The sequence below is a fragment of the Marmota monax genome, unplaced genomic scaffold, assembly GCF_021218885.2.
Source record: "Marmota monax isolate L192 unplaced genomic scaffold, Marmota_monax_Labrador192_F-V1.1 WCK01_AAM20220418_F8-fsc00078, whole genome shotgun sequence".
Classification (NCBI taxonomy): domain Eukaryota; kingdom Metazoa; phylum Chordata; class Mammalia; order Rodentia; family Sciuridae; genus Marmota; species Marmota monax.
Window position 1 is genome coordinate 5,835,429 of NW_026694865.1, and position 60,669 is coordinate 5,896,097.

Sequence of the window (60,669 nt, forward strand, 5' to 3'; positions counted from 1 at the left end):
AGTCTCTTCTCCATGTCATCTCCATGAAGGGGCAGAAATTTTTGCTGGGTTTGCTTCCTCATCCAATCCCAGCCTCTACAACTTTGCCTGATACAAGGACAGGGATTTTTGTCTACCCAATATGTTTGAGTGAAAAGAACGAATGGTTAAGAGGTTCGTCATAAAAGCAAGTCGCTGCCCCTTTTGGATTTCATTTCTGCTCTCCCTGACTTCCCGCGCCTCCATTGCTCCTCCGGCCCCTAGACGGCACTGTGGTGAGAATCCCACCATCTTGGGAGCAGTGTCCTTCTTCGTCAGGCCGCGCCTCCCCAAGTCGGAGGTCGGGTCTCGAGGAACCGGAAGTGCTGGGGCTGCTGCCGCCGCCTTTTAGTACCGTGTCCGCCGCCCCTAAGTATCGCGTCCTCCGCTTTTAAGTGCCGCGTCCGCCGTCGGGGTTGCAACCGGCGCCGCCGCCGAGGAAGCTGCTGTAGCCCAGCCCGGAGTGGAGGCGGCGCGGCATGAAGCGGCGCAGGCCCGCTCCGTAGCGCGCGCGCGTCAGGACGGTCCGGGCGGGGCCGGGGGGGAAGGTGCAGTATCCGCCCCCTTCTCCTTCTCCTTCGCCCGCGAGGCCTGGGCCTCTGCCCACGGGCCCTGTCCGCCTCGCCGAGGAGCTGCCCGCGCGGGGTTGAGCCGGTGGCGGGGCCCCATTTGCCGGAAGAGGAAGCCGAGACTCAGATTCCGAGTCAGCCAACGTTCACCAGGCGCCCCTGAGCGCTGAGTGCTGCCCTCCGGACTTCCACGTCCGTTATCTTAATTGAGCCTCTCTGGGGTTGGGAGGCCGGGTACTGTCTGTGCTCACAGATAAGGAAACGGAAGCTCACAGAGGCGAAGGGATTTGCCTAAAGTCCGACTGTGGCAGATGGGCTTGGGACTCAGATTTTCTGGTTTCCCAGCTGGTGTTCTTTTTTCCCTACTGCTTCACTCTAGGTCGGTTTTTGTTCCAACCACCCGCTTCAGGATACTGTCCTGTCCAACTTCCTCACACTTTTTCTTAACACTTTTTATCCTTCCAGCCCCTCTTCTCAGCATCTGTACTTCTCCTCATTTTCCTATTCGTTGCTTTGAAGATTTTGGCCCCTTCTGTAATTATGATTTTTTCGAGTAGCCGTGGACCCTGAAGAGTGAAATATCTAGGCTTCGGTGAGCCGCGGCATGTTGAAATGGGCGACTGTTTGTGGAATGCAATTTGAATGGGTCCAAACTCTAGAGCCCTTTAGTTGTTCTCTAACACCCTTATTTGAATGGGGGTGGGGGTTTAGTGCTATGGGGAGGTGTCTTGACATCCTGTTGTTGCTGTGCTAGCATAACTTTTTCTCCACTTGCCACTTTTCTCACCACCTCTCTCATCTTCACCTACTTGAGCTATGGGAGCCCAGAATTAAAACTGTTAACAAAGTATCATTTGTAATCATAGATTTTTTTTTTCAACAAGCATAATGATTCTTTTTCCAGAAAAGTTGCCCATTTCAATTATTCTCAATCTTGTGGTAAGGAAAAGAAAAATGGACTGCACTTTAAATGAGTAGGACATTCTTTATCTTATGGAAAATCTTAAATTAGTAAATTCAAGTTAGTTCCCTTTCTGCAAAAAAAAAAAAAAGTGGCCTATAGTTCTTCCTATTCATCCTACTGAATTGATTTTTGTCTCTAACCATGACATTGTTAGATAAAAGAGGCACAGGAATAGGCAAATAGAAATTTTATATCTGTCATTTTTGAGGCTTTGTAATAGAAACCTCATCTGATTATTATTATTATTATTATTATTATTATTATTATTATTTTTGGACTAGGCTGGGGATCCACCTCAGGGCAAAAACTCTACCACTGATCTATTCTGCCAGCCAGTAACTTCACATCTGCATGCCCTCTAACTTTTTTAGCTCTTCCATAATTCCCTTTAATGTATGTCTGAACATCAAGGTTTATACTACTGTTAGGATATTCTTTTGAGTAAATTGGGCTATACCATATCGGAAAATAATTTAGGATTTTGATAATTGCAGACAAAGTAATTTGGGCATATATTACATCAAAAAGTTCTCAGTTTTAAGTGCTATTTTGGAACTTTTTATACTTAATCTTTTTTTGACTACATATGGTCTGTTTTAATAATGACCAAGAGTCTTATATTATCCTGGTGAGCAGGATTGGATGGTGAGAAAAGGAAAGAGTCCTCTGAGAAGAGAGCAGGATAAGTGCGGGGATCTGTGCTTGAAGTTGGGGCGCTTGAAAATGATCTCTGAATGTGGAAGAGATCTGAGCAGATGAAAATACAATCAGATAGGCACCAGGGAAGGTCCATAAGTAAAGAGGTAGGTGGGGAAATGAAAAGTATGCACTTTGTAGAGACTATGCTGACTTTATTTTAGAAACTTCAGGCCACACATTTTGAGAATGTAATTCTATACAAGGTATTAGGGAGTTCTGGAAGTTAAATCAATTATAAACATTTGTGTAAATGGCTACCATAATGCCAGGTCTGTCCTAGAAAGGGTGGAATAAACATTGGCTGTAAATATACAGAGTGGCAGAATGTCATTTGAATTCTACAGTGTGCACATGTGTGTATGTATGTATGTATATAGAGAGAAACAGTCTAGGGAGCTAGTACAATTCAGAAATATACCTGATGATTTTAACTTATATATAAGCTGATGCATCTTTTACATAATGACCCAAGAAACTGAGCAATAAGGCTTGAGAAGTTTTACTATTAAGATTCTCTGTTCTATTCCTAGCCCTATACTTGCAAGCAGTGTTTTGAAGACCAAATTCTAAATTTAACACATGTGAAATGAGCAAAATTTGTGTAGATTCTCTCACTTGTTCCTCATTCCATTAGATATAAAACTAGATTCATTGACACATTTGGTAGAAATAGGCCTCCACTAGCTTTTAGATGGTCAAACAACCATCATTGTTATAATCTACCTCACAAATATCGGTGTGTTACATACCATTTGAGCTAACTGACTTAATTCTCAGCTGGGCTGTTTTTGTATTTTAATTGTTGGATATGAATGCCTAGTTGTAATAATATTATAAATATACCTGATGTAACAAATGAGTTTTCTGTCTACTTTTGCTATTGTTACTTTGAAAATGGTAATACAGTTCAGGGTAAAAAGAAAATAACAATATCTTGGGCACACAGTTCAATTCATTTTCAAGCCAGTATTCCATACCTAATGGACTTATTCACAGCCCATACCTGCTAATAACTTTTTCTCAAAAGTTACTTATCAGAAATTGAGCTTTAAAAAAAAAATGCATCATCTTACAAACACAGCCATTTAGAAGTATTTAATAGTTATGTGAAATTTGGTTTCATAAGTACAATTTTGTTATGTCCAAGCCCACATGTTTTTGACATTTGAAAAATAAGTGTTAGTGTATGAAATATTAATGCTTTGGGGGTCAAACTAGTAAATTTGTGTCCAAATTTTTATCAAAATATTGATATAAACATTAAATGCTTTCTACAACTACTTTAAAGCCACTTAAGAATAGTATCTTTCTCATTTAAACAAAGCATAAGTTAGATAATGTATAATCATAGTCATGTAAGTTTCTTTGAGATATTAGTCATCTCAAGTATATATGATAGTGATGTCTAGGGCTGCACAAAAGATTCATACCAGCCAGTTAAGTATTTTGTTGTTTAGAATTCCATTTAAAAGGAAACAATATTTACACTTTCTTCCTGTAAGTGCCCTAGGAAGATTATTACAAGGACATTGTTTGTGACAGTGTTATTACTGTTCCAGTTGGGATTATTCTGCTAGTTGGAGAAATTCACATTTGTCAAATGTGTTACCTTTTTAAATGCAAAAAAACCCAACTCCCTTGGCATATTTAGCTTCACTATTGACATGTTCTTGGGTGGAGCATAGCAGCCAACTGGCATATGGCCTGTTTGCTTCAAGTGTGGGAAAGAAAAAGGAATTTGGCAAGAGATATCTAAGGAGAGCCTTTTATAAAAGTTCCCATAGGGATTTATAGTCACTGTGAAATTGACATGACCTCAATTTTTAAAATAATCTCATTTTGAACCAAGCACAGAGAAGTGGGAGCTATTGCTTACTAGGTTTCATTGCAGCTATGCTAAAAGGCATTTTTTCTTAGTGGTTTTATTTGGTTTTGCCCCTGTCAGACTGTCATTCTGATAATGTAAGACAGCCCTGTAAATAGCTTCATGTGCCTTATTTTCTAGAAAAATGCAACATGGCAGCAGCAATGGAAACAGAACAGCTGGGTGTTGAGATATTTGAGACTGCAGAGTGTGAGGAGAATATTGAATCACAGGATCAGCCTAAACTGGAGCCGTTTTATGTTGAGCGATATTCCTGGAGTCAGCTTAAAAAGCTGCTTGCTGATACCAGAAAATATCATGGCTACATGATGGCTAAGGCACCACATGATTTTATGTTTGTGAAGAGGAATGATCCAGATGGGCCTCATTCAGATAGGATCTATTATCTTGGTAAGTATAGAGTTGTAGTTTCTGAGTATATTATAAAAGTGTAAAATGTACTTTTATTTGAAACACCAAAGTCTGTATTAATGATTACAATCATAGAATTTTTTATAATGAAGAAAAGCTAGAATTGGTAGATCTGTGTTTATTTCCAAATAGATAATTCAGAAAAAAGAAATTTAGTAATCAGGAGTTGTCACAGTGGAATCCCGTGAGTCTATTGCCAACTTTTAACAAACTAATTTTTTTTAAATTTAAAAATGGTATTGTGTTAACTCTCCTAATATCATTTTATATGCTTTGATGATATTTTGTTAGAGGGGAATTAAGACCTGAATATCAAAATGAAACTTAAGCATTTTTCTGTGAAACTTCATTTTTATTGAAGAAAATTTCTAAGGCATATGGCACTTGCATATCCTACATATTAATATTTATTTTAGGTCCCACAGACTGTAAAGTATTGCAGTGTATAGAAGGCTTCATATGCTGTACTGTGATTGTAGTGAGAATGCTATTTGAAAACATAATAATAAATGATTTTTTTTTTCCTTAGCCATGTCTGGTGAAAACAGAGAAAATACACTATTTTATTCTGAAATTCCTAAAACTATCAACAGAGCAGCAGTCTTAATGTTGTCTTGGAAGCCTCTTTTGGATCTTTTTCAGGTAGAAACTAAATATTGTTATTCCTATGATTTGATGTATATTTCAGATCCACATTTATTTAGAGGCAGAAATTCAATTGGGTTTATATTTGAAGTAGATATGAGTCAAAAATAATTAAAACATTTCAGCATTTTTACATGTGTGACCTTAAGTTCCATTCAATTTTTAACATCTAAGAAAAATTACAATTCAGTTTTTAACTACCTTTCCCTTCCATAAACTTTCTAGTAATTCTCACATCTAGAGGAAGGAAATTGACATTAAAGAACAAATATAAGCGGGCATGGTGGTATACACTTTCAATCCCAGATAGTTAGTAGGCTGAGGCAGGAGAATTGCAGGTTAGGAGTCAGCCTGGGCAATTTAGTGAGACTTTGTCCAAAAAAGGTAAATGGGGAAGATGTAGCTCTGATTTAGTGGTAGAGCACTTGCCTAGTAGGTATGAGGCCCTGGGTTCAATCTCCAGTACAAAACAAAGCAAAACAAAAAAATCTAACATATATTTCTAGAAAGATTTTTTAAAAATATTTTTTGTTGTAGATGGACACACATCTTTATTTTATTTATTTTTATGTGCCACTGAGGATTGAACCCAGTGCCTCACACATGCTAGGCAAGTACTCCACCACTGAGCTACAGCCCCACCCTCTAGGAAGATTTTTATTTAAATCTTTAAATTTGTAGTTCTAGTGCTTAGTAACAGCAGTAACTTAAAGATACTAAGTTCAATTTTTGCTTCTTTCAGTTTTTGCTTCTAAGTAATTTATGTAAAATCAAAGCTTTAGGGTTTTTGTTTTTGTTTATTTTTTTTCCTCAGTAGTTTACCTTTAGACAAAAGTGAATAATTGAAAATATGCCAGTGACAAAATAATGATTTAGGTGCCAATGTTTCCCTTTTTTGTTTTCATTTACTATTTTCATGTTGAATATTTCCTTACTGAATAGCATGTTTGGGCTAAAATGAACTAAGATGTGATATTTTTCAAAATAATTTTTAAAAAACAACTTCTATGATAGCTCATTATTTTGATTGGCAGCTATTTATCTCAAGTATTCTTTTGTATAGGCTTGTGACTTTTCTTTAAAACAAAAAATTCCTTGGGACTAAGATTATAGCTCAGTGGTAGAGCACTTGGTATTTGTTCTATGTGTATTTGAAAAGAATGTTTTGTTGTTTTGGGTAGAGTGCTGTATTAATGCCCAGTAGACCAACTTGATTGTGTTGTTCATGTCTTCTGTGTTCTCACTGATTTTCTTATCTGTTCTATCAGTTATTGAGAGAGGAATATTAAAATCTCACACTATAGGGCTGGGGTTGTGGCTCAGTGGTAGAGCACTTTCCTAACAGGTGTGATGCATTGAGTTCAATCCTCAGCATTGCATATAAATAAATAAATAAATAAATAAATAAAATAAAGATCCATCAACACCTAATAAAATATATTTTAAAAAAATCTCCAACCATAATTATAGATTTGACTATTTTTTTTTTTTTTTTTTTGGTGGTGCTGGGTATTGAACCCAGGGCCTTGTGCATGCAAGGCAAGCACTCTACCAACTGAGCTATATCCCCAGCCCCTTGACTATTTTTTTTAAATATTTATTTTTTAGTTTTAGGTAGATAAAATATCTTTATTACTTTTTTTTTAAAAGAGAGAGGGAGAGAGAGAATTTTAATATTTATTTTTTAGTTTTTGGCGGACACAACATCTTTGTTTTGTATGTGGTGCTGAGGATCAAACCCGGGCCGCATGCATGCCAGGCGAGCGCGCTACTGCTTGAGCCACATCCCCAGCCTTCTTTATTACATTTTTATGTGGGGCTAAGGATTGAACCCAGTGCCTCACACATTCTACCACTGAGCCACAACCCCAGCCCCAACTATTTATTTCTTTAGTTCTATCATATTAGTTTTTGCTTTATGTATATTGAAGCTATGTTACTAGGAGCATAAGTAGATAGGATTATTATGCCCTGATTTATTGAACTCCTTTTTGTTATGAAATGACCTTTGTGTCTGGTAATATTTTTTGCTCTGAAATTTTCTTTAATATTAAGATAGCCACCACAGTTTTCTTTTGATTTGTTCAAATATGAAATGCTTTTTCATTTTTTATTTTTAACAGCTTTATAGAAATGTAATTCATATACCATGCAATTCACCCATTTAAAGTGTACAATTCAGTGTTGTTTAATATATTGACAGAGTTGTGCAGCTATTTTCACAGCCTAATTTTAGAACACTTTCCTCATCCAAAAGAAATCAGTTTTAGTTAGCTTTTTATCACTGTGGCCAAAATACCCAACAAGAAGAACTTAAAGGAGGAAAAGTTTATTTGGGGCTTATAATTTCAGAGCTCTTGGTCCATAGACAGCTGACTGCATTAGTTGGGCACAAGGTAAGGCAGTACATCATGGAGGAAAGGCCCAGTGGAGGAAAACTTCTCAGCCTATGGCAGGGTCAGGAACTAGAGAGGGAGAAGAAACTGCAGGGAAGGTGCATTCTTTTAGGGCATGCCTCAAGTGACCCACCTCCTCCAGCCACACCCCCACTCCTTATAGTTACCAACTCCAGCACATTCAAACCAAGATGGACTGATTATAGGTCACAGCTGTCATAATTCAGTTCACCTCCAAAACGTTCCTACATTATTACAGGAGCTTTTGGGGGGAGGCATCTCATATTTAAACAATAATATTCTGCCCTCATCCCCAAAAGCTCATGTCCATTTCACAGAGCAAAATGCATTTAGTTCATCTTGATTCTCATAGTCTTAGCAGTGTCCAAAAGTCCAAGTCCAAAGTCTCCTCTGAGACTCAAGACAAAGTCTCCTCTGAGACTCAAGACAAACTCTTGCTGTAAGCCCCTATAAAAATTGAAAGCAAGTTACACACAACTAATATACAGTGTCACAGTGTAAAGGTGAGGTCACAATATTTGAGTAAATATTCCCATTCCAAAAGGAAGGAATAGGGACAAAAAAGATGGGATGGGGGCTGGGCGTGCTGGTGCCCACCTATAATCCCAGTGGCTTGGGAGGGTGAGGCAGGAGAATCTTGAGTTCAAAGCCAGCCTCAGCAACTTAGTGAGGCCCTAAGCAACTTAGTGATTAAGTGCCCGTGGATTCAATTCCGGGTACCAAAAACAAAAAAAAAAAAAAAAAAAGACCAGAAACCTAGCCAAGCAAACAGGTCCATATATAGAATGTAGGATACATGGCTTCCAGATGTGAAAATATCCCTATTTCCAAAGGCCCTGGGCAGCTCTACCCCTTTGGACTTAACCAGTTGTAGTGCACAAGGGCTTCTTTTTAGCCTGGTTGGCCTCCCCAACCATCACCCTCTCACGCATCACCCTGTCAGCAGCAGCCTGTAGGGATTTTGGCCTCACATTTACAACTTCACATTACCCTCTTAAGAACAGCCCACAAGGACTCCAACACTGCTATACTTTGCCTGGGATGTGAGGCCTTCCTTTCAAATCTTGGTAGAAACCTCCATGACTGCTTAGAGCATCCTGCATTCCTGCAGAACCAGCACCACATTGATGATGCCAAGGTCTGCCACCAGATCACACAGTATCTGGGACCCCTGGTATCATGGCTGCAGGTACCTCTGAGTACCTGCATGGTTCAGCATGGTGAAACAACTTCCTAGGCCCTCCTGTGCAAGCAGTAGGGCAAAAGGATGATCTCTTATCAAAGGAATTTGTACTTTTACACCCAGGAGCCTAAGGTGGGTGTGGTCTTGCTAGTTCCTAAAATGCTCTTGAGGCATCTTTTCTGTTGTCTCTGTGCAAAGTACTTAGTGTGTCTTTAAGGTCTGTAATCTCTTCAACAAGCATACATTCCTTGGCCTCAGCTTTACAAACACTTTTTTTGGCCAGACTTCAAGTTTTTAAAATTCTTAAATTCTGTTTTCTATTGACATCTGGCTAAAAGCTGCCAATAATATTCATGCCACTGACAAGATGCTATGGTGCCTTGAAATTTCCTCTGCCAGATTAATTAGTCCATCACTTTTAAATTCAGCCCCATGTAAAGTCTCATGATATGGGCAAAATGTAGCCAAGTTCTTTGCCAGAATATAACACTAGTAGCCTCTAGTTCAATTCACAATAGAGTCCTCATTCCCTCTGAAACCTCATGAACACAGTGTGCATTTCTGTTGCCAGTCTGGTCTTCCGAGCCCCCACCAAAATCACTAATTAAACTCTTACATACAGCATTCTAAAACTTTTCTAGCCTGCATCTTCAAACTTTTCAAAATTCCTTTCACAAACCATTTCCAAAGGTTTCTAAACCACATAGTCAAGTTAGTTACAGCAACAAACCCATTACCAGTACTAACTTATCCTTTTTAAAAAAAAATATATGTATGTAAATATATATATATAATTTATAGTTGGACACAATACCTTTATTTTATTTATTTACATTAATGTGGTGCTGGGGATCGAACCCAGAGCCTCACACATGCTAGGCGAATGTTCTACCACTGAGCCACAACCCCAGGCCCCTAATTTCTGTTTTAGCTTTTTTGTTGCTATGACCAAAATACCCAACAAGAGGAGGAAAAGTTTATTTGGGGCTCACAATTTCAGAGGTTTTAGTGCAGAGACAGCCCACTCTATTGCTTTGTGCATGAGGTGAGATAGCACCTGGAGGAGGGATTCAATGGAGGAAAACTGCTCAGCTCATGGCAGGGTCAGGAAACAGAGAGTGAGGAAGGGGCCTTAGGGAAAATGCATCCTTCCAGGGCACATCCCCAGTGACTACCTCCTCCAGCCATGCCCCACCTGCCTACAGTTACCATCCAATCCATTCAAACTAGGTTGGACTGATTAGGTTACAGCTCTCAGAATCCAATCATTTCACCTCTCGACATACCTGCATTAATATAAGAGCTTTTGGGGATACTTCATATCCAAACCAAAATAAAATCCATCAGCAGTCACAATCTTCCACCTCATCTTCTCTATTGCCAGGCCCTATTCTCCTTGGAATCTGTTGATTTGCCTATTCTGAACATTTCATATAAATGGGATCATATGATATATAGTCCTTTGTGATTGGTTTCTTTAACATAATATTATCTAGATCTATCCATGTGGAAGCAGGTAACTATTACTTTTATTATGTGGTGAAATAATATTCCATTATATGACTGTACCATATTTTGTTGATCCATCAGTTTATATGACATATGGATTGTTTCAGATTTGGAGCTTTTATACATAAATCTGCTTTTAACATTAGCATATAAGTTTTTTTTTTTTTTTTTGGTTATAGATGGACACAATATCTTTCTTTCTTTCTTTATTTTTATGTGGTGCTAAAGATTGAACCCAGTGCCTCATACGTGCAAGGCAGGCACTCTACCACTGAGCCCCAGCCCCAGCCCAGTATACAAGTTTTTGTGTAGATTTATATTTTTAGTTCTCTGAGATATATATCTAGAAATGAAATTCTGGGTCATGTGATAACTATGCTTAAACATTTTTTTTTTTTCTGTGCTGGGGATTGAACCCAGGGTCTTATGCATGTGAGGCACTCTACCAACTGAGCTATATCCCTAGCCCTATGCTTAAACTTTTAAGTAACTACCAGACTATTTTTCATGTAGCTGCTCCATTTTACATTCCCTACCAGTATTGTATGAGGGTTCCAATTTCTCTGCATCCTCATTAATCCTTGTTATGGTCCATCATTTTTTTTATAGCCATGCCAGTGGGTGGGAAGTGATAATTCATTGTTGTTTTGATTTGCATATCTCCAATGACCAATTATGCTTAACATCTTTTCATGTGTTTATTGGCCATTTATATATCTTCTTTGAAGTGAGAATAAATTTGGGATGAGAATAAAATTCTGGATTTTTTTTTTCAGCTATCAAGTTTGGCAACTTGTTACGGAAGCCCTAGAAAACTAATGTATGCCCATTGGTGCACAAATTTTAAATTTTGATGGAATCCAATATACCTTTTTTTTAATATAAGAATTCTATGGTTTTAGCTCTTACATTTAGATCTTTGATTCATTGAGTTATTTTTTGTATACAGTGTTAGAGGTCCAGATTGATACTTTTACATGTGGATATCTAGTTGTCCCAGCACCATTTGTTAAAAAACTATCCCCATTTGAATAGTCCTAGCACTCTTGTTGAAAATCAGTTGATTATAAATGCATAGATTTATTTCTGGACTCCAGTTCTATTCCACTGTCCTATATGTCTGTTTTTATTCCAATACCATATTGTCTTGATTAACATGGTTTTGTACTGGCAGGGTGCTGGGGACTGAACCTAGGACTTTGAACATGCTAACATACACTCTGCCACTAAGTTACACCTTCTAGCCTCTGAACTAAACTTTGAAGATTAGAAAAGTAGAAATTTTGGAATTGGAAAATCTGGGTTCTCCAACATTCTTCTTTTCAAGATTGTTTTGGCTATTCTGTGTCCCTTGCAATTCCACATGAATATTAAGATGATCAATTTGTCCACATCTATATTTTGTAGAATCATATTGTTTTCTTTTTGCAGTACTAGAGATTGAACCCAGGGACACTACCACTGAGCTACATCCCTAGCAGTTTTTATTTTTTGAGACAGGGTCTTACTAAGTTACCCAGGCTGTCCTCCAACTTTTTTTTTTTTAATTTATTTTTTAGTTGTAGTTGTACATAATTCCTTTATTTTATTTTATTTATTTTTATGTGGTGCTGAGGATCGAACCCAGTGCCTTGCACACGGGAGGCGAGCGCTCTACCGCTGAGCCATAACCCCAGTCCTGTCCTCCAACTTTTAGTTCTCTTCCATTAGCCTCTTGAGTTGCCAAGATTACAGGTGTATAACATCATGCCCAATAGAGTTATAGTATTTTCTATATATAAGATCATATCATCCACACATGGAGATAGTTGCCTTCTTCCTTTACAACACAGATGCTTTTTATTTCTTTTTCTTACCTAAAATTGCCCTGGCTAGAAGTACAATGTTGAATAGAAATGAGAATATACATTCTTTTTCCTTATCTTAAAAGGGAATGCTTTCAGTTTTTCACCATTATGAATGATATTAGCTGGGGGGTTTTCACTAATGCCCTTTTTTCAGATTGAAAAATTTCCCCTCTACTTCTGTTTGTTTGTTTGTTCAGTACTGGGGATTAAACCCGTAAGCTCTTTACTAATGAGCTATATCCCCAGCTCGTTTTTATTTTTATTTATTTATTTTATTTTGAGACAGGTATCGCCAAGTTGCCTGTGCTGGTCTCGAACTTGTGATCTTCCTGCCTCAGCCTCCCAAGTGAGTAGCTGGTATTACAGGTGTGCGCCACTGTGCCTGACTTATTCCTGTTTTATTGAGTATTGTTATCATGAAGAAATATTGACTTTTTTGTGATTTTTCTATATTCATTGAAATGATCATGTGATTTTTTTTCTTTATCATATTCATATGGTGTGGTTTTCATAAGTTGAACCAAGATTGCATTCCCTAGATAAATCTCATTTGGTCAGCTGGGCGTGATGATGCATGTCTATAGTCCCAAATGCTCTCTCAGGAGGCTGAGATAAGAAGACAGCTTCAGCCCAGAAGTTCGAGATCAGCCTAGACAACATAGACTTCATCTCAAAACAAATAAAACAAAACCAAAAAACCCCACTTGATCATGGTTTATAATCCTTATGTTGCTATATTCAGTTTACGAGTATTTTGCTGAGTATTTTTGCATCTATTCAAAAGGGATATTGGTCTATAGGTTTATTTTATTTATTTAATATTTATATTTTAGTTGTAGTTGTACACAATACATTTATTTATTTATTTATTTATGCCTTCATTTTGCTCATTTATTTATTTATTTATTTATTTATGTGGTGCTGAAGATCAAACCCAGGGTCTCATGAGTGCTCTACCGCTGAGCCACAACCCCAGCCCCATATTTATTTTTTTTTTAGTTGTAGTTGAACACAATATCTTTATTTTATTTATTTTTATGTGATGCTGAGGATTGAACCCAGGGCCTCGCATGTGCTAGGTGAGCACTTTACCACTGATCCACAACCCTAACCCCTAGGTTTATTTTTTTTAATGATGTCCTTGGTTTTGGTTTGAGGATCATACTGATCTTTTGAATGAGTTAGGAAATGTTCCTCCTCTTCTCTGTTATTTGGAAAAATTTGAGAAGGATTGGTTTGAATTCTTTGAATATTTTTTAGAAGCTTTCTTTGTGAGAGATTCTTTTGGTTTTTTGTTTTTGTTGAGGGGGAGCAGGTTTGGTGCTGAGCATCTGAGCCCAAGACTTTGTGCCTACTAGGCTGTCTCCCAGCCCTTGCAGTTGGGGAAGTTCTTTGACTACTTAGTCTATTTGATTGTTATAAGTTTATTTAGATTTTCTGTTTCTTCTTGAGTTAGTTTTGGAGACAGGGACTTGCCGTGTTGCCCTAGCTTGTCTCCAACTCACAGGCTCAAGTATCCTCTTGCCTCAGCCTTCTGAGTAACTGGAACTACAGGTACATGCCACCATGCCAGGCTTTGAGTCAGCTTTAACAGTTAGTGTATTTCTAAGAATTTGTGTATTTCATCTAAGTTATCTAATTTGTTGGCATACAGTTGTTCATGTGTTTGGCATACAGTTCATATTCCTTTCTAATCTTCTTTACTATTCCTGTAAGGTTGTTAGTAATAATCCCTCTTTTATTTCCGAGTTTAGCTATTTGAGGTCACGCTTGTGTGTGGGCTTTGCGTCTCTCTTCAGTCCAGCTAAATTTGTCAATTTATCAATCTTTTTTTTTTCCTTAAATTTAATTAATTAATTTATTTTTATGTGGTGCTGAGGATCAAACCCAGGGCCTCGCTAGACAAGTGCTCTACCACTGAGCCCCAATTTGTCAGTTTTTCAGAGAATTAACTTTTTGTTTTGGTAAGGGTTCCTCTCCTCCCCCCTCAATTTTGACTACTTCCAGTCTAATTTGTATCATTTCCTTCCTTCCTTAGTTTGTTCTATTTTTTGGAAACGTCTTTAGGTGGAAGATTAGGTTTTGGATTGAGATCTCTTTTTTTATTGTACACTTTTATATTTTCCCTCTGAGTATTGCTTTCACTGCATCCCTTAAGTTTTGATGTTTTGTTTTTGATTGCTTTCAAGTCAAAGTATTTTTTTTTTTAAATTTCATTTGTAACTTCTTTGATTTCATTTGTAATTTCTTCCCTCTACTTGCACCACCATCGTCTAGAAACTCTCAAGGCAGTTAGCTGGGACAATTGTAAGCCTCACCTCATTTGGTTCCCATTTCTCAGAGATCACTGTCCTTTGTTGACTGAAGTTTAGTGTCTTGAAAACATTATTTCATACATTTTTGTCTATATTCTCAGTTTCAGATGAGAGGGTATATCTGTACCCTATTACTCCATCTTGGCTATAAGTGGAAGTCAGTTTCATTTTTACCACTTGAGTTGCTGGTCCATTTGGAATATGTAAGATGCAGTTCCAATTTTATCTTTTTGCATATGGCTATACAGTAATTTGAACAAATTTAGATCAGCATTCACTTATTGTAAAACCGCCACTTTTTTCTCTACCATCTTTTTCTTACTAATTTCTGTACTCAGTGTTCTGTGTTAGACTTTTCTATTCTATACATTATTCATTCTGTTTTTTATGTTTTAACTTTTTAGTATACAGTAAGGCCAATGTTGTTCCCCACATTGGTCTTTTTTAGGATTTTTTGGACCATCTTATTCTTTCAAATAACAGATTTTTGATCACAAAGTTAAAGTACACAGTTCTCTTTATGAAAGTTAATTTCTCTGCTCTAAAATTTCTTGTATTCTAATTATGAAGCATTAAAACATTCCAAGAATGGACCAAGTCAGGTGCAGTAGCACCTACCTGTAATCACATCTACTCAAGAGGCAGATGCAGGGAGATCACAAGTTCAAGGTCATCGTGGGTGACTTAGGGAGACACTATCTCAAAATAAAAAGTGCTGGTATATAGCTCAGTGGTAAAATACTTGCCTTGCATGCGCACAGTTCTGGATTCAATTCCTAATACTGCAAAAAGAGAGAGGGAGAGGGAGAAGGAGGGAGAAAAGAATTATGGACCAAGTTTGGTGATTTTTTTTTTTTTTAATATTTTTTTTAGTTGTCAATGGATCTTTTATTTATTTATATGTGGTGCTGGGAATTGAATCCAAGGCCTCACACATGCCAGGCAAGTATTCTACCACTGAGCCATGACTTCAGCTCAAGTTTGGTAATCTTAGTAGTCAATATGAGTGGAAAAGTTAAAATATAATCATATAGTCAAAATTTCTCTTGCCTTCATTGGAAACAGTCTTAAGAGGTGTTTAAAAAGCTGGGTGCTATGGCGCACACCTGTAATCCCAGCAGCTCAGGGGGCTGAGACAGGAGAATGATGAGTTCAAAGCTAGCCTCAGCAATGGTGAGGTGCTAAGTAACTCAGTGAGAACCCTATCTTTGATAAAATATAAAATTAAGCTGGGAATGTGGCTCAGTTGAGTTCAATACTTGATTCCAAAAAAAAAAAAAAGAGAGAGAGAGAGAGAGAGAGATTTAAACAAATAAAATGATCCAAATTAAAAGTGTTCAATCAGTGATTTTGCTACTTTTCCTGTTGCAGCCTAACACAAACAAGTTTCCCCCTAACGGTGGGGAATGTGTTTGAAAACCCCCAATGAATGCCCGAAAACACAGATGGTACTAAACCCTATATATACTATATTTTTCTTATTCATACATTCCTATGCTAAAGGTTTTTCTTTTAAACTATTTTATTTTAGTTGTAGTTGGACACATTGCCTTTTTGTTATTTGTTTATTTTTATGTAGTGCTGAGGATCAAACCCAGTGCCTAACATGTGCTAGGCAAATGCTTTACTATTGAGCCACGACCCCAGTGCCCCTATGATAAAGTTTAATTTATAAATTAAGCAAAGTTGGGGCTGGGGATGTGGCTTAGGTGGTAGCGTGCTTGCCTGGCATGTGTGCGGCCCGGGTTCGATCCTCAGCACCACATACAAACAAAGATGTTGTGTCCACCGAAAACTAAAAAATAAATATTAAAAAAAAATTCTCTCTCTCTCTCTCTCTCTCTCTCTAAAAAAATAAAATAAAATAAAATAAAAATAAATTAAGCAAAGTGAGCCAGGTGTGATGGCACATACTTGTAATCCCAGCAACTCAGGAGGCTGAGGCAAGAGAATCACAAGTTCAAGGTCGGCTTCTGCAACTTAGGAGACTTGTCTCAAAATAAAAAATAAAGTTCTGAGATGTAGCTCATTGGTAACATGTGTTGCTATGGGATTCAATCCCCAGGACCACAAAAAAAAAATTAACCAAAAAGAGTAAAATATTAATAACAATATATGTCTTAGCAACCTCAACATATGGTTTTCTTTGCTTAATTTTTTTTTTTTTTTTTTTTTTAGGATTGCTTTTGTGGGGCTGGGTTTGTAGCTCAGTTGTTAGAGCGTTTGCCTTCCATGTGTGGGGCACTGGGTTCAATCCTTAGCACCACATAAAAACAAATAAAGGTATTGTGTCTAATTAAAAAGAGTGTGTGTGTGTGTGTGTGTGTGTGTGTGAGATATGCATCTCTTCTCTTTCTTGCTCATTATCTTATGCTTTTTTTTGGTCACACTGGGCCAGGGCCTTGCACATGTTTGGCAAGCATTCTACCCCTGAGCTGCATCCCCAGTCCTTTCTTTCAGTATTTAGTCAAGAACTTTTATCTCTTCATTTAAAGGAAGCATTTTATTACTTCTCTTTGGCCTATCTGAATTGCCTGCATCACTATTTTTGCACTTTGGGACCATTGTTAAGTAAATCAGAGATTATCTGAATAAAGTTCTACAATTCTCTGATAGTTGATCACAGAATCAACTAGAGATAGCTGCTAAGTGAGTATTGGATGGGTAGCATATACAGCATGGATACACCAGACAAGGAAATGATTCATGTATGACACAGGAGAAACAGGATCCTGCAAAATTGCATCACAATACCCAGAATGACATGCAATTTAAAATCTATGAATTGTCGGCTGGGGTTGTAGCTCAGTGGTAGAGTACTTGCCTTGCATGTGGAAGGTACTGGCTTTGATCCTCAGCACCTCATAAAAATAAAGTAAAGGTATTATGTCCATCTACAACTAAAAACATATTTTTTAAAAAAAAATCTGTGAATTTTTTATTTCTAAAATTTTCCATTGAACATTTTCAGACCATGGATAATGAATTACAGAAAGCAAAACTACAAAGGGGGCACTATTATATATGTAACTGAACATTAATAATTTCATAGTTAATCCACAAAACTAGGTGGCATTTTAATGGGATTCTAAGGTTGTTTCTCTCTCTCTCACTCTCTCTCTTTTGTAGTTCTGGAGATCAAAAGCAGGGCTACACTATGCTGAGTAAATTCTTTACCATTGAGCTACACCCCCAGCCCCAAGCTGTCTCATTTTTAACCTCATCCAAAATTGTTTTAGGTTTGCAAGTATATACCTATATTTGCAATAATTGAATGATGTTTATTTTCAGTGTGCAAGCTTAATTTTGGAATGATATATATAAAATAACCTTATAGACTCCTTTCAAAAGTATTATTCCTTCATAGCAGAAATCATATCTGTTCCTTTAATATGTTTCTGTTGTTTAGCATACTGATAAAAGGTATAGAACCCTTATGTGATGTGAATATGATATTTTTTAAGGTAGCACTTATTAGGTTTGTTTTCTTCTTTGTTTTTTAAAATTTGTACAGATATCAATATTTCTATCTGATAAAACCCCTCATCATCATGCTGATAATTAATTACATACGTTCTTTAACAGAGATTGTAATAGATATGTTGTAGGTAGAAAAACAAAATGACAGATTTTGCTCTCAAGCTTGTTTTTTTGTTTGTTTTCTTCTAGTTAGGAACTATACTGAAAAACTGAAAGGTAGTAGCATATCGAAATAAGTAAAAAAGATAGTAATGCCTATAAAATTTTTGAAGAAAGCATAACATGCCAAGCGCAGTGGCCACGCGTGTAATTCCAGTATCTCAAGAGGCTGAAGCAGGAGGATTGCAATTCAAGACCAGTCTCAGCAATTTAGTGAGGCCCTAAGCAAATTAGTGAGTCCCTATCTCAAAATAAAAAATGAAAAGGACTATGGATGTGGTTCATTGGTTAAGTCTCTCTGGATTCAATCTCAAGTACCAAAAAAAAAAAAAAAAAAGAAAGAAAGAAAGAAAAAAGATAACTGCTGAACTCAGGTTGAATTGAGCTAAGGTTTTGGGTAAAAGTAAAAATTGGATAAGTAGAAAGCCCTTGAGAAAGGGAGTAAAATGAGGCAAAGGGCAGGAAATAGAAAAATCACATCTTGAGTTTTTTGTTTTAGGGGGGTTTCTTTTTTGGTGCTGAAAATTACACCCAGGGCCTTGCACATGCTAAGCCACAGTCAGTGGGTTTTAAGTTAGTGATGTGACCAGCTTCATTTAGGGTTTTGTTAGAAGAGTGCTAGTATATGTAATGGAAAGGTACTAATAACAGCTGACATTTGAGAACTTACTGTGTGCCAGTCATTGTGCTAAACACTTTATATATTTTTTTTTATTTAAATGAATCTTCAAAAGCTGATACCGATGATTTATTATTATATTGAAATTGAGGAAAATTACTTTTGACAAAATTAAGCTACTTGCCAAAGTCTGACTTCCAGTGAAGACTCAAAGCCTGTATTCAAACCACTTGACTTAAATGTCTGTCTTAACTCTATGTTAACTAAATTACAGTTATGTTGCAGAGAGTCATGAATTCCAAAATAATGGGGCTTCATTCTTTTTCTTTATACAGTAATCATCTAATGACCCTTTACTAGTAGGAAATCTTTCAGCAGACTTCCTGAAATTAATCTGCTTGAAATTTCAGCAAATTTTGGGTCACACAAAATGTGGGCTTAGTAATATTGGAGATGCCAGGATTTCAGTGTTAAAAGCAAAGGCAAGGGGCTGGGGATATAGCTCAGCTGGTAGAGTGCTTGCCTAAGCATGCACCAGGCCCTGGGTTCAATCACCACCACCACAAAAGAAAAAAAAGGCAAGTTTTCAAAAGACTGGAATAGGTGACTTTCCTTTTGTTAGGCAACACTGGACTATGGAATGTATTCTCGAGAAGAAGAACTATTAAGAGAAAGAAAACGCATTGGAACAGTTGGAATTGCTTCTTATGATTATCACCAAGGAAGTGGAACATTTCTGTTTCAAGCTGGTAGTGGAATTTATCATGTAAAAGATGGAGGGCCACAAGGATTTACCGTAAGTTGTAGTTACTGCTTGTTAAATCTGATTTTGGGTCCTAAAGGTAAATGCCCAAATCAGAAAGGTAATTAACAAATAAACCAAAAAATTTAGTTTATCCAGCAAGAAACTTAGTTGCAATGAAAACAAGAAATATAGTACTAATTCCCAAATTTAAGACTTAAGTTTTTAGTAACACTGATACAATTTTTAAAATGCTCAAACTTCTCACTATATAGGAAAATAGTAAAAGGCATCAATTCCCATTTTCTGTGAAAGCACTGAGGGAGATATTGAAAGATGTTTTCATTTTGATTTTATGTGGCTTTATTCTAAGCAATTCTTTATGAACTGTATGAGCTATTCTTTTGATAGAATTATGATGATCCTGGCTGGCTTTCATTAGATTTTTATGAGCAAAGTTTTTATTGCTAAAATTAATTTAAAGTGTTTAATAAAATGTTCAATAAATAAGCATTTAGTGATAATATTTAACAAAGAATAATTTCTCCAGTAAACAAGTTGGAGCAACAGAATTTATGATGTGCTGTTATATTGTCTATATAGTACCTTCCCTGTTACCCTTAGCTTTTTCATTCATAGTTAAAAAAAAAAAAAAATGAGTCCTTTATAAGTTAAAGAAGTTGAAAGATATTTTTTCCCTGGGGAACAACTCCCATAGTTGAAATTTTTCCTAAAAATATTTTTCATTTTATAGAAAGGGTACTACAGACAGATATATGTACATCAACCTGATACCTACCTTAAAATGTCATTTACCTGTCTAGCAACAACCTTTACGGCCCAATTTAGTGGAAACTAGTTGTCCCAACATACGGATGGATCCAAAATTATGCCCAGCTGATCCAGACTGGATTGCTTTTATACATAGCAATGATATTTGGATATCTAACATTGTAACTAGAGAAGAAAGGAGGCTCACCTATGTTCACAATGGTAAGGCATGATTCTTCAAATCTTTTCTGAAAAGTATTTTTAAAGTTTAAATTGCTTTTGTTTTCATTTTGAAATTGAAGCAAGTGGGGTGATCTTTATATGTTACATTCAAGCTTTTAAAAAATACAGAGGGTAAGTATTCTATAATACTTATATAATGCTAGTTTCTTTTAATTCATTTTCTCTGTCTCTCTCTTTTTTTTTTCCCTTGTCCTTTTGAACCGGCTTACTTTGCCACTGAGGTATACCCCCTGCCTTTTTTATGTTTTATTTTGAGACAGAGTCTTGCTAAGTTGCCTATGCTGATCTGGAACTTTCAATCTTCCTGCCTTAACCTCCCAAGTAGCTATATGACACTGTGCCCACCATTTTAATTCATTTTGGAGCAGCACTACAATAGCACCTCAGACATGATTTTCCTTTAGCATGATAAAACTGAAAAATTTCTCCAAACTGTTTTCATTAAATTAAAATTTTTCCAGGCACAATGGTAGCATGCCTGTAATCCTAGCACTTAGAAATCTGAGGCAAGAGGAACTCCTAGAACCCAGGAGTTAGAGACAAGTCTGGGCAACATAGTGAGATTTTATCTCAAATATTAGCCTTGTTTTGGGGAAAGAAACAAAATCCAGTTACACACTATCAGAAACAATCTAAAATTAATCTTTCTGTTTTGGAGAGTCTGCTTAGTTATTATTGTCGTAATAGCAAAATCAGAATTTTATAGAACTTGTATATTATGGAAGTGTTTTTAAGTTGTAGTGAAGTGACTGTAGCATCAGTCAGCAAGAAAAGATATGGATGTTTTCCTCTAAAGATTTCATACAGCTGGGTGCATTGGTGCATGCCTATAATCTCAGTGGCTCGGGAGACTAAGACAGGAGGATCGCAAGTTCAGAGCCCGTCTCAGCAATGGCAAGGTGCTAAGCAACTCAGTGAGACCCGTCTAGAAATAAAATATGAAATAGGGCTGGGGATGGGATTCAGAGGTCGAGTGCCCCTGAGTTCAATCCCTAGTACCAAAAAAAACAACAAAAAAAAAACAAGAAGAAAAGATTTCCTACAAATAAAAGATGGAAAATAGTATATTGCTTTTCCTTTGAATATCTGAAATAAAGTTTAAGTTCTATAATAAAGGGTGGTGACTCTGAAAACTAATTTGTTTAACTTTTGCTTACTCTGATGTTCACAAAGTTGATTTACTGGCCATCTTTCTTAATCATCCCCTCATCATCAATTATTAGTTACAATTAATTACATTATTTGACAGAGATTATATTATAGGTAGGAAAACAGAATGATACAGTTATGAAGTATACTGAAAAAAAAACAGATAAGTAAAAGAAATAGTTACTCCTATAAAAATTTTGAAGATGATGTCACTGTGTGTCATAGTAGATCAGGAAACCTTGCTAATCAAGGTTGATTTGTTCACCAACACCCCCCCTACTCCCACCCACTAGTGATTGAACCCAGGGGAACTCTATCACTGAACTGCATTCCTTTTATTTTATTTTTATTTTTGGTATTTGGGAGGGGTGCTTTACTACTGAGCCAAAACTCCAGTCCTTTTATTTTTTATTTTGAGACAGATTCTTGCTAAATTGCTGAGGCTGACCTCAAACTTGCAATCTTCCTATCTCAGCCTCTCAAATCACTCGGATTACAGGTGTGTACCACTGTACCTGGCTCAAGGTTGAATATGAGCTAAATTGTTTTAGCCTGCAGTAGTTAACAGCAAACACTTAAATTTCTTTTTTATAGTTGTAGATGGACAGCATGTCTTTATTTTATTTATTTTTTTAGTATTTATTTGTGGTGCTGAGGATTGAACCCAATGCCTCACATGTACTAGGAAAGCACTCTACTGATGAGCTACACCTCAGCCCCTTATTTATTTTTATGTGGTGCTAAGGATGGAACCTAGTGCCTCACACGTGCAAGGCAAGCATTCTGCCACGAGCTACAGCCCCAGTCCCAGCAAATACTTTTTCATCATGAGGATAATCAGTATTTTTGAAACTTAAAACCTGAGCCATTTATATTAATAGAGTGCTAAATTAATAGTCAGGAAATCTCTTCTAGGGCTGGGGTTGTGGCTCAGTGGTAGAGCGCTTACCTAGCATGTGTGAGGTACTGGGTTTGATTCTCAGCACTGCATATAAATAAATGAATAAAATAAAGGTTCATCAGCATCTAAAAAAATATTTTTAAATATCTCTTAACATTCAATCAAGCAACCAAAATTTACTTAATTTCTGGTGTGCTAAATAATGTGGCAGGTACAACCAGTTCTCTATCTATAGGTTTCTCATCTAACTGCAGATCAAAACATTTAGGAAGAGGCTAGGGATGTGGCTCAGTGATAGAGTACTTCCCTGCTACATGTGAGGCCCTAGGTTCAATCCCAAGCACCACACATACAATAAGCAGAAAAATTTTAGGAAAAGAATTCCAGAGAGTTCAAAGCAAAACTTGAAATTTTTATATTTCAAGCACTATACCAAATCCCCACAAATGATGTATAGGAACACCTTGCTATGGCCTCCCACCATTTGCATAGATTCTCTTTCTCTTTCCAGTATTTATTTGATCATTGATCATCTCATGTCTCATTCATGTACTATGCAGTTAGGCTTACAATGGTTGTGTTTGTATTGAACATGTATAGAGAGAATGCGCAATAGGTTAAATGCAAATACTATACTATTTTATGAAGAGACTTGAACATTCATGGGTGTCTGAGGAAGGTCCTTGAACTAATTCTTTTCAGTACATCTGTTCTAAGGATATGAAATTGAATAAGATATAGGCCTGTTCTTCAAGGAAGCTACATAAACAGATGACAATTAAGCAAAGTAAGAGTCAAATACAAGATGTTATAGAGGACCAATGAGAAAGAGTCATCAGGGAATACGTCCCAGAAAAGATGACACCTAAATTGATACCAAATACTGTCTTATATTAGCCAGTACATCCCAGAAAAGGGAACTGTATAAGAAAGGTAGATGCAAAAGATGTTGTGGTCTGTGTGAGAAGTTAGCAGTATGGTATCCAAAAGTATAAGGACTGAGTCAAAAGAACCAGGGCAAGGAAGACTATATCTCGGTAAGAACTTTATCATGATATGGAGGTCTTCAGCTGTTGGGTGGTATGGGTTTTAGTCATTTTATAAATAAATTGTTCTGGATACTTTGTGGAAGTCATATTTGAGAAAAAAAAGATTATAACAGGGACACCAAAGCTTGACTATCGAATTTACTGAAGTTACATGACATAATACAAGATCAAAAGACAGAAGGGGGAGTGGAATAGGGAGACTCTTAAGTGCAGGTTTTAGTATTTAAAGGTTCTCCCTTTGAAGTCAGGAAATCAGAACAGCTACCACTGGCAGCAGAACGATTAGGGTGATTGGCTCGTAAATGTGTGTTGAGAATCCTAGCCATTTTTTCATGCTTTTAACATTGAGTATTCACTATGTAATAGTTATTGTTATTGAGGTTGGGACTACAAAATTCTAACATAACTGTCAAAATTAGGGCATTTTTTAGTCTTTTCCTTTTATAAAATTGCTGTTCACCAGAATTGATGATTGACAGAATTTAAATTAGAAAGCATTGAAATCCTGCAGGGTGTTACATTTGTCCTTTTATTCATCTTTTTACTGCACATATAGTATATGGTGTGTTTATTAATTTTAGCACTACCTATCATGGTGGCACACACCTGTAATCCTGCGGCTCGGGAGGCTGAGGCTGAAGAATCATGAGTTCAAAGCCAGCCTCAGCAAAAGTGAGGCACTAAGAAACTCAGTTGAGACCCTGTTTCTAAATAAAATACAAAATAGGGCTGGGGATGTGGCTCAGTGGTTGAATGCCCCTGAGTTCAATCCCCAGTACCAAAAACAAAACAAAACCAAAAAAAAAAACACACACACAATTTAGTACTAATGTATTATTAAGAATATAAATAGAGAATATAAAATAATGGAGAACCAGATTACCTGAGTTTGAGTCCTAGATCTACCATCTGTTAATTCTGTGACCTTGTGAAGTTATTTAACCTCTCTCTTAATTTCTCTATCTGTAAAACTCTTAATTACTACTCAACATGGGATTGTTATAAGGCTTTAATGAGTTAATATTTGTGAATTGTTTAGAGCTGTGCCTGTGTGTAAAGTGCTAAGTGCTGTGGACACAAGTGTTTAGATAGAAAGAGAGAGGGGGAAGGAGCATCATCAATCCAGTCTCCTTATTTGCAATAGGTTCTAAGTGAAAGTTCACTTCAGAAAGTAAGTTTAATCAGTCAGCGTGTGCATGTTTATTCTCTGCCTAATATGATAGAAGAATTGAAAAGTAAATAAAAACTAGCTTCTGCTCCTAAATTTAACTCCTCTTATTGGGAGGACAAGATGATACCATTTATTCAGTTCATAAGTAACTCAATAATTGAGGTCTCCGTAATAAGTAATAGGGAGGTACAAACGAGTAATAACCATCCTCATATCTAAAAGAGGACAAAATATAAAATCAGGTTGTGGTATAATTTTGGGATAGTTGAAAGATTGAAGGAAAGTAAGCACTGGTCTTTGCTCTATTATTAATTCCAAAATTGAAAAAGCTCTGAAAACTCAGTTTAATTTTCATTAGCTAAGGGCTAAAACTCACTTCATCGCAAACCTGACCTGAACTGCCCTGAGGGTATTTATAATCTTAATCCTACTTAGTGAGCCTATTCATGTTTGCTGCAGGAATATTAGGGTATTGGATTACCGCTCATTTGCTTACCCTATTGGAGATGTTACATAATAAGTAGGTGTACAATAAATGGAAAATCCTCCACATTCTGAACACCAAATGCTTCTAGACTCAAATTTTTTAGATAAGGGAATATTGGTTTCTACTGCTCATTGATATGAGACAATCTAGAAAATACAGATAAGCAAAAATAAGTCAAAACTTGCCTAAGCTGGGCATAATGGTACATGTCTATAGTCCCAGCACTCTAGAGACTGAAATTGGAGATCTCTTTTTTTAAAAAAACTTTATTTTGCTTATTTATTTTTATGTGGTACTGAGGATTGAACCCAGTGCCTCATACATGTTAGGCAAGTGCTCTACCATTGAGCTATGACCCCAGCCCCTGGGAGGATCTCTTGAGCTCAGGAATTTGAGACCAGCCTGGCCAACTCCATAGTGAGACCGTATCTCAAAAAAAAAGGGAGGGGGACTTGTTTAGAAAATTAAAATCATAATGAGATATTACTACACACCTAGACTACACCAAACATTGTAGAACTTACACACATTGCTGGTTAAGAGTATAAAATATCACAAATACTTTGGAAAACTATTAGTTTCTGATCAAGTTAAACATATATTTTCCTTTGTACCCAGTCACTCCACTTCTAAATATTTACTTGTTCAAGAGAAATTAAAACAAATGTTTAAAAATATTCTATAAAGAGTGTCTATGGGGGACTGGGGTTGTGGCTCAGCGGTAGAGTGCTCGCCTCGCATGTGCGAGACCCTGAGTTCAATCCTCAGCATCACATAAAAATAAATAAGTGAAATAAAGGTATTGTGTCCAACTACAACTAAAAAGTGAATATTAAAAAAAAAGAATGTCTGTGGCATTTTTATTCATAATAGCCAAAAACTAGAAGCAACCCAAACATACATTAACAGATGAATGGATTTTAAATCTATTATTAATCTTGCTATGGTATAGCAAGACATGATGGTGCATACCAGTAATCCTTGCTACCCAGGAAACTGAAGCAGGAGGATTGAAAGTTTGAGATCAACCTGGGCAACTTAGCAAGACATTGTCTCAGAATAAAAAAGAAATAGGATATAGTTCAGTGGTACAGCACTCATACGTTCAATTCCCATATTGAATGGGGTGAGGTGGGGATAGTTTAAATGGAATACAGTTTAGCAGTAAAGAGGAATGAATTACAGATACATGTGACAACATTGATGAATCTCAGAAAGAGACCAGTCATGAAGTATATAAACATTTCTGTATCACATAAAATCTAATATAATTATGATTTTGTGAATTTATTTATTTGTTGGTTTTGGTGCTAAGTATTGAACCAAGGGCCTAGTACATGCTAAGTGCTACGATTGATCTATATCCCCAGGCCCAACAGGATTTTTTTAAAAACGAGTTCCCTTCATACTATTTGTTAACAACCTAAGTGTAAACAGATAAAAGCTGAGCTGCTGTGGTTGAATGGAAGGAATGATTGAATTATGTGATCTGTAAGATCTATTCTAAGGGGCTGGGGATATAGCTCAGTTGGTAGAGTGCTTGCCTTGCATGCACAAGGCCCTAGGTTTGATCCCCAGCACCAAAAAAAAAAGAAAGAAAAAAACTAATCTAGTAAATTGGTGTGTGTGTGTGTGTCTGTCTGTCTGTCTGCCTGTCTCACTGGAGATCAAACCTAGGGCCTCACTAATGTTCTAAGTCTATAAAGATGTGTTTCTTTGTATAGAAGAGTTTCTTTTTTTCATCATTCTGAGTAAATGGAAAAGTAATTTTTTTTCCTTTAAGTACTAGGGATTGAACCCAGGGGTGCTCTACCACCACATCATATCCCATTCTTCTTTATTTTTTATTTTGAAATGAGGTCTTACTAAGCTGCCTAGACTAGCCTCAAACTTTCGATACTCCTGTCTCAGCCTCCCCATTCATTGTGATTACAGGCATGCACCACTGTGCCTGGTGGAAAAGTAATAACTCTTATGGAGCATGTACTATGGTCCAGGCTTTATTCTTAGCATTTTATGTAAGTTAATTAATCTAAGCCTCATAACAACCTAATAAAGTCCCATTTGCAAATGGAATACTGCAGTGGAATGAGATCCATTTGCTTAATGTTAGACAATAGGTAAACGTTGGAGCTCAAACTTGAACTCAATCCATTTGGTTCTAGAGTTCATCACTCCACTCAGCTACCTTTCAAAATAAACGGAATTATATTGTTTTCTTTGTACTATGAAAAAATAGCTTTTTGTGATTTTGTTTTTTATGTTTGTCTAGAGTTAGCTAACATGGAAGAGGATCCTAGATCAGCTGGAGTTGCTACCTTTGTTCTTCAAGAAGAATTTGATAGATATTCTGGCTATTGGTGGTGTCCAGAAGCTGAAACAAGTAAGGAAGTTCAAAATAATGTATTATAGGTCAATTGAGATATTAAAAGATTCACCTGTCAATTGGTTAAGTATACAGATTCTGAATATCAGATAATAGATACTAAAGTAATAATGATTAGATACTGGTTATGTAGAATAAATACATAGACTCTATATCTCACCATAATGAATTCTACTGAAAACAACGGTATTATAGTTTAGTACCTCAGGTTCTTGATTTTCTTTGCCAATTTTTCACCTACAAGCTGTTTTTGGTAATTTTGGCAATATTATAGCAAAATTTAAACGACCACTTCTTAATGAGTTTCTATGTATGATTAGAGCCATGCACAGTGGCATACATCTATAATCCCAGCAACTCAGGGGGCTGAGCCAGGGTTTTTACAAGTTCAAGGCCAACTGAAAAGCGTGATTGACAAGAGTTTGCATGAACAGATAACCAAACCAGTGGATAACTATGCAAGTATTTCATTGCCTGCAAAACAACTCTCTAAGTAATAACTTACAACTTTTTGACCATGATTCAGTTAGAAATTTGGTTATAATCATGATCTAATAATTTTACATATACTTTATAGATAAAACAAATTTTATGAAGCAATATTTATCCTTATATGCAGTGCACTCTGATACTATTACCCTTTCCTGTGTTGGTTTTTAAAACGTTGGTTATTATCCATTAATACCTTTTATGGCCCACACATCCAAGGGACAAATATTTATTTTTAAATATTTATATTTAATTTTAAGGTATGAAATATTTTGCCATAATTATATTTTATTAGATCAGATTTTTATACAAATAAATGATTCAAAATAACTGGATTCTATTTAAATAACACTTTGTAGGAAATATTATAAATTAAATAATTCCCTTTTTAACAAAGAATGCATTTTAAAGTATGCAAAGACACAGCCCTTCAAAAATGTCTTCCCCTGGGGCTGGAGTTGTAGCTCAGTGGTAGAGACATTGCCTAGTATGTGGGAGACACTGGATTCAATCCTCAGCACCACATAAAAATAAATAAATAAAATAAAGGTATTGTGTCCATCTATAACTAAAAAAAAATAAAGAAAATTTTAAAAAATAATGTTTTCCCGTGTTTAAAAAATATGTATGTATCATCTTCAGTTTTTTCCCCCAAAAGAACCAGTAAAAAGTAATAGGAGTAAGCAGTAACTCCCTTTGCTATTACAAAGACAAGTTATATTTTTATATGTAAAAGGCATTGTGGGCTGAGGGTGTGGCTAAGTGGCAGAGCACTTGCCTAGCATGTGTGAGGCCCTGAGTTCAATCCCCCACACCACTAAATAAATAAATAAGTAGCAGATTTTGTACACAAATTATTTTTCATTATCAGAAATCTAATACTAGTGAGGCTGGGATTGTGGCTCAGCGGTAGAGCGTTCACCTAGCACAGGTGGGACCCAGGTTCAATCCTCAGCACCACATAAAAAATAAAGACATTGTGTTGTGTCCATCTACACCTAAAAAATAAATATTAAAAAATAAATAAATAAATCTAATACTAGAGGGAATAGTTAGTTATGATTATTTTCTGGAGTAATTCTTCTACATTTACAATATCTAAATTCCTTTTAAGCTCCTAATGGCGGTAAAATTCTTAGAATTCTATATGAAGAAAATGATGAATCAGAAGTGGAAATTATTCATGTTACATCCCCTTTGTTGGAAACAAGGAGAGCAGATTCATTTCGTTATCCTAAAACAGGTACTGTGTTCCATTGACCTTTGTATTCATTCATTTCCCCCTTCTAAATAAGATTTCCTCCTGTAGTCATTCTAAGGTGTAGTCAGCATTGGTTATTTACAACCTTAATAAGGATAGTGTGTTGTCACTAAAATAGATTTTAAAAATTATTTTCAGGGCTGGGATTGTGGCTCAGCGGTAGAGTGCTCGCCTAGCACGGGCGGGACCCAGGTTCGATCCTCAGCACCACATAAAAATAAAGGCATTGTGTTGTGTCCATTTACATCTAAAAAATAAATGTTTAAAAAAGATTATTTTCAAAGTGGAGATGTCTACAACACTGTTTACTTCGAGAAACAAATAAGGAGGTGGTTGAACGTGGTGGCACTTATCTGTAATCCCAGTTACTTGGGAGGCTAAGACAGGAGAATTGCGAGTTTGAGGCCAACATGGGCAATATAGTGAAACCCTGTGTCAAAAAATAAAAAAGCGGGGATGTAGGGGATGTAGCTCAGTGATCACTTGTCTAGAATGTTCAATCCCCAATACCTTCAAAAAAAAAGAAAGTAAGTATCTTCTCTGCCAAATAAAGTTTTTTTAGTAATTCTGTTCTTAATTAGTAAGTTTTTGTCTATTTTACTGCTCACAGCTTTCATTTTTTAAAATGGTACAGAATTTCCTTTTATTTCATACTGATCCTTCAGGTTTTTTTAGCCTCTGTTTTTTTAATATCCATATTTAAAAGTTTGAATTTAAGATGGCCTTTGTATTCATTCATTTCCTCCTGAGATTCCTGTGTAATAAAGCTCTGACTATTGGGCTGGGAATATAGCTCAGTTGGTAGAGTGCTTGTCTCATACACAAGGCCCTGGGTTCAATCCCCAGCACCACAAAAAAAAAAAAAGCTGTGGCTATCTTCAGTATTACCAGCTTAACTAAAGTATAAACAGGATTGATCTAGCTCAATTAGTGCAGGTAATTTTAGATATACATTACTACTCACTTATGTCTCTTTCTAAAGGCACAGCAAATCCAAAAGTCACTTTTAAGATGTCGGAAATAATGGTTGATGCTGAAGGAAGGGTAAGTATTAAATGTTGAGTTGACTTCTGTGCCCTCTAACTAATCTAATCAATCTAGTAAGGGCCTTTGATAACTTTTTTTTTATTTTTTATTTTTTGGATTTGGACTTGCCAAGATATCTATGGATCATGATTTTTAGGTTGACCAAAAATTTTCTACTTCCAAACTTACTGCTGATTCCCAAGATATGAATATAGGGATATCCATGTTTGCCACTCCTTTCAAATAGTTTTTCTTCTTTGCCTTTATTAATTCTTCAATGTTAAAATTAGTGATTTAGTGCTTGCTTCGGCAGCACATATAGTAAAATGGGAACAATACAAATAAGATTAGCATGGCCCCTGTGCGAGGATAACACGCAAGTTCTTGAAGTGTTCCATGTTTTTCTGATTCATAGTGGGGTTGGGAGGGGGAGCATGGGAAGATTAGACAAATTTTAGATATGGCAAAGGGGAGGGAGGGGAAGGGAGGGGGCAAGGAAGTAAAAAAGATGGTAGAATGAGATGGACATCATTACCCTAAGTACATGTATGAAGACATGAATGGTGTGAATATACTTTGTATATAACCATGAAAATTGTGCTCTTTATGTGTAATATGAATTGTAATGCATTCTGGTGTCATATATAACAAATTAGAATAAAAAATTTTATTTCATACGTGAACTTTATTATATGGATATAAATTATTTCCATATCTAATTTGTTTTCTTCATGAAAGGGTGTTGAATTTTATTAAATATCTTTCTAGGCTGTTGAGATGATCATGTGCTCTTTTTTGTTCATTCTCTTAATATGGTGTGTTACATTAATTGATTATTATATTTCAAACCATCTTTGCATCCCAGGGTTAAATCTCACTTGGTTGTGGTATATGATCTTTTGAATGTGATATTGGATTCAGTTTTCTTATATTCTGTTGAGGGCATTTGCATGTATGTTCATCAGGCCGTTCTGTACTAGAATTCTTTACATTTTCTTTTCAAAGGACTTCCACATTTGCAGAAGAGCAACTCATTATTGACTTTACACTATGTATGTAGTTCTCTACCCTGAAAAGTGCCGAATACAAAGAGCCTAGTTCTCTGAATGGAACATGAAGGAAAGAACAAGGCAGCAAATGATTCATGCAATTAAAATATATTTTTAAAACCCTGCTATAATAATCTCTGATATTCTTGAGATCAAGAAAATATTTTAGGTGGATAGGAAAAGAAAAGACAGTGGAATGAATCTGACATAACTTTCCAATGTACATATATAAGTATACCACAGTGAATCTCCCCATTGTGTACAAGAAATTAATTTTAAAAAAATAACTGGGTAAATGGCAGAAAGATCAGTAGAGGGAAGGAATTGGGGTGGGAAAAGGGAAGGGGAAGGAGAGGTACTGGGGTCTGAATTAGAATATATTCCATGTTTGTCTATGTCAATAGGGATTCTACTATTATGTACAACTAAAAACAGTTTTTAAAAAGAAAAAAAAAACTAGTGATTTACCTTCTGTATTGGGTAAATATCTATGGAGGGTTAAATATCCTGCATTTCTCTTGTACTGCTAGTTTCCATGTGGTCAGTCAGATATTTATGAACTGTATGCTCACAAGTTAAAAAGCAGTTCTCTCTGCTAGAATTTTTTTACATAACTTTACTGAGATATAATTCACATACAATACGATTCACTCATTTAAAGTTTAAAATTCCTTGGCTTTTAGTACATTCATAGAGTTGGACATCCAGTCAATTTTAGAACATTGTCGTCACTTCAGAAAGAAACCCAACACCTCTTAGCCATCATTCACCCAACCTCCCCATATCACTAACCCTAAATAACCACTGATCTGCTTTCTATCTCTAGATTATGTCCTATTCTGGACATTTCATATAAATTAAATCATATAATACATTGTCTGGCTGCTTTTAAATTAATGTTTTCAAATGTACCATGTTCTAGTACTTATTTCTCCTTTTTTTGGTGATACTGGGGTTTAAATCTAAGGTCTCATGCATGGCACCATTCTACCACTGAACTGCATCCCCAGCTTGAGTACTTCATTTCTTTTATTGCTAAGTAATGTTTCATTGTATGAAACACCTCATTTTATTTATCCATTCATCAGTTCATGGATATTTGTGTTGTTTATACTTATTTGCTGTTAAGAATAAAATTGCCTGAATATGTATATACAAGCTTTTGTGTGGATTTATGTTTTCATTTCTCTAGGGTATATCCTTTGGAGTAAAACTGTTAAGTCATATGTTAACTATGTTTAATCTTTTTTGAAAGTGCTAAACTGATTTCTAAAGTAGCCGCATTCGCTATTTATTTTCCCACTAGCATTGTATGAGGTTTCCAATTTCTCCACATCATCACCAACACTTGTTACTATCCATCTTATCTATAATAGCCATCCTGATGGGTTTGAAGTGATAGCTCATGTTGATTTTGCTTTACATTTCCCTTATGGCTAATGAAGTTGAACATTTTTTCCTATGTTTATTAGCCACTTATATATCTTCTTTGGAGGACTATCTATTCAGATCCTTTGCCTGTTTTAGAGCATGTATTTATTTTTTAAATTTTGTTTGCTAGACCTTTAAAGGAAAAAAAAAAACATTGCTTGTCCAGGGCATTTCAAACATATATTACACAAATATATTTTAAACTAAAATATAGGGAACCGAGGATTATTATTTTTCTTAGATTCTAGAGTCTAAAGTGATTAAAACTTGATTATATAATTTATTATCAAGAGTTCTTTCTTCTAGTATAAACTTAAAGGAAAAGATGTTTAGATTGTGCTAATTCTTGTGTTTAGAACTTTCTTAGGCATAAAAAGCACCAGGAAAAGTAACTCACCACTTACTGCTGTTTTTTCCTGCATCCTTTGTTCTGTTTTAAATACCTACATCTCAAAAAGAAGTCTGGTGTTACAGATGATGATTTAAGTAGACTAGTGAGTTTAATTATTTTTCTAAACCTTCTATAACAACATTCCTTTTTTCTTTTTTAATAGATTACAGATGTCATAGATAAAGAACTAATTCAACCTTTTGAGATTCTCTTTGAAGGAGTTGAATATATTGCCAGAGCTGGATGGACTCCTGAGGGAAAATAGTGCGTATGTTAAATTGTCACCTCTTTACAACTAATTTAGGATCCAGAGTTTTAGAAATGGGAGCTGCCTTCACATGTAAATTTGCAGTATAATTATTTCTGCACAGGGAATTTTTCCTGAACTAAGGGAACTGGCAGATTTATAATCCAAGCAGCATAAGTGTATTGCATTTTAATTCTCTTACTTAGCGGTTAATGGTTTACAGTGTTATTTTTGGTTGAATTGTCTGACTTCAAGGCTCACACATAAATAAGTATTTTTTTTTTAATTTTTAGTTTTTAGTTGTAGTTGGACACAGTACCTCTATCCGCCTATCTTTATATGGTGCTGAGGATCGAACCCAGGGCATCGTATGTGCTAGGCTAGTGCTCTGCCACTGAGCCACAACCCCAGCCCAAATAAGTATTTTTTTTTTTTTTATTTATTTTTCGGTGGACACAACATCTTTGTTTGTATGTGGTGCTGAGGATCGAACCCGGGCCGCACGCATGCCAGGCGAGCGCGCTACCACTTGAGCCACATCCCCAGCCCCCCAAATAAGTATTTTTTAATCGTATAATTTTGGCAGAAATATTTATAGAGCCTTATGAGAATAATTACGTATAGTTCTTATGTCTTACGTAGACAACAGCATTTTTATGAGACTGGCATTTGTAGGCACTAAAGGGCAAAAACAGTTTCAAAGGCCAATAATGATTTTGGAAATTGAAAGAAAACCACTTTTAAAACTCTATTCAAACTTTTTTTTTTTTTTTTTTCTTGTGGTGCTGGGGATTGAACCCAGGTCCTCATGCATGCTAGGCAAATGTTCTACCTCTAAGCCATATATATGCTTAGCCCTCATACTTAACTTTTGAAAATAACTGTAGAGTATTTTTAATTAGCTATTTATAAGTAATAATTTACTATATAATAAAGCAGTTCTTTCAATGTAAGTATAGAAATAATCAATAGGTGCCATGAAAGAGAATAAGGGATTATTCATTTTCTGAGAGCTTCTTTATTTCTGGTGCTTTTCTTTATTTGTTTAAATAGTGCTTGGTCCATCCTACTAGATCGTTCGCAAACTCGTCTACAGATAGTATTGATCTCGCCTGAATTATTTATCCCAGTAGAAGATGATGCTATGGAGAGACAGAGACTCATCGAGTCAGTGCCTGATTCTGTGACACCACTCATTATCTATGAAGAAACAACAGACATCTGGATAAACGTATATGCATTTTTTCCCTGTACTTGGCTAAATATTTCCTTAGAATGCTAAAGCAAATGAAGTTTTATAGCAAACTATCAAAATGCATTTTTTTAAGCTCAAAGGAACTATGAATGTTATTTCCTTAGTTTGAATATTTCAGTTGGAATGATGGTTTTAGAATGGAAGAGTGTGTAGATAAAAAGTAAATGCCATTGCAATGACATCTCGGTGTGAATTTGTTCCTGGATACGTTAGGTATCAAAATATTCAGCTTAATCTTCAGCCCTTCTTGCTTCTAAGAGGACTTTCAGAATTTAATCTACAAAAGTCTCTCTCTGTTAAGTCGGTAAACTATACCAAAATATACCAGGTTTTAATTCTTTGCATTTTTCATTTTAGCATTAAAACTTAAATAAGACACAAAATAAATATAGCCACTTTACTTCCTAACTGAATATAGGCTTAATGCATTTCATCTAAACAGACAAACATCTGTTTTCCTTCCCTGATAGAATATTTCTCTTTGAAAAACATAAGTAAAAAATGTTGTTCCTCATCATTTTGTGTTAAGATATGTATCATTAAACAAACACTGTACCATGTTTCAAAGATCATAGAAGTTTTTGGTCATATTTTTTTCCCTCAAAGTTCATGTCATATGGGTAATGTACCGATGTCGTAATAAAGTTTAGAGGGAGGCATATCTCACATAAGAGCGTGAACACCCAATCATCGCACTTATGAACCAAAGGATCTTGGTCATATCTTTTTTCTTTTTCTTTTTCCGTTTGGAAGCATGTATTTCTTGATGGATGAACACTTTTATCTAAAGTAAAGTAAATATGAAAGGCTCAGGCAAAACCTGTTATTGTAACTATACCATATCCCTAGCACTGACAGTTCTTAATTACGTTTACCAATAATTCTTCCTTCTCTAGCTTAATTGAATTATTTATGTAGTATTTTCATTAATGTGTATAGTAAATTAAGCTATTCATTTTACAGATCCACGACATCTTTCATGTTTTTCCCCAAACTCACGAAGATGAAATTGAGTTTATTTTTGCCTCTGAATGTAAAACGGGTTTCCGTCATTTATATAAAATCACATCCATTTTAAAGGAGAGCAAATATAAGCGATCCAGTGGTGGGCTGCCTGCCCCAAGTAAGAAATCCTTTTTTATTCAAAAAAGAAAAAATGTTGGTACAGAAGGTGGGATAGACAGGAGCATATAATGTCTCTTTTGTATTCTTCATAAGCATCAGTACCTATGTCACTTAACAATATTTAACTTAAATTAGAATACAAATATATGCATGTGCAAAAATAGAACAAAGTTTTCAAAGAATGTAAAATAAATTATTAATATTAATGGGAATACTTATTTTTGCTTTATACTTTCACCTTGACTGTTTTTAGTTTGCTTAAAGTAAGCCCATATTGAATATTTTTCTAAAATATTTTTAGTTGTAGATGGCCATGATACCTTTATTTTATTTATTTATTTTTATGTGTTGCTGAGGAACAAACCCAGTGCCTCACGCATGCTAGGCAAGCGTTCTACCACTGAGCTGGAACCCCAGCCCCAATAAGCCCATATTATTTTTATATTAAAAATAGTTTTATATTTTAACATTTAAAAAATGTTATTTGGGGGCTGGAGATGTGGCACTTGCCCTAGTATTCATAAGACAGATTCTAGGTTTGATCCTTAGCACTACAAAATAAATTTAATTTTAAAATTAAATGTTATATATTATTAGTTATTTTTACACACTAGGTGTTTCTCATACTCTTCCTCTACATTGAAGTTAATTTATAATTATAGATCTTCAAATTGACATAATTAAATTACCTAAAGTAAAATTAAATATTTTATTAACTGAAGTTAATTTATCTTTAAAAACTCATGGTTCGGAGCTGGAGCTGTGGCTCAGTGGCAGAGCGCTTGCCTAGCACATGTGAGATACAAGATTTGATCCTTAGCATCGTATTTAAAAAAACAACAAACAAATAAAAAACTACAAAACAAACAAACAACAACAACAAAAACAGTCATGGTTATTCTGGGAAATGTAATGTAGAATGTATATGTAAGTCTAGAAAAAGTGAAATGGGATGCTAGGGGTAGTTCAGTGGTAGAGCATTTTCCTAGCATGCAAAAGGCCTTGGTTTCCATCCCCATCATTGCAAAACCAACACAAGAAAAAATAAATTGGTACATCAATTACTTTTCCTAGATTTTTCTAAAGCTGAGTTATAGTTTTCTACTTTGTTGTTGTTTGAAACAGGGTCTCATGCAATGTTGAACAAGCTGGACTTGAATTTGTAATCCTCCTACCTCATCCTCCCAGGTAGATGGGATTACTGGCATGTACTGCCTATGCCCAGCCTCAGTTTTCTATTTTAATAATAGAATTTGTTTTAAAATAGTAAGCACTTCATGTTAAGTTATGTTTTACTGCCATTCATAATTTAGACTTGACATGTCTTTTAAGAAAATTGTGGTTAAATGTACATAAAATTTGCCATTTTGATCATATTTAAAGGTACAATTTAGTGGCATTAAGTACATTCACATTGTTGTGTGATCGTTACCACCACCCATCTCCAGAATTTTTTTTTTCCCTAAACAGACTAGTCATTAAGTAGTAATTCCCCATTTCCTCCTCTTCTAATTCCTGACAACCACTTTCTATTCTTATGAATTTAACTCCTCTAAATAATCTCATTTAAGTGGACTCAAAATTTGTCCTTTTGAGATTGGCTTATTTCGTGTAGCATAAGGTCCTTAAGATTTATCCATGTTATGGCAAGTGTTAGAATTTTCTTTTTTGGGGGGTGGGGATGTGGCTCAAGGGGTATCGCGCTCACCTGGCATGCGTTCGGCCTGGGTTCAATCCTCAGCACCACATACAAACAAAGATGTTGTGTCCACCGAAAACTACAAAATAAATAAATATTTAAAAAAAAAAAGAATTTTCTTTTTAAGGCTTAATAATATTCCATTGTATGTATATATTCCATTTTATTTATCCATTATCTATGAGGTGTACATCTAGGTTGCTTTTACCTTTGGGCTATTGTGATTAACACTGCTATGGATGTGGGTGTACAAATATCTCTTCCTGTCCTGGCTTTCAATTCTTTTTTTTTTTTTTTTTTTTTTTTTTGTGTGTGTGTGTGTCTGTGTCTGTGTATTTCACTGGGACTCTAATCCAGGGCCTCCTCCATGCTAGGCAAGTGCTCTACCACTGAGCTACACCTTCCAGGCCCTCATTTTTCAACTCTTTAGGATATGTATCAAGAAGGGAAATTTCTGAAGAGCTGCCATACTTTTTTCTTCCATAGTGGCTATCCCATTGGGACACCAATGATTGTACCTATACCATTTTACATTCCCATCATCTTGCTCAGGGATTTTAATTTCTTTACATCCTCTACAATACTTGTTTTCCTGGGTGGTTTTTGTTAATAAATATCCTAGTGGATATGAAATGGTATCTCTTAATTTTGAACTTAGTTCCCTAATAATTAATGTTGTTGAATATTTTTTTAATATTTATTTTTTAGTTGTAGTTGGACACAATACCTTTATTTTATTTATTTATTTTTATGTGGTGCTGAGGATCAAACCCAGGGCCTGGCACATGCTAGGTGAGCGTTCTACTGCTGAGCCACAACCCTAACCCCTGTTGAATATCTTTCCAGTGTTCTTATCAGCCATTTATATATATATATATATATATATATTTTTTTTTTTTTTTTTTCTGGAGAAATGTCTTTTCAAGTTTTTTGCCAATATTTAAGTTAATTGGTTTCCTTTTTCAGTATGGTTTTTTTAATTTAGTGGTTGGGAAGTAGTAAGCTGCATCCTGAGACCAGCAATAGCAAATTAAATACCATCTACTCTTTGCTAATTTCCTTAGCCTAATTTCTGTAAGGAAGACAAGATCTTGTATATTTAAGATGGCAAATTTCTTTCCTTAGAGTCTTAGCTTAGCCCTGAGTGTGAAATTGTCCTTATCAGGTCCTCTGTTATTCAGAAATTAAATCCACTTATGGAATTCCACAAAATTTAATGATAAAGACCAAAGAGCTATGAATAGTAAGTAACTAAAACAATACTTTTTGAAACAGTAATAAGATGATAACTTAAAATTTCATACCCCAGTTAAAGACTATAGAAAGTGCTGTTATCATCTTAGAACATCTCTGTTCCCCATCATGGTCAATTTTTGGGTCCCTCAGTTTGTCTACCTCTTCTTTGCTTTTCTCTTTCTTCTTTTTCATTAAGCTTTCTTGGTTCAAATTTTCTTCCTTTTCTTTTATGTCTACTTCATTTTCCTTCTCCCTACTCTTTCTTCCTTAAATGGCTACAGTGTGAAACTGTTAATACTTATTATTATGTTAAATAATGTTTTATTTTCTATCCATAAAGTCCAAAGTACTTAATTGAATTTTTGTAAGAAAAATTCTTCTTCTTCAAACTTGCAATCTTCTGCAGTCACTCCCTACAAGATACAAGCAGCTAGAAAAATAGAAATTATTTTCATTTTCTAACCTCTTTAGGCCACTGAGAGAGCCTCATCAAGACAGAATCTCATAAAAAAAAATGGGGGCATGTTGTCATATAGCATGGTAAAAACTTATCCAGTTTATTTTTTGGCACATGAAGAAAAATTATATTGAATTTTTTCTTCTTTGGCTTATAGTTTGTCCCATTTCTAGAAGAAATGCTTTGTGAACTCATTAAGCCTCTGTGTAACCAAAGGTAACCACAGGTGCTTTTGAGTTATTTTCTGACTTTACCCTAAGAATCTATTTTGCTGTTTTCACATTATCTACATGGGTCATTCTATTGTTATTTCAGAGTATTGTGGAAACCCATCACTTGGATTTTGTTTTCTAACTGTAGTTTTTTTAATCCTTTTAAAATAAATAATTCAAGGGCATTTAGTACTTGACACTGTTATACGACCACTACCTCTACCTAGTTCTAAAACATTTTCATTACTCCAAACGTTTTTTAAAAATATTTTTTAGTTGTAATTAGACACAATACCTTTATTTTATTTTTATGTAGTACTGAGGATTGAACCCAGAGCCTCACACATGCTAGGAGTGCTCTACCACTGAGCCACAACCCCAGCCCGATTACTCCAAACATTTTTAAATGCAGCTTTTGGGGGAATAAAAACAGTTTAGAATACTATTCTGTGTTGTTTCATTTGCTTATAGGCTGGTATAAAGTACTGAATTATAACTGTAATTATTTTTAGGTGATTTCAAATGTCCTATCAAAGAAGAAATAGCAATTACCAGTGGTGAATGGGAAGTTCTTGGCCGGCATGGATCTAATGTAGGTCCTTTTATTGTACTGATATGTTTGGTCAGCATCTACTGTGTGGAAAAAAAGTCAGTAATACAACTTAATATGACCCCAGTGTTTTGAAATGTCTTTATTTTTAATTGAAAATATTAAGTTAAGGCCTAAAGGAACTCAAGTTTTTGGAAAGGAAGACTCTTAGTTTAAACTATAGATCTCACCTAATTTATAACCCTAGTATTAGTTATGTTCTGGTTACTAAAGATCATCATTTTCAAATATATTGCTGCTTCTTGATAAGGAATTAACCCATATTTTAGGGTCTAGCAAAAGCTGTGAGCTAGGATATAGTTTTGAATCTATTAGAGACTACTCTTATCCTTCCTACATTAGAAATTGTATTTACTATTCCTGTAAGTAGTTCTCTTTTATTCACCCATTTAGTTTATCTCACATTAATTTTTCATCCACCACCTGCAAAGAGGGATCAGCATTTATATAGAGCTTGGATTGATAGAAAAGAGGGGGGAAATTCATCCTCTATTTTGTTTTCAATGTGTGGCTTTTTGTAGCAATTTAATGAATTCTATTTTTTTTTTAACTTTTACTTTTTATAGTACCTTTCATTTGTTTCAGATTTCAGGTAGGTGGCCAGTTTTATTAGCTCTATAAAAACTCCAGTCCTTTCAATATGCCTGACTCATAGAATTAAGTTGATGTATGCTTCCAGGATTTAGTGAAGGCTGAAATGTGATTTCCTCAAATTGATAGATTCCATATCCTTGCTACTATAGAATTCACTGTAGTCCCCAAGGTGATTAGGACAAAGAATGAAGATCCAGATTTCTATATTTGTTTTTGTTATATTTGTTTTTTTTTTTTTTTGTAAGAACTTTAGAATATTAGAGACAGCCCTTAATATCTAATTCCACTGAGCGTTTCACATAGCCTTCTGATTACATATCCATATATATATATATATATATATATATATATATATTTTTTTTTTTTTTTTTTTCCCTCCATTTAGGGACCTTGGATGTTCCTGTCACCTGAGGGAAAAATCTTTTGGGAATTCTAGGTTCTGATAACAGAAAATTACACTAATATAATTTTTATGCAGTGTGTTGGTTGGAGGATCAGAACCGTCAGCTAATACTGAGGGAAACCCCCCAAATTGAATATAAACAGATCTGATCCTTATTTGGGAAACTTAAACGTCTCTCTGTAATCGACCAAAATGTGCATCAATTTTTTTCATGTCAAGCTTATTTTTGTGTGTTGTGACTCTCTCTTTGCCTCTTCTATTTTCCTTATATACTCTGTTTTGTTTTGTCTTTAATTACCCTTTTCCTTCTCCGCTTTTATTTTATTTTTTTCTTCTCTGCTTTTACAAATGATATTGTTCCTACTCAAAGATTCCTGATGGCAATAATTCAGTAAAGCTTTGAGACTTAAAATTATGCACCTTTTACTCTATTTTTTTAAAATTTTAGGTAGACACAATATCTTTTTATTTGTATGTGGTGCTGAGGATCCAACCCAGGGCCTCTCACGGATTAGGTGACCGTCCGCTCTACTACTGAGCCACAACTCCAGCGCCCGCACCTTTTACTCTTGAAAGTATTTCCTCAACAGAGTATGATCCTGAGATGGCACTAAAATATCAACATCACTTTTGAACTTGTTAGAAATGCAGATTTTAGGACCCATCCCAGACCTCCTAAATAAGGAACTCTGGTAGCATGGCCCAGGAATTTGTTCATTAAGCCCTCCAGAAGAGTTGAATCCTGTTGAACCTAAGTAGTTACATAAAGAAAATTAAAAACCATTATAAATGGTATTGAGGAATTGACTGGTTGTTTCTTCAGTTTTGAAAGGCCTGACTTTTAAGAGCAGAACTAGTCCTAACTTCTTGAACATTTGTTTAGTATAGCAGCTGTGTTAACTTAAGGATTTAGCCATCCAAAAAATGTCTAATGAAGAAGTAGTTTCCTGGAAAAAATGAGACATTTAAAAATACTTGCTCTTAGAAATTTATCTGTGTTGTCTTTGCTACATAAACATTTTTTTTTTAATTTTATTTAACACTAAACTGGTAAAAAGATTTTTTAAATGAACAGCAAAAGAAAGCCATTTACTTAGACTATTACAGTAATGTGAGAAGAATACTAAGTGAATTCATCTATGAATTTACTTGCAGTTTTTTGAATTTTGAATGATGACTTAAAATATCTTATTCAGGGCTTGGGATGTGGCTATGTTGTAGAGCACTTGTCTAGCATATGTAAGGCCCTGGGTTCAATTGAGCACTGGGCGGTGGGGGGGGGGATGATCTTATCAGTGCTTACTTATAAACTATACCACTGTTGATAGCATGATTGAGTTCACTTATTCCCCAAACTAAAGATAAAGCGCTTTAAAAAAAAAAAAAGTCGCAGTTTATAGATTTTTTGAAAATATTTTTTTAGTAGTAGGTATATACAATGTCTTTATTTATTTTTATGTGGTGCTGAGGATTGAACCCAGCACCTCACATGTTTGAGGCAAGCACTCTACCACTGAGCTACTGCCCCAGCCCCAGATAAAACACTTTTGTAAATTTAGTTTCTTTCAAGTTTACATGAATGGTTGACCTAAGCTGCAGTCTAGAGTATTTTTTCCTCCTGTAAAAAAAATAATTCTCTTATTTTAAGAAAAGCACATGTTGTAACCAGATAGGAAAATATACAGTGTATACTTCAGTTGTTCATTTTTTTCTGGACAGTATCTGTTGTTAGCTCTAAGTCATAAACAAAACCAATCCGCTTACTAGCATTGGTAGCAAAATAAAAAGAAGCACAAGTCACGGTACCAAATAATTCTGAATAAAATTAAAGGTTGGTCGTTGAACTACTTACTGGCTTTGTTAGAGGTTATGCTAGTACTGATTTTGTTGTTGTTATTATTATTATGGCAGATCCAGGTTGATGAAGTCAGAAGACTGGTATATTTTGAAGGCACCAAAGACTCTCCTTTAGAACATCACCTGTATGTGGTCAGTTATGTAAATCCTGGAGAGGTGACAAGGTTGACTGACTGTGGCTATTCCCATTCTTGCTGCATCAGCCAGGTATAAGTCTATGTTGTATTAAAACCCTCTGTTCATATAATGTTCCTTTTGAATGGTGTGAAAATTGGTAAAGTTGACCTGCAGAAGCCTCATTGTCTTAGGAAAAGCTTTAAAACACTTAGCCTTAACTTCAGTGTTACATATGTACCTAATCATACTCTTACTATACTCTTGCTATAACATTAGTGCAGACATAACAGCAGATAACCTTTTTTTGATTTTTCCTTGAGGAAAAACATAATCATTTCTCTTTTCTCTAGCATTGTGACTTCTTTATAAGTAAGTATAGTAACCAGAAGAATCCACACTGTGTGTCCCTTTACAAACTTTCAAGTCCTGAAGATGACCATACTTGCAAAACAAAAGAATTCTGGGCCACCATTTTGGATTCAGCAGGTACTCTTTTTTTCCTAAATCTGACCATAAGTAGGCTTAGTACTTTAGTGTAAAAATTTATGTTCTATATTCACCTTTGCTGAACAAAGTCTCTTCATCTCTCACCCCTTTCTGTCCCTGAGCTGCTAAGCTTTTGATTGTTCCTACCTTTCCTATTCTGTCAACTACACAATAAGGTGGATTAGCTTTCACTCCAAGCAGGAACAGATCTAGAAAGCCTGCTGAGGCAGGAAGATTTCAAGTTCAAGGCCAGTGTCAGCAACTTAGTGAGACCCTGTCTCAAAACAAAAAATTTAAAAAGACTGGGGGGTGTGTCTCCATGATTAAACACTGCTTGGTTCAACCCCCAGTTCCAAAAGAAAAAAAGAAAAAGAAACTTTTTATTTAAAAAAAAAAATTACTGGTATTACTGGAAATAATTTATTTTACTGAACTATCTTTGGTGCAGTATTAGGGCACAAGGAATACTTGTAAATATACATTAATACGATGACGACCATTATGCAGTGAAATATGGTATATGCTGCTTGTTCCCCCCACCTCAACTTTATTGAAATAGGTGCTTGTTTCTAATCAGGTTTATGGTTTAACCATGAATAGGTTATACTAAACTTAGCGCAAAGTATTTTTTATAATTCTGCATGGAAACACTTCCTAGGCTTCAAAGATTATTCAGAATACTGTGTGTCTGCTTTTGAGATAGATAATTTAATATGTTTTCTTTTTTTTATTAGTTGCTCAAGACAATATTATTTTTTTCAAGATGAATATTTTTACTTAATTTTTTTATTATCTTACCTTAAAAGTGGGTGGTCAGTTATTTGAGTGTGGGGGTGCGGGGTCTGGGTTTTGATATTTTCTTCCTTGCTCTCAGATTACAGAGCTCCCATTAAGAACTCCTTTTACAGACTCTATGTTACCTACTCACAGGTCCTCTTCCTGACTATACCCCTCCAGAAATTTTCTCCTTTGAAAGTACTACTGGATTTACATTGTATGGAATGCTATATAAGCCTCATAATCTACAACCTGGGAAGAAATACCCAACTGTGCTGTTCATATATGGTGGTCCTCAGGTGGGCATATAAATATACACATACATATACACATATATACATATACATATATATATATATATATATATATATTTTTTTTTTTTTTTAATGTGATTTGTTTTTAAAATATCTAGTGTTATTTAGAATAGGATAAGAATTTGAGGGCTGGGTTGTGGCTCAGTGGTGGAGTGCTTGCCTAGCACATGTGAGGCACTGGGTTCGATCCTCAGTGCCACATAAAATATAAACAAATATGGGCTAAGGTTGTGGCTCAGTGATAGAGTGCTTGCCTAGCATGTGTGAGGCATTGGGCTAGATTCTCAGCACCACATATAAATAAATAAAGTCCATTGACAACTAAAAAAAATTTTTTTTAAATAAACAAAATAAAGGTCCACTTATAACTAAAAATATTTTTTTAAAAAAGAATTTGAGCAGTCTTGGGCTTCTGCTATTCTTGACTTATTTCTAATTATCAATTCAGATTGCTAGGTATCCAAGTTTAATTGGCTAATTTGTAAAATAGTTTCTTACTTTACATTGAGGACTATGTAACTCTTAAGGGGAGTGGAATATTCACATCACTAGGTAAATTTCTTTTTTGGGGGCGGGGGGTTGCTAGGGATTGAACACAGGTCTTGTGCATGCGAGGCGAGCACTTTACCAACTGAGCTGTATCCCCAGCTCCAAATATCTTAATTTCTATGTAGAGAAACTTGTTTGGGAAATGAAATTAAACAGTTAAATGTATAGGTAAATAAAAAGTCATATATTTAGAAATTCTTGGTAGCTTATTGAATTCCCCTCTTTATTCTAAGGCTACATCTCTCAAGCAAACTAAAATACTTTACTAGCTGGTGAAGTTAATAACTATGCCATTGCTTAACACTGTAGGAAGTTTACAACTTGATTTTTCCATTTTCTGGATTAAATATTAGCATGTGGCTAATGCTGTTGACCAACAGAGTAAACTGTTTTGGATAGATGAATTGGTTGTTAATTTTTCTTTCATCATGTAACTCTTTAGATTAAGTAATATCCTTTATAATTATTCCCACTTATTTTGTATTTTGTATTTAGAAATGTATCTAAGTACCAAGCAGCATGAAAAATAAAACAACTACATGAGGGCTGGGGACGAGGCTCAGTGGTAGAACACTTGCCTAGAGTGTGTGAGGGACTGGGTTCGAGCCTCAGCACCACATAAAAAATTAATTAATTAATTAATTAAAGGTATCACGTCAATCTACAACAAAAAAAAAATTTAAAAAATAAATATATGAGGCCGGGTGCGGTGGTGCACACCTATAATCCCAGCAACTCTGGAGGCTGAGGAGGACCATGAGTTCAAAGCCAGCCTCAGCAAGGTGAGGCACTAAGCAACTCAGTGAGATGCTGTCTCTAAATAAAAATACAAAATAGGGCTTGGGGATGTGGCTCAGTGGTCAAATGCCCCTGAGTTCAATCCCTGGTACCCAAAAAAAAGAAAAAAAATTACATGAGCCACAAAATCTCAACGATGATAATCGTGTATTAAGTTAAATCATTTTCCCATCATTAAGTATTCCAGATAGAGGAAACTAAATATCAAGAACCTGGGGTTAGAAATAAATTGATAGGGTTGCTAATAAGATGCACCAAAGGAAATAAGGTACAGCTAATAAGATACAGTGCACCAAAGAAAAATGGTGTGAGATGAATTTAGAGATAGCCATGACTCAAATAAGCCAAAGTCTCAAAGGTCATATAGTTTAGATCTTGGACTTGGAGAGTAGCATAGTGGTAGAGCAATTGTCTAACATGTGCAAGGTCCTGGTTTCAGTCCCCAGCACCAAAAGAAAAAAAGAAAAAGTTTAGATCTTTTTCTGAAGGATAATGGTAGCCATTATAAGGAACCAGGCAGTAGTCATATGTCATTGACATTTTTAAAACATCACTATTACTTCATGAGCAAAACAGACTATAAGAGAGCTAGAACAGAAGGAGAAAAACCAGTTTGGCAGTTGTTGTAGTGGCATTAAACATCCAAAACTACAAAAGAATGGAAGACTCTCTCTCTCTCCTTCCCACTACAATCTAACTCAGTAAATATACAACAGCTATTAACTGCATGAAGATAGTATTCTTATTTAACTCGTGGATAACTTTTCCCACCTTTGGTTTTTGCCAGAGGAAAAAACAACAAATCAGATTTTATTACAATTTCAAAACTTTTTTCTTTTTTTTTTTAAAGAGAGAGGGAGGGAGAGAGAGAGAATTTTAATATTTATTTTTCTTACTTTTTGGCGGACACAACATCTTTGTTTGTATGTGGTGCTGAGGATCGAACCCGGGCCTCACGGATGCCAGGCGAGCGCGCTACCGCCTGAGTCATATCCCCAGCCCCTCAAAACTTTTTGTATCCAAAATTTCTATTAAGACCTAGAGCCTTATACATAGATATTTTTATCTGGTAAACCAGTTATATTCAAAATACATAAGAAACTTTTTAGAAATCAATAAAATAAGAACTGAACTTTTTAAAACCAGTCAAGGGCTGGGGTTGTGGCTCAGGGGTAGAGTGCTTGCCTAGTGTGGGTGAGGCACTGGGTTCGATCCTCAGCACCACATAAAAATAAATAAAAAAATAAAAGCATCATGTCCACCTACAACTAAAAAAAATATATTAAAAAAAAAGTCAAAGAAGCTGGGGGATGTGTCTTAGTTCAGTGGTAAAGCACTTGCCTGGCATGCATCAGGCCTTGAGTTTAATCCCCAGCACTGCAAAAAATAATAATAGCCAAAGACATTTCACAAATGTATGGCAGCAAGTAGATATAAGAGAAGATACTCAGCACCATCAATTATCAGGAAATCCAAAGTAACACCACAGTGATAAAAACCACTAAACATCTGAAGAATGTCTAAAATTAAAATAACTAACCATACCCAGTATTGACCAGGAGTAGAGAACCCTCATGCATTGACAATGGGAAAGAAAAATGACACAGCTACTTTAGAAAACTAGTTTTTAAATTTTTCTAAAAAATAAATTTAGCTGACACATAATAATTATACATATTTATCAGGTATAGTGGGATAATTCAATACATATGTTATACATACACATAATATTTTTTCTCTCTCTCTCTCTTTTTTTAGTGAGACTGGGTCTCAGTATGTTGCCCCCGGCTAGCCCAGAACTCCTAGGCTTAAGCAGTCCTACCTCAGTTTGGGATTATAGGTGTGCAACACCACACCTGGCATCTTTCTAATTTTTATCTGAACTTCTTTTTGTTTATTACTTAGTGTCTGCCATCGCTAATTATAGTAATGTGTTTCTTTATGACCAGGAGACTTTCTGAGAAATGTCACTAAGTGATTTCATTGTTGTGCAAACATCATAGAGTTTGCTTACATAAACATAGATGGTATATGTCAGTCACTCAAAGTGGCTTCTTGTGTGTGTGTTCATGTGTGTGTGTGTGCCTGTGTGTTTTTAGGGATTGACCTTGCACATGCTAGGTAAACACTGAGCCACATCTGTAGCCCTCTGCCCCTTTTTTTCCTTAATTTTATCTTGAGACTGGATCTTGCTAAATTGCCCAGGCGAGCCTCAAACTTTCCATCTTCCTACCTCAGCCTCCTGATAGCTGGGATTTCATGTGTATACTACTGTGCCTGGCTCATGGTAGCATCTTGATGAAATCAAGAGATGCAGCACACACAAGATGTACTGTTTTATAGTAAACTTAAAAACAAAAATAAAAAACTTTTCATTGGTGCTTGGAATTAAAATCAGGACTTCATGCATGCCAAGCACTCTCTCTACCACTGAGCTGTACCCCAACCCTAAATTTTATAAGTAGGAAAACACTCTAAAATAGTGATGAAAAGGGGCTGGGGTTGTGGCTCAGAGGTAAAGCACTCACCATGTGTGAGACATAGATTGAATTCTCAGCATCACATAAAAATAAAATAAAGGTATTATGTTCACCTACAACTAAAAAATGTTTTAAAAAATTATGAAAAGTATAGTATAGTTAAATATATATACCAATAACATAGTTATTTATTATAATTATCAATCATGATATAAGGTACCTAATTCTGCTATATTTAAGTAATGTTGGCAGTATAGGTTTATTTATGCCAGCATTACTACAGACACATTATTGAGGAATTGTGTTGTGCCAGCTATGATGTCACTAGGTGATTGGAATTTTTTAGCTCCATTATAATCTTCTGGGACCACCGTCAGATATGCAGACTGTCACTGATGAAAACGTCTTTATGCTAGACATGGATGAATAATTTTTCTTTTCACTTGATGTTTTGTTAATAAAACACTAAGATATATTTAACTTCCTAGTCATTTTGAAGTGTAGTCTCTATGGTGATAAAGTGATTGCAGAATTATCCTACTCAGCTGGGCATGGTGGCACATATCTATAGTACCAGCTACTTGGGGGGTTGAGGCAGAGTATCACTTGAGCCCAGGAGTTTAAAGCCAACCTGGGAAACTTAGTGAGACTTTGTCTGAAAATGTGGCTCAATATTAAAACACTTACCTAGCATGCACGAGGCCCTGGGTTCCATGGCCAGTGTGGGATTGGAGGGGGGCACAGAATTATCCTACTTTTTACACACAGGAGAAAGGAAACAGGACTTGTCACAGTGTCCCTTTAAAAATGCTACATTTTCCCATTGCTAGTCAATGATGACCCTAGAAGAGACAACTGGGAAGGGAAGATGATCTTATTTATCCTGCGACTGTTATTTGAATGACACAATTCTTCTTCAGAGTAGACAGTAACTTTTTCTGTGGGGTGGGTTAATCTTCTTATCTAATAAATAATTAAGATCTATTATTGTGCAGTAATTTTCCTGAAACTTGAATGTGAAATTAAGCAAGAAGCAACATAAACATGAAAAGACTAGTTAATTTTGAAATAAATCACTTAGCCAGGCATATTAGCACATGCCTGTAATCCCAGCAACTCAGGAGGCAGGAGGATTCCAAGTTCAAGGCCAACCTCAGCAATTTAGAGAGACCCTAAGCAACTTTGTTGAGACCCTGTCCAAAATAAAAAGTACTGAGAAGACAGCTCAGTGGTACAGCACTCCTGGGTTAAATTCCCAGTACCAAATAAACAAATCACTTAAAAATTACATTTTAAAGACAAAAGAATAATAAATTCTTAAGCTTTCTGCTTTTTTGCAGTGCTCTGATTCTCTTATGGTTTGTATGTTACCATATAATAAATTTCATTAAAGTTGTATTTCTTCTTCAGGTGCAGTTGGTAAATAATCGCTTTAAAGGAGTCAAGTATTTCCGCTTGAATACCCTCGCTTCTCTGGGTTATGTGGTTGTGGTGATCGACAACAGAGGATCCTGTCACCGAGGGCTTAAATTTGAAGGTGCCTTTAAATATAAAATGGTGTGTGAACACAAAAACTTTTCTTTAAAAAAATTTTTTTTTTTTTTTGGTGCATTGTTTAATGTGAAATCTGCAACTAGGAAAGGGTGTGTGTGTGTGTGTGTGTGTGTGTGTGTTCAGGGGTGGGAGGGAAGATGCAATTTGTGTCCTAGGCTAGTTCATGTCTACCTGTGTATATCTGTGAAGAGCTGAGAGAGAGCCACTTTTATGTAGAAATATCCTCCCTTTCCATATGGTATATCCACCTTAGCCAGACGGCAGCACCATTTTAGTTTTCAGCATCCTTTATGCTGTTGAGGAATATTTGAGATTTGTTCTGTCCTCTGTGAAGAGGGAAACCAACTGGTTAGTCCTTCCTTGTGACAAGCCTCTTTCTCTCTACAGGAAGCTTTAAATGCTACCTTTTAGAGATGCCCCATGTCCTTTCTGCTGCTTTGGGAAATGATGAGAATCCGATGTTCCTTTTGCACAGTAAGGCAGTTACTGTGTTTGCCAGTGTATTGGACATGCTGAGTAAGACATGGGGATTTTCTCCCACAGCCAGTTCTTTGACCTTATGTTATATTCTCATGTAAGTTTTGTTTTGTTTTGTTTTGTTTTTAGTTTTTGGCTCAGTAAAGTAAGATTGTGTGCACTGGCAGGCCAAGTAATACAGATAGGGTGATAGTGGTAAGAACTAGGACTTAATAGAGCTTTAAAGAAACAAATAGTATGTTCAGTTCCTAGTGACATGATGGGAAAATAGGAAGGTTAGGACCTCAAGAGTGATTCCCTCTGCTTTATTGCACTAAGTATTAAAAGAAGAAGTAAAATTAATTCCTCTTATGGGGGCTAATTTTTTGTCTGTGGGTATAGGGAAGGCTTGTTACAAGGAAGATGCTGACCTCTTAGCAGACAACAGAACAAATGTAAATGGGAAATACCCAAAAGCAAGAGTCAGTTTTTGCAGCCATAGGAAAGAATTTTTTTTACTAAGTGATAACTAAATTCTAGGACAGACTAATAACAGAACTGTAGACACCTATTTCCAAGTAGATTTTTGAAAAAAAAAAAAATGGGGATGGGAAATAGAATCTCAGTTATTAATGAATTCTAATCTGAAAAATAAATATTTTAGTAAAAAAGTTTATTAGCTTAAAAAGCACTCTTATAAATGAAATTTTTATGTATCAGAATCAGTGAAATACTCTCTTTTTTTTTGACAGGGTCAAATAGAAATTGATGATCAAGTGGAAGGACTCCAGTATCTAGCCTCTCAATATGATTTCATTGACTTAGACCGTGTGGGCATCCATGGGTGGTCTTATGGAGGATACCTCTCCCTGATGGCATTAATGCAGAGATCAGATATCTTCAGGGTAAGTGATTTCCTATTGTACTCATTTTTTAAATAAGGGTACTGTGTAATAAAGGTTTTTTGTAAATTGAAGATATGTGAAAATGCTTATTTTCTGAAGGTTTAGAGTTAACAATATTATGGAATGTTATGGTCTGTGTATTAAATGACCATATGAAGTCAGTACCTCGGTTGTTAGCATAATTTTTCTTAGACTCTTGTCAACTTTATAGTGAGTTTTTGACTATTTATGGACATATACCAAAAATTATAGTAGGCACTAATGATTAGTAAGACACATACATACATATTAGATTGTAATTGTTTGTTTAATTGTTAGACTATAAGTTCTGACAACAAGGACCTCTTTGCTCTATATGCCACTGTATCCTCAGCTGCTAGATATAATGCTTGGTCCTCAGTGAATTGTCAAACACTAGCCTCTGGGTTCAATTTCCAGCACTGGAAAAGTAAAAGTCTGTGTTGAATGAATGAATCATGAATTATTAAATATTTAAATGCTCACAATGCTATAAACAAACTCTTTAAAAAATATACCAGAGAAAATGAGATGAACATAGTTAATAGGAATTAAAAGTATTAATTTTTTCTTAATATTGTAATAATATGATTTTATTTTACAATGAAAAAAAGGTGTTTTTTGTTTGTTTTGTTTTTGTGGTGATGGTGATTAAACTCTAGGGCACTCTATCACAGGACTGTATCTTTAGCCTTTTATTGTATTTTAGTTTGAGACAGCATCTTGCTAAATTGCCCAAGCTGACCTTGAATTTGCAATCCTCCTGCCTCAGCCTCACAAATAGCTGGGATTAGGGTGGAATGTACCACTGTGCCAGGTTGAAAGTAATTAGATATTTGAATACAGAACCATGTGGAAGAGCCTTAATATGAGGTAAGTTTTTAGTACTTAAATATAGTTCATTCATTGTTTTAAATTTTGTACTACAAAAGAGACTTAAAAAAAAAAAAGACTGCTTTTCCTACATAAAGTTAACAATTCTCATGAATTTATTTTTCCCAATCACAGGAATGAGTTTATGCTGAAGTACTCATAAGCTTTAGTTCAGTCTCCCTCTTGATAAAGGAACCTACAGTTGTATTTCAGCTAGCCCTGGTTAAGGGTTTGGTGTCAGCATGCCTGTGGAACATGAAACTTACTGAGTCACTGAGTATCAAATTGTGACCTTGGCAAGCTACTTCAGTTTTCTGAATGTATGCCTAGTAGTGGGGTTAAAGCCTAAGGGTAATTTTAGCCTGTAAATTTGTAATTTTAAGTTCTTACTGCTAGCCATGCTAGTGTCTGGAACACAATTCACTGTCAGTGTTGTCTTATGCAGGTTGCTATTGCGGGAGCCCCAGTCACTCTGTGGATCTTCTACGATACAGGATACACGGAACGTTATATGGGTCACCCTGACCAGAATGAACAGGGCTATTACTTAGGATCTGTGGCCATGCAAGCAGAAAAATTCCCCTCTGAGTAAGTTCAAGCCCTTATAAAGTTTTAAATTGTTTTTGAAAAACTTATCTTTAATGATAATGAAAATTTCAGATATTGAAAACTAAGACTAGTATTTTATAGAGCACTAGAATGGCTTGACTATTGCTCAAAGCAAAATTAAAGACCAGTTCATATACTGTATTTTGGGTTTTGGGGTTTGATTTTTGTTTTGTTTTGGTTTGGTTTTTGTTTTATGGGGATTGAACTCAGGACCTCATGCATGCTAGGCGAGTAATATACCGCTGAGCTACACCCCACCCATGGTTTGGGTTTGTTGTTGTTTTACAAGTTGTATTTTTTTTTTTTTTTTTTTTTTTTTTTTAAATATTTATTTTTCAAGTATTGGCGGACACAACATCTTTGTTTGTATGTGGTGCTGAGGATCGAACCCGGGCCGCACGCATGCCAGGCAAGCGCGCTACCACTTGAGCCACATCCCCAGCCCCCATACAAGTTGTATTTTGAAGCAGTTGTTTATATTGAAAGAAGTTAAGTACACAACTATTTCAAGATGGGAAAAATTTTGTGTCTATTTAGATATGTTTTATAAGCAGTTTTTCTAGCAACATGCTATAATTATTGATATGTTCTAATTAATAAATTATAAACAAATAATTTTTTCAAGTGTTCTATTACATGTGGGATCTGGTTAATATATTACAAATTTAATATTGAAACTATCGAATCCTTATTCTAACATTGTAGTATAAAGAAGTTAATGTTGACTAAGTGTGATTAGTTCAAAGGAATTTAGTGGTTCCCCCTAAATACTCTTACTATTTTACCTAATATTTTTATTTCTCCAGACCAAATCGTTTACTACTCTTACATGGGTTCTTGGATGAGAATGTCCATTTTGCACACACCAGTATATTACTGAGTTTTTTAGTGAGAGCTGGAAAACCATATGATTTACAGGTGAGTTATTCTATATTTTCAAATTAAATTCAATAGTCATTAGCAATAGGTTACTTTGAAATCTAATAAAATATGGAGTAAGGCCAAATTTTCAGCTGTGTCCATCTAAAGTACAGGCATAGTTATTACTATGATTGGATAAAATTGATGCTATTGAAGTTGGGCTAAAAAGCCTATTGGATTGCATGACTTGTGTATCTATGTCTGCTTTCAGTTTATCAGCATGGAAATGATGACTGGGAATCCATTTACTGCTCTCCTTTGCTTTACTTTTCCCTCTTTGAAGAGTGAGGAGTTGCTAATTGATTTTATATTGAAAAAGGATTTTTAGGCCCAGATTATATAGTATCTTAATTTATTATTACATTGTCATTAGTACAGAAATTAGCAAGTTATCCTCCTCCATTGCTCCCTTATTCAAAAACAGATTTTAAGAGAAAGTATTCTTCCTTTTTATTTCTTAAAAAAAAAAAATTATATGCTTAGCTGGGTGTGGTGGCACATGCTTATAATACTAGCCACTCAGGATGTAGAAGCAGGAGAATTGAAAGTTCTAGGCCAGCCTCAGTAACTTAGTGAGATTCTGTCTCAAAATAAAAAATGAAGGGCTGGGGATGTGGCTCAAGCGGTAGCGCACTCACCTGGCATGCGTGCAGCCCGGGTTCGATCCTCAGCACCACATACAAACAAAGATGTTGTGTCCGCCGAAAACTAAAAAAAAATAAATATTAAAATTTAAAAAATAAAAAATGAAAATGGCTGGAGGGACTGAAGTTGGACTCAGTGGTAGAACGTTTGCCTCGAATGCGTGAGGCACTGGGTTTGATCCTCAGCACCACAAAATAAGTAAATAAATAAAGATGTTGTGTCCATCTACAACTATAAAAGAAATTCTTTTTTAAAAAAAAATGACTTGAGATATAGCTCATTGGAGTGCCCTGGGTTCAAGCCCTGTGGGCGGGGGGGGGGGGGAGATTATGTGCTCATAAGAAATGAAAAAAACATTACTTTTTTCCTTTTTTATATTTCAGTTGACATTTCTGTCCAGTTAAACTATGATATATTTATCTATAGCAGTAGTTTTCAGGCTTTTTGGTCTCAGGATCTCTTTATATACCAAAAAACTTTGTTTATGTGGGTTTTATCTATCAGTGTTTCTTGCTGGGTGTGATGGCATATGCCTGTTGTCCCAGCTACTTAGGAGGCTGGGGCAGGAGGGTTGCTTGAGCACACAGATTTAAGAACAACTTAGGCAACATAGTTTCCAAAATTTGAATTTTCCTTAAAAGCTTAAATTGTGTCATTAGCAAACAAGTACTATTAGTGTGGTCCTCAAAGTGACCATATTACTTCATTTACTTTTGACAAATGTTTGTCAAATACCAAAGTATGAATGATCAATGTTGTCAGTCATTCTCTGCCCAAAAAGAAGGGTGGGGGCAGGGAGTTCCACTAAAAAGCAGCAGTTCAACTTGCAACTTGGTTACATGGGTGCTTTCCTTTGAGACATCCTGTAGCACAAATGCTTTGTGTGTATTTCTCATTTCATCACTACAGAGTATTAAAAAGGCTTCTGTGGGGTTACAGTTTATAAAATTCAATTTTTTACTGCTATTTAAGTGAAATTGGCATTTTTTTCTTTCTTACTACAAGTGTGCAGTGGTGAACATTACTGTGACTTCTGGAACAATTTAATATTATTGCTTTGATTTCATGCTAAGGCACAATTGCTTTTGTATTATCAGTGCTACACAGTCAGTAAAGGCAAATAATGTTTTTTGTAGTTCTAAAAGTAGTTTTGATCTTATGTATCCTTTAAAAGGGTTTCAAAGACCCTTATAGTCTGCATTCCACACTTGGGTAATGAACTGTTGGTTTACAGGAAAATCCTTCATTAAGCCTGATGGGTGTATAGGAATTACAAGACAGGGGTTTTTTTTTTTTTTTTTTTTTTTTTGGTAGTACAAGAGATTGAATTCATGGGTGCTCTACCACTCAGCTACATGCCCAGTCCTCTTATTTTTTATTTTGAGATAGAGTCTTGCTACATTGACTAGGTTGATCTAAGCTTGCAATACTCCTGCCTGATCTCTCAAGTAGTTGGGTAATATTGTAGGCTACACCACCTTGCCTCATGAGGAAGGGGCCTTAAAATAGGATATATTTATTATGTTATGCTCTTTATTATTGATCCTGTTTAAAAAAAAAAAAAACAGAGCTTTCAAGGAGATGTGTTATTAAATTTTGTTTTAATACTTTTACTTTTTGTTGTTAAGATCTATCCTCAGGAGAGACACAGCATAAGAGTTCCTGAATCTGGAGAACATTATGAACTACATCTTTTGCACTATCTTCAAGAAAACCTTGGATCACGTATTGCTGCTCTGAAAGTGATATAATTTTGACCTGTGTAGAATACTGATATACACTGGCTATTTAACCAAATGAGGTTTAATCAATAAGAGAACACAGAATTGATCATCATATTTTATACCTGCCACATAACATCTACTTCTCAAAGTAAATTTGGTGACATATAAGCATCTACAGCTTGTGGATAGTAATCTAATACCTTAACTGTACACACACAAAATTGAAGGATTCATATGTCTAAGGGATCCAGCAATACCACAAGAAATACTGAAAGAAATAAGACAGTAGCACCACATATCCATACTACCCTATTTTCACTTTTAATAGCATTATAAACCTCATGGACTTAATTAGTGTATTTTTACAATATACTTCTGAGTTTATTAAAATATGATGACATTAGTGATCAGTTTGGTTCAATTCCAGAATCTCTGACTAGTTACGGATTTGATAGCACTTAAATGTAATTGAATAGCTATGCTTCATTGCTTGAGGTGTATCCAGCATGTTATGAACTAATCACTATTAAACCTATGACTTAACCAGTCATTAATGATTTTTTAAGATAACTTAGTGGCCTACTAAAGATACTTATTTTGGCTTCTGACCAGTTTTTAGCCAATTTAAACTGTATCTAGTATAAATGATTCTCTTTTTTCTTCAATGAGATGACAAAGTACGTTTTTCCTTTCACATAAAGGCAAAGAACTGTATATATAGCATGGATTTAATTAGTCTTATGATGTTGATAATTATAGACAGAAAATTTTAATCAGATGATTAGAGCTTAAATATTTGCAGGCAAGATTTTTTTTTCTCCTTCCTTTAGGAAAAGAAAAAAGTGCACATTCCCTTGCAGTCAGAAAATTTAGTGGTGCCAGTTTCCTTGTGATATTTCCCTATTAAAATGTTTCAGGGGGCTTGGGTTGTGGCTCAGTGGCAGAGCACTTGCCTAGCACAAGTGAGGCACTGGGTTCAATCCTCAGCATCACTTACAAAAAATAAGCAAATAAAATAAAGGCATGCTATCCATCTACAATTAAAAAAAAATATGTTCCAGAATTTAGGGAGGTGGAAGGAATCACGTGGTGTAGGGAAAGCCAGGGAGTGGAGAATGACAGGGAGAGGAGGTGGTAAGGGTCTACTTAAGAACTAAGCACAAGTAGGTTAAACAGAAATACTCATGAAAAAATTGGAAAGTGAAATTTGAACTACTAGAATATTAGGAAACCAGAATTAAGAAATCACTCTGTTGTCAACAGAGCTTCAGACTAACATCATTCAGGGGAGGAAAACTTCCTTAGAGTTATTTTTATATTCCAGGGTTTTTTGTTGTTTTGTTATTTTTCCTCTTAATTTTAGAATTCTTTCAGATTTAAACTTTACCTTTAAAGTATTGAACATAATTTAGGTATTGTGAGCTTAAAATAAAAAGGTTTCCAAACAACCCCTTTACCATAAACAAACTCCTGGTAAGCCATAGCTTTTTGTTTCAGAGTTTAAAGCCTATGAATAGTTTTTTTTTTTTTTTGAAAGGCCATGACATTTTGTGGGTTTAGCCTTCACACTTGACTGAAGGGAGCTCATAGACTTTTAAGTACTGGTTGAGATCTGTCCTCATAAGGTTTTTGGGTACTGTGGGACCCATTGAAACCAGAGGCAGGAAGGGCATCTATGAGTTTGACCCTTTTTATTACAAGCTTCAGTATTTAAAAAGTTATTACTAGTACTTTTAAATCACTCCAAGAAAAATTTCTCTATTTCTTTTTCACCACTACAGATAGTATACATTAATTCTACAGGGGGTACATAGTATACATTAATTCTACAGGGGGTACAGCCTGCCTTAGTGAGGACCGTGGCTGTGCACCAAAGGTGGACTTGATTGAGGGCCAGGTGAGAGGCAGAGGAGACGCTGAAATGGCAGGGTGACCTGGTGGTTCTGACCTTGGAGAAGGGGGATTGGGTTTTGCTGGTTGTGTATTTATTCTGTATAATAGATTTCATACTTTTCTTTATTATCTGTGTCTGTATTGATTTTCATGTTTATAATGTTTTCTCATGCCAATATTTGTTAATATTTTTTCAGTGTTAAATTAAATTGATTTGGGTAACTTTTCTTCCCCAAGAAAGTATTTTCCCTCATGACTTAAGTATATATCTGACTGTTGGAAGATGGTATTTTTTGGACTAGTTGACCTCTGAGGATCTATCCTTATATGCAAAGTAGAAATGGCATAAAATAACTTTTTAGAAAGCTACTCATTTGAAACCTCTTTCCCATTGAGGTTGTTTCTTCAATATAGCATCTCTTATTTTACCAAAACAAACAAACCTTATAAAACCTCATATGTTCTTGAATTCACAGGTGTTTTCCTTTTCCATTTTGCCTTTTTTCCTCCTATCACCAGGAATGTTCCTTTTATAGCTCCCAGTTACTTAAATGCCATTCTACTTCTCTAGGGGGAGAAAATACCTGGCTGAATTTGTTTTTACTACCTGTATAGAAAACATAGTAAATTTCTCTGTACCCTGACTATGGGTAACAATAGTTATAGAAAGTAACAAAAAAAGTAGTTTTGTAAGAGCTTAAAAGCATCAGGTTAAACACCAACCTAGGTTTTTGTAGGCTTGATAAATGAATAGCAATCACCCAATGCAGTTGCTTAAACTTTGTAGAACATTATAACTCAAAATCGAAGATTCATGTGGGGTGCTTACTGAAAGAAATGCAGTCTTGAGCCTTACTCCTAAGAAATTTGTATTCCATTGATTTGGGTAGAGATCAGGAATGTGCATTTCTAGCAAGCTTTCTAGGTGATGCCAAATCAAATCACTCTGGACTATTTTAAGAAATGTGTTGGGAGGCTGAGGATATAGCTCAGTAGTAGAGCTCTTGCTTAACTTGTTCAAGACCCTGGGTTTGATCCCTACAGCTGGAAGAAAAAGAAACTCTCTAGAGAATGGGATTGGATTAAGAAAATTATAGGGAATTTTTATATTGGACTGACTCATAAGAACTTAAAACAATAGTCAGGAAAGCTGCTGATGTGTGTTAACTGTTGGTTCCTTTTCATTCTGAAAGTAGCAGAAGAAATTAACTTTGTATCCCTTTTGTCTAGAGATTCATTTTGGAATGAAGGTTTTTCCCTCAATGCCATTCATTCCTGGCTCTTTTTCAAAGGCTCACACAAGAATATAACATCACAATACATGCATTACCTTTTAAAATAATGAAATATAGATAATGTTGCTTGCTCTTTTTTTTTTCCTACTTGTTTTATTCCTTACAGAAGGTGTATCCCACCTTTCTATAACACGATTCTCTCTAGGTGGAATGATTCCAGTAAGATTTCATTATTATAGAATCACAAGTTTTCAAGCTGGAGTAAATCTTGGATTAATTTACTATTCTCATTCGTTAGAGGAGGAACTTACATACTACAGAGAGGAAGTCACACAGACAGTTAGTATTTGGTTGGTACTAAATTCCATCTAGATATCCTGCCTCATGGTAGTTAAATGATATATAGAAAAGGCAGATTTTTAAAGATGTATTTATTAATATGTTCCTATAAAACATTTTAAAAGTAAACCACATAAAATGGTTAAATTTTCCATCCTAAAGTAAATGCTAAGCATGCTTATTAATGAAGCAATACTTCTAATTAGTATTTGAGATTCTGAAGTTAATTAAACTTATTACACTAAATATGTTTTCCTTGGTGTAGTAGGGGGTTTGGTGATTGGGATATAGAGTAGACCCCTTGCTTAAGCCCAAAAGCCCATCTTATAGCAATTTGATAAAAAGAGACATGGCTGTAAATTAAGATATGTAATGTGAGTGTCCTTTCCCTGCAGATATGAAGGAATAAGGAAATTTCCCTTACCCCAGCCTTCCCAACCCTACCTATACACTTTCCAGCCAAAAATATTGACTCAGATGTCTTAGTACAAGGTGCTGGGATCTAGGAAATTGTTTTAAAAGTCCCTCACAGAGAAAAAGTCATATTTGTATGTATTTATGTTTTTACATAACCCAAATACAAATTTATGTTATATTCAGCAACATTGGAGTTCAGTTCTTCATAGAGTATAAAGTGCCTGCTGTTTTAAGCATTGACTTGTATGAAATGAATTGCATGTCTCATTCCAGTAAGTTTATGGGTTTTTTTCATTTTCAGCTACATGGCTTTCAATCATGTAAAGTGAAATATTAGTTTTGTTGCATTTTATTACAGGTTCTTGGTTGCAATAAAGATGCTGCTGAAATTAATTGATTTAAATGTTCCTTCCCCACCCACTTCCCCATTTGTACAGCCTTGCTTTGATTCGTCACAGCTGTGGAGTGAATGTGCATGAAGGAGGTCAGGTGCACACAGTGGGGAAAGGATTACATGGGGGTTTAGTGTAAACACTAGCCAGAGTGCATCCCAGCCCAGTGGGTGTGTACACAGAACCACTCATGGTTCTAACAGCCA

General features: G+C 35.4%; 1 protein-coding gene and 2 non-coding genes across 16 annotated transcripts; 2 read left to right on the plus strand and 1 right to left on the minus strand.

Annotated features, from left to right (window-relative positions):
* The first annotated feature begins 344 nt into the window (after positions 1-344).
* Dpp8 (dipeptidyl peptidase 8) lies at positions 345-60,464 on the plus strand. Of its 14 annotated transcripts, none has more exons than XM_058573337.1 (23): positions 575-966; positions 1,053-1,179; positions 4,256-4,525; positions 5,076-5,188; positions 12,434-12,493; positions 15,336-15,404; positions 19,343-19,516; positions 20,287-20,455; positions 27,506-27,616; positions 29,223-29,351; positions 30,352-30,413; positions 33,430-33,530; positions 34,567-34,744; positions 35,732-35,891; positions 40,010-40,089; positions 43,016-43,168; positions 43,429-43,564; positions 44,495-44,640; positions 49,893-50,039; positions 51,245-51,397; positions 52,734-52,876; positions 53,704-53,815; positions 56,092-60,464. In XM_058573337.1, the coding sequence occupies exons 3-23, from the start codon at positions 4,267-4,269 to the stop codon at positions 56,212-56,214; spliced, it is 2,778 nt and encodes a 925-aa protein (XP_058429320.1). In that variant the 5' UTR covers positions 575-966; positions 1,053-1,179; positions 4,256-4,266; the 3' UTR covers positions 56,215-60,464. The 14 variants fall into 14 exon arrangements, with proteins under 14 accessions (XP_058429324.1, XP_058429330.1, XP_058429329.1 ...); XM_058573339.1 differs by lacking the exon at positions 1,053-1,179 and adding an exon at positions 2,188-2,354; XM_058573342.1 differs by lacking the exon at positions 1,053-1,179 and adding an exon at positions 2,188-2,354 and having other exon boundaries at positions 575-779.
* Positions 30,693-30,799, plus strand: LOC124080679 (U6 spliceosomal RNA). Its single transcript, XR_006847765.1, has one exon. It is a non-coding gene; the product is annotated as a U6 spliceosomal RNA (small nuclear RNA).
* Positions 35,379-35,480, minus strand: LOC124080696 (small nucleolar RNA U13). The gene has a single exon (XR_006847776.1). It is a non-coding gene; the product is annotated as a small nucleolar RNA U13 (small nucleolar RNA).
* Positions 60,465-60,669: the final 205 nt, after the last annotated feature.

Bases quoted from the DNA above. Each gene is read 5' to 3' on its own strand.
- Dpp8 (XM_058573341.1), top strand. From the start codon at position 4,267: ATGGCAGCAGCAATGGAAACAGAACAGCTGGGTGTTGAGATATTTGAG. The intron at 4,526-5,075 runs GTAAGTATAGAG...TTTTTTCCTTAG, and splicing joins AGATAGGATCTATTATCTTG to CCATGTCTGGTGAAAACAGA. The intron at 30,414-33,429 runs GTAAGTATTAAA...CTTTTTTAATAG, and splicing joins TGGTTGATGCTGAAGGAAGG to ATTACAGATGTCATAGATAA.